The sequence below is a fragment of the Protopterus annectens genome, chromosome 3.part1 (genome assembly GCF_019279795.1).
Source record: "Protopterus annectens isolate FY-2018-M chromosome 3.part1, PAN1.0, whole genome shotgun sequence".
NCBI classification, from domain to species: Eukaryota; Metazoa; Chordata; order Ceratodontiformes; family Protopteridae; genus Protopterus; species Protopterus annectens.
This window is the reverse complement of record NC_056732.1, coordinates 96,712,668-96,784,756: the sequence shown is the minus strand read 5'-3', so window position 1 is coordinate 96,784,756 and position 72,089 is coordinate 96,712,668. Positions and strand designations below refer to the sequence as shown.

Genomic DNA, 72,089 nt, shown 5'->3' with positions numbered 1-72,089 from the left:
TATCTTTGGACTACTTGGAAATTTTTTTTCGAAGCTAACCTTGGATGATTTTATGAGGGATCATAGTTTCTTGCTGTTACTGATCAGGGATGTCTTCCCTTCTTGGGGTTTTACTCTTTTATGTACTAGTTTCCTCCTTCTGTTGTATAGCTTGCTTATGGCAGGGCTCCACCAGACTGGTTTCCTTTTCTTGGAGGAGTGAGTCTTGGTTATGCTTGGGATAACATGATCCATACATTCTTGTAGGTGCCCGTAGAATGCATTAGTAAAGGATTTTGCAGCTTGGGCAGCATTATCCTTTAGCATGGGGGCTTTGAAACTTTCCACCTTGGTCTTAAGTAATGTGAAGTTTGCTTTTGAAAAGTTTTTCATGGTGGTTTCCTTGACTGGGGGTGGGAGCGGAATGTGGATATCCAGAGTGATTTGTTTATAGTCAGATCTAACCAGAGGGGTGTTGACCTCCAGTGTACAACATCGGTCACCCATGTTGGTGATGACCAGGTCCAATATGTTGTCACCTGTGGTGGGAGTGTTAACCAGATGATCCAGAGCGTTTGAGTTTATAAATTCTAGGAAATGTTGAGCAAGGGAGTTAGTACTTGAGTAGTTCTCCCAGTTAATGTTTGGGTAATTGAAATCACCCAATATTAGGGTGTTTGGTAGGACCTTTATGTTTCCCAATATTTCCAGAAATGTGGAATGCATGTCCTGAGACATGATGGGTGATCTGTAGCAAGCTACAATTTGAATTGCAGTTTTGCCTGTTGTTAGTTGCACGTGGATGATCTCTGAAGCATCGTGCTGTGTCACTAACCTGGAGGTGTGGGTATCCTTGAAGAATATGGATACACCCCCGCCTTTTGTATTTCAGTCCAGGTTCTGTGGCTGAAATGTATGGTTTGAGTTGTAGCCTGGTAGTGCTGGGGTGCTCTCTGGAGCCTTAAACCAGGTTTCTGTTACTGCACATATATCGATTTTCTACATACCGAGGAGTGCCTCGAGTGTGTGCATTTTGAGGTTTAGACTTCTGGCATTGAGTAGCATTACCCTCAGTTTTTTTGTTACTTGTGCTATTTATGGCGGTGGGTTTGTCTTTTGAGCCTTGCCTAAAAAAGGCACTATGGGGGTAGCAAGAGCCTCAGCCAGTATTTGAAAGCCCTAAGGGTTACAGCTGCAAGCCATCTCTAGCAAAGCAGTGTGGCTTGTCGAGCATGTCATCCCAAGCAGACAGACACTGGATCCCCTTTGAATGACACCAGAAACTTAGCCAATTGCTGAAATGGTTAATTTTTTCTTTATACCATGGTATCATTCTTGGTGAAGGCAGGATGCTACTCAGGGTCAGGGCATACCAGCCTGGGCTACGTGATCAGAGAGCTCTTCCATGTCTCTTTTCCTGTAGTCCAGGGAGGTATGGATCAGGTTATTCACACCAACATGGACAATGACAGAGTCATATTTGTACTTGTTCTGGAGTGAGCTGAGTGCTTGTGTTATGTGGTGGATCCTGGCACCCAACAGGCAGCTAACAGTAACCTTCTCCTTGTTCAGCCTAGTGAGTAGGATGTTAGTGTGCCTGACAATAGAGTCACCTATTACTAGTGTGTTGCATATGTTATTTTGCCTTAAGGGCTGTGATTGCATAGCACACTGGTTTTGTAAAGTATGTGTTTCATGGTTTGTGTCGGGGGGTGGAGGTTGCTTGGATGTCTGCTTTGGAGATCTCTGTTGCTTTTGCAGATTTTTATTTAGAGCCTCCGAGTATGTTTAAGTGTATTTCTGTGTGTTTTTTGCCAGTGCTGGTTTAATGGGTCTATGTGAGACTGGTGGTGTGATGCCAGTATTTCCCTTCTCCTCTTGACTGTCTTATCCAGTCTTGGGTTGAGAGAGCTTAGCCTCCAGTTTAGCTGTATAATTGCATCTCTTGTATGTATTAGTGTTTGGCGGTAGGAGGAGAGGGTTGTCTGTGTACATGAGGCAGTTGTAACATTGCCTCAAAATGCCCAGATTCACCAGTTGGACTGGAGCGTACACCTGAAACTGCCTTTGGACATGCCTGGATAGGTACAGTGAACTGTTTTATTGAATAGCTGATAAGGTCGAATAGAGAGCCTTATCCTTCTGTCACTGTGTATTTTCTACACAAAATGTGGATTGGTCTTAAGGGATTCATAATCTTTACAAAATACCAGATAAGGTTCTCAGACATGAGGGTCTGAAACTCTGAGATCCTATGTACACAAACATCAGAACATCAATTTCCAAGAAATAAACTGCAAACCACGAAGTCAGCTGTTTGAAATGGATATCATGCAAGCCTGTTGATCATGGATTGATATCCTTTGGAAGGCCATGGTTCTTCAAAGGCAGGCAAAGATGTAATACCCTTTTAAGGAAGTACCTAGGCAGCCAGTTCTACATAAATACATACATACAAATATTAATGCCCTTCTAGCTTGCCAATATACCAAAACACTTGTTCCCATAATAAAAGTGTCCAGGCTGTTCTTAAACATATCTAAACTAGTACTTGCTTTAATGCAATTTGGTAGTCTGTTCCATGCATCAGCTACTCTGTCAGAGAGCCAATTAGTGCACTTCTGATTCCTATAGTATCTTCTACATAGGTTGTCTGATGATTCTTTAGTAATTTTTGATAACTCCAATCATTCCCAGAGGTAGTTATCTCTAAATGCCCTATATACCTGAATAAGATCTCCTCTTAGATATCTGTAAGAGACACTGTACAAGTTCAGATATTTTAGCCTTTCGTAATAACGTAAATTTTCACATCCATCTCTACTAAAGCATAAATTAGAGGTATTCTTATCAATAAAGCTACATATCATAAAAAATATTTAGTGGTAAAGAATCCTCAATTAAAAAATCAATCAATAAGCTAAAATTGGAGTTGCAAATGAACTATAATCAGGAAGTGTAAAAACATTTAAACCATCTCTGAAAAGAATTATATTTACTAAACGCAAACTGACTATCATTTCAAGAAATAAAAGCCATTGCCAATTATGTGTAATGGTCTCAAATGCCTTTTAAGTTCCTAGTGAGATTGATAAATCAAAAGAAATCATACACAGATATAACAGAAATTTAATTTCAAGGGAAAACATATTATTCTACTCAAGAGATAACCCAGTTATTTGCTGATTTATATTCTCAATCCTATGATGATCTAGCACCTACATCAATGGAACAATAGACTGAGAATTTTCTAAATCATGAATTACATGAGAATAATAGATGAGGTAAATGCAAATACCAGCAAAACAATTATTTATTAAAAAATGTGAGTGATTTTGCAGTAACCACTACTGATTCATCAGACAACTAAACATTCAATAAGACTCTTCTTTTATAAATACAAAGCATGTCATGTGACAACTAATTAACCACATAATTTCCCTTCTTTAAAGCCATAATAAAGCATAGTGCACTCATTAATAACACATTACTCACCACTCAATATGTAACTTTTAAACTACATTTTTAAAACATATGTCATAGAAATGCATCCTGACCTTAAAATGTATATAATACACTCACTAATTACATAAAGTAAGTTTCTCAATTTCCTCAGTTTAAGTATCGGCTTCATAGGAACCACATCATTCATACCCCTTCCATAGTTAGCTCTGAGCTTAATAATCCACCTTGTTTCTAATGCTTCTGTCTTATTTTTTATATCCCCCATTCTAACATTTAAGATGTTTTTCTCAATAATATGGAAAGCAAAATTATGCAACAAACCCATATTCAAAATATGTTTTGCTAAAGCATTAGTGTGTACTTGGTTCTGTATGTCATACAAATGTTCTCTGATCCTAGCTGTTTTTCCAACATAGAATATGTTACATTCCTGCCAAATTGCTAAATATACTAAATGTTCTGTATTACAAGTGCCATTAACTTTAAAACCAAACCTCCTACCCATTTCAGGGTGATCAACAAAACCTGCTGAATTAATGTAAGCACATCGGTTACACTTACCACATGGGCTAGTGCAAAATCTATCATTCCTGCTTACAACATTAGTTCTAGGATAACAACAATTTCTTCATATTCCTCATATTTTTACACAAAAAATTAGGTTTAACATTATTGGTATACCTCGAGTTGAGTTGCACTTACTCTAGTGCTCATATTCCTACTATTGTTCATTCCTTTCTCAGAAAAATATGGTTTAGCAGTTGTGTCCCTCAAATATTTAACTGTTGTCATAATGTTAGATACTTTATTACATTCATATCCTCGTTTTACCAAATTACATTCCAACTCCTGTAATTCTGTGTCAAGATCTGACATACTTGTATTAAGCCTGGATGCCCTCATACTTTGCCCTTTTATAATGTTGGTAAAAACATACTGAGGGTGCATACTTGTTTTATGTAAAAAAGTGTTCTTATAACATCCCTTCCTGTATATACTGCTATTTACTATGTTGTCATCACTAATAAAAACATTAACATCAAGGAAATATATGCATTCTCTAGAAAAAGTAAACTTCAAAAAGTCAATAGACATATTTAAATAATGATAAAACTCTTATAACTGTTCCTCCGTGCCTTCCCATAATATTAAGAGGTCATTCACAAATCTCTGATATAGCTTAACCTGTGCATGATATGGACCCTCAATAATATATTCTCTTTCTCAAGTGGTCATAACCAGGTTGGCATAGCTATTGGCACACGAAGTGCCCATAGCCATGTCATCCCTCTGCCAATAAATCTGTTCATCAGAAACAAAGATATTGTGCTCTAACACAGTTTCCATTAAGAATGCATATTCTGCAAGAAATCCTTCAACATCAATATCCCTTTTACATTGGGAATTGATGTAAACAATGACTGAATGTCCATTATAACCATAATAGTGGTTCTTATGCATAATTTCCTTTTACAATTTTCATATAGATTTTGAACAAAGTCCTTAGTGTCCCTAATAACCTTTGAAACAGTCTGTACAAAAGAAATGTATAGACTGTATTATCATGATGAAACTTTTCAGAAAATGCGATAAAATGGAAATTGTGTTAGAGCACAAAATCTTTATTTTTGATGAAAGGATTTATTGGCAGAGGGATGGCGTGGGTATGGGCACTTTGTGTGCCAATAGCTATGTCAACCTGGATATGGCCACTTGAGAAAGAGAATATATTATTGAGGGGCCATATCATGCACAAGTAAAGCTATGTCAGAGATTTGTGGATGACCTTTTCCTATTATGGGAAGGCATGGCAGAACAGTTATACGCGTTTTATCATTATTTAAATATGTCTACTGACTTTTTGAAGTTTACTTTGAATTTTTCTAGAGAATGCATAAATTTCCTTGATGTTAATGTTTTTATTAGTGATGACAATATAGTAAATACCAGTATATATAGGAAGGGGTGTTATAAGAAACCTTTTTACATAAAACAAGTATGCACCCTCAGCATGTTTTACTGACATTATAAAAGGGCAAAGTATGAGAGCATCCAGGCTTAATACAAGTATGTCAGATCCTGACACAGAATTACAGGAGTTGGAATGTAAGTTGGTAAAACGAGGATATGAACGTAATAAAGTATCTAACATTATGACAGTTAAAGATATGAGGGACATAACAGCTAAACCATATTTTTCTGAGCAAGGAATGAACAATATTAAGAATATGAGCACTAGAGTAACTGCAACTCAACTCAGGGTACTGGTTAAGTATACCAATAATGTTAAACCTATTTCAGTGGTTTATAAGAAGTATTGGTCAATTTTGATGACAGACCCTGCAGTCAAAGACATTGTAGGATCCAGACCCAATTTTCTGTTTAAAAATATGAGGAATATGAAGAAATTGTTATGTTACCCTAGAACTAATGTAAGCAGGAATGAAAGATTTTGCACTAGCCCATGTGGTAAGTGTAACCAATGTGCTTACATTAATTCAGCAAGGTTTTTTGACCACCCTGATATGGGTATGGGTAGGAGGTTTGATTTTAAAGTTAATGGCACTTGTAATACAGAACATTTAGTATATTTAGCAATTTGTCAAGAATGTAACACATTCTATGTTGGAGAAACAGATAGAATGCTTAAACATAGGATCAGAGAATATTTGTATAAAAAAGTGCACATTAATGCTTTAGCAAAATATGTTTTGAATATGGGTTCATTGCATAATTTTGCTTTCCTTATTATTGAGAAAAACATCTTAAATGTTAGAATGGGTGATATAAAAAATAAGACAGAAGCATTAGAAACAAGGTGGATTATTAAGCTCAGAGCTAATTATGGAAGGGGTCTGAATGATGTGGTTTCTATGAAGCCGATACTTAAACTAAGGAAATTGAGAAAATTATTTTATGTAATTAGTGAGTGTATTATATATATTTTAAGGTCAGAATGCATTTTTATGACATATATTTTAAAAATTTAGTTTAAAAGTTACATATTGAGTGGTGAGTAATATGTTAGTAATGAGTGCACTATACTTTATTATGGTTTTGAAGAAGGGCAATTATTTGGTTAATTATTAGGCACACGACATGCTTTGTATGTATAAAAGAAGAGTCTAATTGAATGTTTAGTTGCCTGATGAAGCAGTAGTGGTTACTGCGAAAGTGCTCACATTTTTTACTAAATAATTGTTTTGCTGCTATTTGCGTTTACCTCATCTGTTATTCTCGTGTAATTCATACTTTTATCATACTGGAGGAGGTATTTATCTGGTTTTATTGGGTTGTTTTTTGCATTCTAATTTTCTAAATCAACTTAAATTCCTGAAAATTAATCAAACCCAGCAAGATTCCCTCTCATCTCTTATTACCCAACAAGAAATAATATAGGCCATAAACCAGGTCAAACCAAATAAGGCTCTGGGCCCAGATGGATTCACTGCAGAATTTTACCAAACTTTCACTGAGAATATTTCACAAATCTTACTTGTTTTCTTTAAATGTATTAAAGATAATTATATTACAGACAGGCACCTTAACGCTTCTAAAACAATTTTAATTCATAACAAACCTACTGACCCTAAAAATCCCTGGAACTATAGGCCTATATCACTGATTAACACGGATATAAAAGTTTTTGTGATGATAATGGCTAGCAGACTAAAATCTATTATCTCTAGTATAATATCACCATCAATCAGTTTTATTCAATACAGACACACCTATGATAACATGCTCACATTTGATGCAATGATTAATCTTTCTAACCAAAGTCAGATGTCATTATTGCCCTTGTAATTGATGCCTCCAAAGCCTTTGACAGACTACACTTAAGATTTCTCCTTTCGGTTCTACCTCACTTTGGTATACCTTCTACCATCATCCAATATATTAATACATTATATTCCAACACATTTATGACATTATAGATTACCTCATCCCAGATCCCCATCAAGAACAGAACAAGATAAAGTTGTCCTGTATCCCCTTACTTATTTAACCTATATATTGAACCTTTATTTTTACTTATTACGCAGAAAGCCTTTCACCAGATTCCAGTCTTATATAATTCTAAGATAGCTTTTTCAGCATTTGCTGATGACTTAAATTTATATTTTACACTCCCTAATTTGGACTTATGAAAAATACTGAATTCCATAGATATATTCTCTAAACACTCCAACTATAAATTAAACTTAGAGAAATCCTAATCTTCTCAATTAATCCTTTCTATCAAGTCTTTGCATACCCTCTTCATATGGATATCAAGCTAAGTCCATTCTGAAATATTTAGGAATATCTTTCCATGAAGAATCAAATCTCTCTTACCAAAGTAATATTACCAAACTTTGACTAGCAATTTAACAGGACTTCTTTAGATGGAATAAAACTCATTTGCCATTTCTCCCAGAAGTAGCTATAGTTAAGATGAACATTCTACCAGTACTCTTATACATATTTAATGCTTCAAATATAATAATACACAACAATTTTTTCAGGACACTTCATTCCTCTTCTTTATCTAAATTCTTATGGTCTCCTAAATCAGTCAGAATTGCCTATAAAAAAATGTGTATTTCCTAAGAATCAAGGAGGTCTGAACCTCCCAGACATTAAATTATATTATGACAGTCCTAGTTCTAGCAAACGTATAGCCATTTCTGATCATAACCCAAATATGAAGATTTGGATGCCAGGTTGGGTAGAGCTTTATTATAATTATATTAAAAGTTTGGTTTTAATACCAAGGCTCTTCCTTTCCTTACAAATAGAATCTTAGAAACTTGAAGGTGCATGTTTCTTTAAAGATCAAGATAACCATTCTTCAAAAACCCATCAATACCCTAAATTTATTTAGTGTGTTTAGTATCTTACAACCACTATACACTATACTTTAATCCAAATCTCAAGCTCAATAATAAATTACTCAACCATTTTCCTCTTCTAAAACAAAAATGTATTTTAGACCTTTACTCTTCAAAAACTTTTCATTAACAAACATGATACTAGCACTTAATCTCCCTAAAAGTTATTCCATCATTTTAAGACAAATTAGGGAGTTGACCACCAAGATTCTAAACAATTCTCTTATTAATGATAAGGACATAAATGCATGTAAAATTCTTTGTAACCTTTCATTGAAAAAGAAAATAATTTCAAGTATGTATAAAATCATTATGTTAATTAGATATCAGTCTGAAGTTCTCATGTCCAATTATTGAGCAGATTTAGATTCCTTGATCACATTTAGCAATAAGTTTAAATCTATTCAGATATCTATAAGTTCAATCCCCTTTAAAAACTCAATTATACACAACTAAAGACTTTAAACAACTCTTACATCACCTCAACTGTCTTAAACAAGTTTCACCCCAAAACCTCCCCATTTTGTCCTTTTGTGATTCTCAAAAGGCAGATCTTTTACATATTTTTGAAGCTATAAATACTCCTACATACTTTGTTCAATTAAAATTAAATTACAAAAAATAGGTTATGAAAAAAACACCCTTTCTTGGAGATTTGCAATGCTGCATATTCCCCTTCCAGAACTGACAAAGTTACAAATATTTATACTGGTTACTCTTTCTTCTTTGATGAAATTTTATGTTACGTTGAACTGGAGGAACAGATCTCAACTTTCCTGGAAAGGATACATTCAATTGGAAATTAAATATATAGCAGCCCATAAATATTTAATACTTAGTCAAAAATTAAATCTGCATTTCCTAAAATATTGGTGCTTATTATTCGACCAACTTTCTTATTAAGGTCCTCTCTTTATTTTATGCCCACATAAAGTTGGGGTTTAACTTTTACCATAACTATAGGATAACTTGTGTAATCTTTCCTTCATCACTTTCATTTATAAGGGACTCTGTTGTCTATAAAATACTTCTGATTGCTCAGTACTTACATGTTCAAATGTTCATTTTTGGTTTCAGGCAAATAGCACTTGTGTATATAGTTTAATTGTTAATGTTTATACAGGTATGTACTATGTTTTACTACTCCCTGTTGCTATGTTACAGTTGACATATGTCTTTTATATGTTGCTGTTATATTTGTTTTAATTAAAAAATTTTAATAAAGAGTTTTTTTAAAAAAAAAATTCACATTCATGGATGCCCTTGGTATCTTTCTGCTGTACAATTTCCAGTTTATTCATGCTTGTTTTCTTATAGGGTTTCCATATTGTTATTCCATACTCATTTGATTCTAATGTAACTAAAAAACAATGACTTCATCAGTTTTGATTTCCTAAACTTTATAAATCTTTTTTATACAAACCTTTAGTTCTGTAACTATCATTAACCAATTGGCTGATATGATTGAGTCTACCCATATACCCAGGTCCTTAAATGAGTCTACAGCTTCAATTACTGTGTGCTGCATTAAATATTCACCTTTCAGTTTATGTCTACCAAATCTCATATGCTTAGTTTTTGATGTATTTATCAGCATATTGTTCTCCTGTGCCCAAATGGTCAATTTAGTCAAGTTATTTTGCAGACATGCCTTATCTGTAACACATGTAATCAGTTTACCCAATTTCAGGTCATCTGCAATATAGACTGTAGAACACCACATATGAAAAAGTTAGGTCTGAAAGATACAATCTAGGCAAGTATGTGCCTAGGACAGAGCCCTGTGGGCCACCCTGACTGTAAACAAGGATTTCACCAGTCCAGTTGCCGTATGATATGTGCCATGTCCTATTTGTAAGCCACGCAGCTATCCATCTTATCAAGAGTGCATCAATACCTAGTTGTACTAAATTATTGATCAGTGTTTTGTATATGGCCCTGTCAAATGCTGAAGTTAAATCTATATAAATTACATCATAGCACATTTTTTCATTCATAGCTGTTATTATATTATTATAGAACATCATGTTACAGGTGGTAATAGAGCTATTTTCAACATATGCATGCTGATATATGGTTTCAAATCCTAAACTATCCAGTTCTGACAATAACTTAAACAACATTACCTTCTCCATTATTTTTTCGCAACATGAAAGTAGACTTAAGGGTCTATATGACTCTGGGTTTGTCCTACTCACCTTTCTCTTAAAGACAGGTTTAATAAGTGCATATCTCCAATCTTGAAGAATCCCCCCATATTTATATGACCTAGTGAATAATAGATATAACGTCCCGTAAGTTCTTGCTGAAGTGTTCTCAGGTCATTGCTACTAATTCCATCTCCTCCCTGTGCTTTGTTTGGATCCAGTTTGTGTAGTTCTTTTCCAATATCATCTAATTTGATTCCAGTATCTGGGGTTACCTGGATGTTACTAGGACAACTTATCACCCCTTTTGTGGAGCCAAACTATTTTGCATAACATTTTGTAAATATATCTATAATCTGTTGTGTCTGAGAATAAATTTTAGAATCTGCACAGTTTATCAATTTGTGTGTCTTTACTCCTTCTGCATCTTATGTAGCTATAAAAATGTTTCCTATTATTCTCAATATCTTTATATAACTTTTCTACACATTTTTCTTGATCTTGTCTCACACTATGCTTAATCTGTTTGTCCAGCTTGTTTATTTCAGTTGTAGTTCAACCTCTCTTCCATTTCTTATATTTTTGTCTGTCACCTTAATGAGGTATCTTGTTCTTATGGAAATATATCCTCCTGATGCTGTATGCCTAGATACTGATATTAAACATTTGATTTTTTGCATTCAAACAATTTCTGTTTCAAAACTTTCCACATTCCATCTGTAGTTTTTCCACTGAACAACCTCACTCCAGTTAGTTTTACATAGTGACTGTTTTGCTTTTGCCACAAAACTGACTACAAAATAATGATTTGCAGAAGCAGCTGACACATTTACCTTGACTATGGAGTAACTGATTCCCAAATCATATATGTGTTTGAAGTAAGTGGGACAGTATGGGATACCATTCATCCATCCACTTTTTGGTACTTACAGGGTTGCAGGGAAGTCAGAGTCTATCCCTGCAGCCAACTCAAAGCTTTGTCACTCATTCTGAACATGATACTGGGTTACCAAAGAATGCAGGCATCCATATTGCATAACCACCTATGGTAAATTTGGAAGATCACCACTTAACCTCCTGCATGTTTTGGGGAGATGAGGGTTGGATGAATCATCCACAGGAGATCCATGTGGGCAGAAAGTGGCCATGCGGATTCTGCACAGCAGGCAATAATGCCAAAAATAAAATTGGAGAACATTTTGCGTTAAGGTAGCAATGCTACTTGTTGCATCACTATGCCACATGAGATACTACTCTATACCAACAGAGAATTTCTTATACTTTGTTGTGTATGTTTGTCAGGAAAACGACTTTCTGACAAAGTCAACCACTTTGGGCACCCCATCCAAAAAATTCCATGGGATAAGCAGGTCTACAGCAAAATCCAGTCTGTGATGGAACAGGACATTACCTTCAACTATGCAGAAAACATGAGGCCTAAGACCTTGAAACCACACTTCATTCTTCACAGAATTTTGAGATAAGGAACACAATTCGAAGGAAAAGAGGGAATGTACGAAGGGATCACAGTTGTTAAAGCATAGAGAATGCATACGTTCACATGGTTACCTTGCCTTTCATCACACAGCAGAAGTTTGGGAACAGCATTTTCCTACCTGGTAAATGGGTGGATCATCAGTGCAATCCTCTTGTGGAAGATCATCAGCTGCCGTATCCCCTGAATTTGCAAATCCAGGAGAGACCAGAGAAGCAACTCAGGATATCTGCCAGAAAGTTCACTTTACTTGGAATCTGAGCTTTGACAAACTGATAGGTAGGTATGGAACAGCTATTATGAGCTCCCTATCCTACCAGTAAAACATCCATCATCCATGCATGATTTCAGCCACTGTGGCTAACACCCTGGCAAACACTGTGAGAACAGGAGAAGGACTAAACAGCAGCATTTTGTATTGAAATAGTGGCCACCCAGATCAAGCCAAAAGAACATTTGTGTAGAATACCAGAAATGAAATGACAGAAGACATCCATCAAATCTAGTAACACCATCTTGGAATACTGTGGCAGCAGAAGCAATATACCATGGACAGTCACCATCTGGAACATGCTGGACCAGATATGCTTGTTGAAGTCACTAAGGTTCATGACAGAACAGAAGTGTATGACAACCCCTAAGATCACTTTAAAAAGCAGAATCAGGCCTGTCCTAAGAATTCTGTGGAGAAGGTTTAGTCCCACAATGGATTCCTGTCTAGGGGAAGACTTAAAATGTGTATGATGTGGCTTAACATGACCATATCAAAAGGACTAGCCTCTGTAATGGCTTTTAGAACTAATGTAAACTCAAAGTACAACACGCATGAAAAATCAAAGAAAACAACAGTAATACTGCTGGATAGACAGAGTCATACTCTTGGGCAACTTATTTATCTCTGCTCAAATGGGGCTTTAAGACTCTCCAATGCCTAAGGGACTTCCTTGGTCTGCATGAAGGCTTCTTCTACGACTTGGCCTGGAAATGATGTAGAGAAGGCAGATGTAGGACTAAGAAGGTGCTAGGTAGTACTTAAAGCCTTCATCCCCTTCATGAGATCACCCAAAAGATCTTCAGAAGCTTGATCAAATAGTAGTTTCCTCTTAAAAAGACACCCGTAATGGACAATATGAACTTCTCCTTAAAGGAAGACAGCTTCAGCCAGAACATTCTGCAAAGGCATATGCCTGAGTCTGTTGTTCCAGCCATGAAGGCAGCACAATCACAGCTCCAACCGATACACTGATAACACACTGTAGACAAAGGCTTGACTACTTTTTTCTTACTTGTAGATTCAAAAAGTGAAGAAAGGCCCTCCAACTTCTAATCTACTACAGAAGGCTATATTATGGGCAAGTGAAACAATTGGTGCTCCAACATGACAGGGGAGACTACTATCTTATACACCCTGCTAAAAGATTTAGACTCTCTGGCAGCAAACAGACAAAATGGTGTGGCATCTGAGTCTTGTGCTGGACCAATGTAATCAAGTACATATCTGCTCAATCAGAACCAGCTTGCTTGGGAGCTACAGAAGGAGGATCCTGCAGCACTTCAGAAATTACACTTGTGATAATTATGTCCATAAAGCAGATGACTAAAGGCTTCCCTTAAACCTTTTTCTCCAGATACTCACTGAGGCTTTTCAAGGGGGAAGGAATAGGGGACAAACGTCAGACCATAAAGGACATCCGCAATTTTTTTCAAATGAAGAACCCTCCTTTAGAAACAGAAAATGATACGGCTCATTATCTTTTTCTGCTTTAGAAATAATGGTAGCTCACTTTCCCTGATTCTTTATACGAAACCAAGAGGAAGGTAACCTCTCCATGCCTAATGACTCAAGAAGGAGCATGTGCAGATTCTCCTTCAGTTTTTCATGTGCAGCAGAAGCCTATGAGTTAAAGACTAGAAAGGTGTCATTATGCAGAGTCATACCTGCCAACAGCAAAGGGGGGTCTTCAAAGACCCCACTGAGCATTATGGTGGCATCTGACTAAGTTTTCTAAAGATGCATTCTAATACCTGCTTTGACAAGTCCCAGGTCTCTATAGTACAATTTGAAGGGTAGGATATGACAATGGAAGACTGTGTGAGCTCTCCTAAACTTGGACTGCAAGGTCTTCTAGGAGAGAGTAAGGATGGATTGAGGAGAAACACCAACAGTTCTGTATGCAGCCAACAACCTACGGCGAGTCAATTCCAGTGACGTCTCCATGTGATCAAGTTGGTGGTGGGTATGTTTCACCTTCTTATGCTGTTGGTGGATGGTGTCAACATCCTGAGGTGTACCCCCAAGGTAGAAATCATGTGTACACTTCTTGCAATCCCCTTAATGTTCACCAAAGTGGAAGACAGTAAGCCATTTTTAGAACAGATTTGCCTGCACTAGAGTGCAGCTGAGGCCTGCCTTAAGTTTCCTTGGTCTTTCTATGGCACTTAGATAATGACTGAGAGCAATATGTGGAACTTCCCAGCTGGTTTCCATGCTGAACACTTTCATGCATACCTCATCTCTCAGTAAATAAAATAAGTCAGTAGTTTTTCCCTGCTATATCTTTGGATCACCAGGCTGAGTCATTGGCACTTAAAGTCTTGCTTCACATCAAACTTCTCTCCAAGGCAGTATCAAACAATATTAAAATCAGTGGACACTTATATGTTCCTCACTCTGAAGGAAGTATGGCCCTCCTTGAAATTAATTATATTTACAGATCTGTAATCATGGGACTGCATACATGTCTGCTGACCTCATGAGATCCAAATATACTGAAAGTTTTAAAACATAAGGAGAAGTCGTCTAAGATGACACTTTTGCTTAGTTTAACAAAAGCATTTTCTTGTCAAGTGGGAATGGAAATAAAACCAGAAGGAGACAAGAATGAGACATCAATGAATGTGCCAAAAAAACAAAAGAAAAAATATAAGGAGAAGCATCAGATTTGGGAGAGAAAAGATGAAAGTTATAAATACAGCAGCAAGCATTGAGATATCCTGGAACAACCTCATTTTGACAAAGATTTGGCACAGGAATGATTAAGGAAGGGTGAACTAAAACCAAAAAATGAAAGGCTAATAAAGGTGGCACAGGAAAGTGGAGTACATACACATTGGTTTAAAAAATCTGTTTAAAAGGTGAGAGAAACAGACAAATTCAGATTCTGTAAAAGAGAACTGGAAGCATTTGCACATCTTGTTGCAGGGTGTGACACACTCATGGCGGAGGGCCTGTATACCAAAAGGCACAATAATGTGTCAGGATGGTTGCACAGGGGATTGTGCAAACACTACAATACTGAAGTAACTTAAAAGCACTGGAAACATGAACCACAAAGCATTACAGAAAATGATGACGTATACTACATGGGATCACCCATTATCAACAGTGTAAAAAATAGATGTGAGAAAACCAGATATAGTAGTCCATGAAAAAAGACAAAAATAGCATTGATCATTGAAATTGCTACACGCAGTGATTATAGTGTCTTACATGCAGAGAAACACAAAGTCATAAAATATCAGGATTTGCATTCAGAAATTACAAGAATGTGGAAAAAAAGATACCACAACAATTCCAATAAAAGTAGGAGTAATGGATGTAAAAGGAAAGATTTTGGAATCATACATAGTTAGATATGCTACCAATATTTGCAATCCCATATGAATTACAGAAGGAGGAAACTCTGGTCACATTGTGGTTGATGAGAAGAGCACACTTGGTAAACATCAAAGACTGAAACGATACTAATTTCATGAACTCTAATCATACCTTTAAGAATGAGGTCCATTCCTGTCTTCATATTAGAAAGCCAAAACATTTGGAGAAATTAAAAAAAAAGCAGCGGAGAAAATGTGACTACATTCAAACACTCTAAAACTAGTGGAAACTTTGCCATTAAATGCCTCAACTTTTCCTTGTTGAATGAACGAAGATTTTAAACTGAGAATTACAAAAAAAAAAAAAATAATAAAAACTGACAGGCTTAGCATGTACGCACATACTGCTAGCATTTCACAGTATTCACTAGTATAGAGCATGTATGCACATACTGCTAGCATTTCACAGTGTTCACTAGTATAGAGCATGTACGCACATACTGCTAGCATTTCACAGTGTTCACTAGTATAGAGCATGTACGCACATACTGCTAGCATTTCACAGTGTTCACTAGTGCAGAGCATGTACGCACATACTGCTAGCATTTCACAGTGTTCACTAGTATAGAGCATGTACGCACATACTGCTAGCATTTCACAGTGTTCACTAGTATAGAGCATGTATGCACATACTGCTAGCATTTCACAGTGTTCACTAGAATAGAGCATGTACGCACATACTGCTAGCATTTCACAGTATTCACTAGTATAGAGCATGTACGCACATACTGCTAGCATTTCACAGTGTTCACTAGTATAGAGCATGTACGCACATACTGCTAGCATTTCACAGTGTTCACTAGTATAGAGCATGTATGCACATACTGCTAGCATTTCACAGTGTTCACTAGTATAGAGCATGTACGCACATACTGCTAGCATTTCACAGTGTTCACTAGTACAGAGCATGTACGCACATACTGCTAGCATTTCACAGTGTTCACTAGTATACAGCATGTACGCACATACTGCTAGCATTTCACAGTGTTCACTAGTACAGAGCATGTACGCACATACTGCTAGCATTTCACAGTATTCACTAGTATAGAGCATGTATGCACATACTGCTAGCATTTCACAGTATTCACTAGTATAGAGCATGTATGCACATACTGCTAGCATTTCACAGTGTTCACTAGTATAGAGCATGTACGCACATACTGCTAGCATTTCACAGTGTTCACTAGTACAGAGCATGTACGCACATACTGCTAGCATTTCACAGTGTTCACTAGTATAGAGCATGTACGCACATACTGCTAGCATTTCACAGTGTTCACTAGTATAGAGCATGTACGCACATACTGCTAGCATTTCATAGTGTTCACTAGTATAGAGCATGTACGCACATACTGCTAGCATTTCACAGTGTTCACTAGTACAGAGCATGTACGCACATACTGCTAGCATTTCACAGTATTCACTAGTATAGAGCATGTACGCACATACTGCTAGCATTTCACAGTATTCACTAGTATAGAGCATGTATGCACATACTGCTAGCATTTCACAGTGTTCACTAGTACAGAGCATGTACGCACATACTGCTAGTATTTCACAGTGTTCACTAGTTCAGAGCATGTACGCACATACTGCTAGCATTTCACAGTGTTCACTAGTACAGAGCATGTAAGCACATACTGCTAGCATTTCACAGTGTTCACTAGTATAGAGCATGTACGCACATACTGCTAGCATTTCACAGTGTTCACTATATATATAGTAGTATAGACGACATGCAGAGCCAAGTAAAGGAGCTCGAAAAGAAACAAAAATCCAAACTGTAACAAAAAGAAAATAATCCCAGTTACAGACCCACTGAGAAGGGTCCTTGGTGTTAGAAATATCTTTTTCTACAGTTCAGGCAGCATACAGTACATTCATGCTTTGTACAGTTGTCGGCTACTTCAATTCAGGCACCTGTATGCTGTACTTCTATGATAGCACTTCCTATGTCCCATTAGTCATTGCAAATATATAAGTCCATTCTACAGCTGTATATTCTTCATGAAAAGACAATAATAAACATATAATTAAGACCATGTTTTATTATTATTATTATTATTATTATTAATAATAAAAAAAGAATGTCAGCAACAGTTCATTTTATACATACATATCTATATATCTATATCTATCTATATATATGTATATATATATATATATATATATATATATATATATATATATATACATACACATACACACACATTTCAGTATAGTGTTTAACATTCTTGGCAATATTTTTCTGTCCACATACTGTATTTACATCTTTCTTATGTTAACAGAATTGTCTACATAGTATCACAGATACAATATTTATTAACCATGAGACTATTAGTGCAACAAAAACTTCACCTTTTCTCATGATTTATGCTCTCAGGTAGTGTGTGTGTGTGTGTGTGTGTGTGTGTGTGTGTGTGTGTGTGTGTGTGTGTGTGTGTGTGTGTGTGTATGTGTGTTCCTGTGCATGTGAGTGAGTGTGTGTGTGCATGTAAAATTATAATTCACATTTAAATGCTCTCTGATAAAAACTTTTGGATGCATAAGGATCGCAACAGCAAAGTTTGTATTAAAACAGTATACAGAGTTTATGAGGTATTGATACCACTTACACAGGCCTTGCCAATGGACAGTCAGGGACAAGTTACATCGGCCCTCAAGTATCACTGTGCCATAATTATTTACCCGTTTTGCACATGCACATTTTGGGATCATTCTCTGCCACATATATGATAGCAGTATTGCAAGGGCCTGCCTTGAAAATGCTTATGTCTACAGAAAGTATAATTAGTATGAGAAAAGGAGTACGGACTAATGTGCAAAGACAGCACACCTGCTTGCAACTGCTCAGAGTTATGGTATTACAGTATTTTTGTAATGCTTGTTTTATTAAATGTCACAAGTTTGTATCCTACGCCCCTTCAATTCCAGCAAACAAAACATTTGATCGCATTTGCATGTAAAACACTGCAATACAAACAGCCCTGTGTATAATGAGCATGATTTACAACCTTTACATGGGGTACTACCTTTAAAAGAGGAAAAATAGTTCTACAAAGAAACAGTTTTCTCAGGCTAGTACATATGGAGCAACATCCTTATTCATTTTGGTTTTCTTCTTAGGAAAAACTACTACCATCTAAACTAAGAAAAAAAGCTATGCTGTAAATGTTCTTTTTCAATAGGCCAAGTTAAATGTCACTGCCAAAAAAATGACATCCTTTAGTGCTTTAAAGAGGGAGTAACCCCCTTGTTAACAGCATCACTGCATTTAATTCATACAGGAGTGAACATTTACCAAACCATGATAAGCTGATTTCACTGCATTGCTTTGGGCAGACATGCTTTTTGTATGGCCGTCAAACAGAAGCTAATTATGCTCTGCACCCTTCCTAGCTGAACATAGATTCATGTGACAAACATCAAAATTGGAAAAAGTAATTCACAATTCTGTTTAACCTGAAACCACTCATTTATATTAATGTTTATCCGCCTTCCTAATAATAAATCCTAATTTTACTGAGAAACATGACAATTTTTTTGAAACATATCCAGTCCCCAATTTCACGTGTCCATGGGTTCTCAATTCAGGATTCATACAACCTGTTCTTTAACAATGGTGCAAATTAATGCGAGAACATTAATAAAGTAAATATCGCATTAATTAGTAAGGAAATACAATGGCAATTAGGCCAAGGTGCTCACAATAACAACTTCTATCCACAGAATTCCTAATTTCTTAAAAAAAAAGGTGTTCATATCTCCTTTGCATTACAGCACTTTGGCTTCACAAATGGGTAAAGGAAGACTCATGGTGTAATACATATTAACAACAGTTGTATTCCTTAATGAATGGACCACAAAAGCAACACACATATGGATGACTTCTGCAGTACAATAATGTTTTGTGCTATTTTGTGACTTTAAGAGATGGCCCAACCAATAAACTGCATACCAGGAAAAGAGACCAGAATCATGTGCCAACAGTTAAGGATGTAACTTTCTTGTGTTTACTATTTAGAATTTGTTAATGAATGTTTTGTAAGTGGACTGCTACAACTGAAATAAAGAAAGCTATAAACATCCATTTATTACCCGTTTCATCCTTCCAAGGTAAGAAACTATTCCCTGACACAGACATGCATCCAACGTTTTGAGCTTATGCAGAACTCAGTCACATAAAAATTGCAAAGTTCAGAAGCTGGCCACAGCCCACATTCTTGCTGTATACTTTCAGCCTCTAAACATGGTCTAGACCCCTAGCTATGTGACTCATTTATGTTTAAATAAGTTAGATTGTTTCACACATGTACCACTGTCAAAAAGCAAAGATAATTCAGTTTTTGCTTCATTACTTAGTGACTGTCCTGAACGGCAAAGATCAGCAGAAGAAGCAGCTCATATCAAAATCATCTATTTGGATATCAGGAACAGTTTGGTCACAGTTTTTTATTTCCTTATCCAGGTATCCAGGTTCTAGAACAGCATGGAACCACTGGTGAAGAAGAATCTCAGAAGCAGTGAGTCTCTCAGAAGGGTCTTTCCTTAAAAGACTTCGGATCAAACATTTAGCTTTGGGAGAGATTTCATCTGGAATACAATACTGGCCCCGGCGGATCTTGGTGAAAAGAGTACTTGGGTCTGAGTCATGGAATGGATACCGCCCAACTAAAAGTGTATACAACATCACTCCCAAACTCCATACATCAGCTGATTTTCCAGAGTAAGATCCTGTAGTGTTTAAAATTTCTGGGCTGACATATGCTGGGCAGCCATGCTTGTCTGACAAAGAATCATCCTCCCCTTTCATGATGTGAGTGTCTTCTAAGTTTTCTAATCTTACATGTGTCCTGAAAGGGAAAGTGCAAACTGGTTAAAAATTATTTAAAAACAATTATTTGCTGCAGTTTATACAATGTTAATATGAAACAAACAGAATTAAACTATATGGGGTAAGTAAACCAGAATTCTAGATGACAAAATACAATATCTTGCTGTGTTTCAGTAAGTACACAACTGCCTTCAAAAACCTTAGTTCCAAAGTAACAGCCCACCAATGTGTAAATATATTAATTTCATTCCGTCCTTTGTGCGACCTCTTTAGGTTGCTGCAAAATAAAAATATCATTGGTTCTGTGGATGGAAAAGATGACTCAACGCAGGCTCTCAGTCCTTTCCAATTGGTTTGTGCAGCACTAAATAACCCTGCACCTGTGCTGAAAGCATCTGTCTTAAATTGCTTAACTCCACTGTTGCCAAATTTGTAGCACATGACATTAGCCTCTGCAATACACATTTCAAAATTAGCAAGACTGTCTGCAATATACAATTTCAGCATGTGTTTACGCCTATTACAGAACCACACAGATGAAATACTGTTGTAGCAGTTCCCCAATTTGTTTTGCACTTTTGCTGAAAAGCAGTTTCTGTTGCTAGCTTAAATCATCACTGCACTGACATATACTTTCAATAGACATAACAGCAAAAACAGCTTGCACATATCTGGAGCCTATCTCTCTATTTCATCTGTTGTATATTAACACATTAGTAGGAGGAATGGTTTACCCATTTCGAAGTGTTGCTTCACAACTGCTCTCTCTGGGCTTGGAGGAAGGAAGGCTGTAATAATCAGGTCCCTAAGGACACATACATACACAGACATGTATACAATCCACTAAAACTGCTGCAGTGCCACTGATTTAAGAGTTTGTAAATGCCCCCCAATAGCTTACAGATATTTTTCTGCACTTTTTAAAAATATTTCTAGAATTGTGTGTTTGAGACTTAGAAGCTGCAGAAAGCTGACAGCAGCTCATGCCAGTGCATTCATTAAAGACAGTGTATTTGCTCTGTATGCATTTACCACTGAACAAACTTTAAGGCTTGCTTGATTAAACTGACTGCCTTATACTGTGTGCTCAGACACCATAATTGATTTAAACATTAAACGTCTATCCCAATCTAAGGACTGACACATTTTGTGCTCTTACAATAAAGGTAAACACCAGATGTGTCTAAAATACTTAGTTTTAGTGGGACTCTGAATACTGATTCAGTGGGACACAACATCTCAGCAGTAAATGGACAGACAGGGAAAATCCACTTTGAGTGCTAAGTACTGAATGTTGTCAGAGCTATTTTGCATGTTCTAAAAATGACTAAAAAAAAGCTTGGCAAAGGAACAATGTCTGCATAAATACAACCAAACTTCTAAAAGACTTAACAGGAAACATAAATTCAGATTTAGTTTTGAAATCTTGGATCTGATTTTGAATCTGAAATATTTAGTCTTTTCTGGGGACTGCCATGAGGTAATAAGCATGTTAAATAAACCAAATAAATAAGAAAACAATACATACAATGATTTAAAGAAACAAAGTCTTCAGGCAGCAAATATAAAAAAAAAAGATTCAACTTGAAATAATAGTTTTAGCAATCTCATTTTTCATATGGATACCTGAAATAGACTTTGCATGAATCTGCTGGACAAACATAATGCAAATTAATGCTTAGCATCATATTTATAGGTAGTAGCTCTGCTCTTTGCATTTAAGAACTACAACATGCCATCCAGTGATTACTCTTGAGATTTTGAACCTCCATGAATATGTTTAAAAACAAGATGCATAGTTCAGTACGTCTGCACTAATGCTCTTGTTTCAGAACACATTGTAACCGCTATATGTAGTAGTGTGCACGTTTTACATTTATGTACTTAATACATTTTATGTGGTCATTCACAGATTGGTTACTTGAGAATAACTCAGCAGGGATGCGGTGTTTATTTATTACAGCGGAATAACCTAAGGGTTGAATAAAATCACTGTGTAATGAAATACAGTTTCTTTAGACTACTGTGGCATTGAGTGGGTACCACAGTAGCTCAGGCACACACAAAAGCCACACATGTGTAATGTTACATAACAAGCTATATGGTATTTTAATAAGGGAAGTCAGACTCGGCAAAGAATGACGTGCAGCAATTAGTTATAACCTAGAATAAGGTCTTATGACCTTGTATTATGTTATACATAGGTGGAAGGAGGGGAGTAGGGGGATCTCTCCAGCAACCACTCACAAAGTTTGTCACTATTCTCGGTGACTAAATGATTGAAGCATTCCTCGAAACAGGCTCTTTGTTCTATTTTTTTTTTTTTTATTTTATTTTATTTTTTGCGTGATCTACTTTAAGTAAAGTGTAGCATATCCTTTCAACTGACATGGATATTATAGTTTTAAAACATAAATAAGCTATCATCCTGCTGTTCCTGAGACAGCAGAATTAAAGGGGGCTTGTCTCCCTTCTTTTAATAAGAGGAAACAAGGCCATATAACATTGCAAGAGCCTTCTCATTTCAAATGAAATTAAACAGGGCCATCAATCTAAATATATCAAATATGAAAAAAGCCACCATTCATACATACTACATAGGAAAACATAATACCTTGACAAATTAGGAAGAGCAAAGCTGTTCCTGTGACACAAGAGAAACATAGCTTCCTTTAAAATGAAAAGTGCCAAAAACACCAATCCCTTTACCTTACTTTTACTTCCCTAACTGGTATTATTAGGTGGAATGTCCCTTTCTCATGGCACAATCAGAGGACAGCTATACAATCCCCTCCCAACTCTCTCCTCTATACACAGTACTGAATGTTTTTTAATACTCCAGGTATGTTTCTTATTAAAAATGTGAAAGTGGGGGGTTCTCATCACAAAGGTACAAACAGTGTGAAGGCAGGTCAGTATGTGTAATCACTTAATAAATAAATTTCAGTTAAATTCCTCATAAACAGTTGTCAGCTAGAAAACTGGACACTAGTTGAAAATGGCAATTTGTAGGGCTGCATTACTGGATTTAAAAATTGAGTTATTTTTTCTGAATCACAGCTTAGAAGCAGCATCAGCGAGATAAAGAAGTTTTGATTCACAGACATGGGTAATTGTCTTTCCCTTTGGTTATACAAACAATAAAGACTCACTAGAAACATAAAAGTACAAACTATATGAAGATTTAAGAGAGGCTTCACACATGGACTTGTGCTATGATGTGCTTAACAGGCATCTGCTATGAGGCATCACGAAAGCTAAGAAAGAGCTACAAAAACCTACAGGATGGATGCAAGAACCTGGGCCAAAATATTTGCTATCTGCTGGTACTAGCACTGTAAGGGACAGTTGAAGCAATGCCATCTGGTAATGCAGAAGGCTGGCACTGGTTCTCTAGTCCTAGAACCACACTGCAGAAGGCTGACAGGGGGTGACATCTTCACCACAACAAAGAATGATGACTAAAAGGATGAGTAAGCAGGCTACAGAGTTCAAAGCCATAGCTACACTGGGGGGGGGGGGGGTTGGCTGCCCCAGGTTCAAGCTGTCAGGTGGCATGAATGTCACTGTAGAAGAGGTGTCATCAGTCCCTGCATGTCAGAGTAATTTGGCTCCTGCATTTCAGTACAATTACTGGTAATCATTTAAGTAGTCACAATGTTAATCATTGTTGCTTAACTGATTTTTTAAAATTGTTGTATGCTTGTGTGTGTGTGTGTGTGTGTGTGTGTGTGTGTGTGTGTGTGTGTGTGTGTGTGTGTGTGTGTGTGTGTGTGTGTGTGTTTGTGTTAGCAACTGTAGCAAGGAGCAATTATAACTCCTTGGTACAGTTTCTGTAAGAAAGAGGAGAAATATCTATTATAGGCCATAGCATCTATATTTTCCATGGCTTTTCTGAGGAGGGATTCCCAACTGCGTAAAACTTCTTTCTGGTCCTCCTGTCAGGGAGCACCAATTATGGGAATGTCCAGAGTGCTAACTGTCCCAGCTATAACTCTGACAGAACTGATGTGTTAAAAAGCCAAGTAACAGGTGTCAGGGACTGGTATATGACTGGTTGCATGAAGTGGGATGCTCAGATATTAGGAAGATGGGATATAAATGATTAAATGAAAAAGACCAACAAGCATCTAACAAGATAGCTTAAACTGAAGCCTACAACACTGAAGCAGAAGGCAGGCTTTCAAGACTCAAACCAGACCCACAGCATCTATTCTGGCCAGGGCATGTCCTGGTATTCCCCAGAGAAGCAGCACCTACAATTTATTTAGTTTATTTATTTATCATTTGTTGACCAGGTTAACATAATTTGTTGACCAGGTTAGTCCCGGTAGGCTTGTGTCCTCTATGAAGGGGAGACCCGAGGTGGTATTTATTTATACTACTAGGGGAAATCTGGCCAGGGCATCAGGGAACTTGCCCTATTCTTTCCTGTGGCTGCTGTAGGCTCTTTAACATCAACCTGAGCTGCCAGCAACTCAAGCAGATGGGGCCTCGGTTTAACAGCTCATCCACACCTGCACTTCTAATCAACTTGGAAGCTGAAAAGTGACTTGAAGAGTTATCATTTTAAAGTCAGTGATGCTGAAATGATGACAAACATACAAAGTGTAATAGGTGCTGTAGACACGACACCTCCCCTGTGATGATAAGTTTTGGTGACTTTCCCTATGTTCATTTCAATCATCCAAAAACAAGCTATATTTCACTGGTTTCTCTACACCAGGAAGTATAATTCAAAAATATGAAAGTATGCTCCCTGAGCCCCCATGTGAGGGACAGTCAAGCCTTCATACCCCATAACTTTATATATATATATATATATATATATATATATATATATATATAGATATATATATATATATATATATATATATAGATATATATGTACACCAGTTCCAAAGTTGCACATCAGTAAGGAAACATGGAAACTCCACTGCAGGGCACCCATGCCTCTCAATATATATGCATACATGTTCAACAAACTGCATTTAAAAGGAATTGAACAAATGTCACTCAGCAAGCCTACTCTCATTGGAATACAGGTATCATATTTTTATTTTCTTCATTTTTCAGCAAACTACGCCCACTAGGCACAACTGTGCCAAGAGTACTGTGTGGTTAAGTGGCTTGCTCAGAGTCGCCTAGAATTATACAGGCTGACAGGAGCTTAGATACAGCAGAGGCATGGTAGACATCAGGGGCACAGTCATACAGACACACACACACACACACACACACACACACACACACACACACACACACACACACACACACACACACATCAATATAGATGTAGGGATACATACAGATATTGATTACAATAGGTAGATTCAATCAGCTTGTTTTTGCGAGGTTTGGGGAAGCTAGATTAAACGTACAAAAATAAGACAGAAATTCCTCTTAGTGGCTCATTCATGCTGGAAAGCAATACTTTAAAGTTGCAAAATAAGTTAAAAACCAGAAGGTTTTTAAGCAGAACTAAATTCTCTCAGTTCTTTAATTCATATTTACTTAGTTTGAAAGCTGTGTAATTGCAACTTTCATGTCTTCTATTACTCTTCTTTGACTTAGTACAGCCATTTTCAATGATGAATTAAAATTCACTCAGTTATGTTGAAAGGTACTTAAAAAGTACGATGGCTTTCCAGTCTTGCTTTGTCCTCAGCAGTAGTCCCAGAACATTGCGCCACTTGCATGAATAATTTTTCCTGCCACTGTCTTGAAATATAACACATGAAAACCAAGACTACAGCAAACTTAGAGAAGTAAAAGAAACAGCTGAACTAGTTAAAACTTCCTGAGATTGCTGACTATAATCCCATGTATGTGATTTGTGCTGCGGAAAAATCAAATACAGGAATAGTTGTTATATATTTTTGTTACTTTCCTTTAAGAAAACATTTCCTTTCATAACTAAGTGCTGGCTGCCTGAATATCAAGTATTTCTTTTAATATTATTTCAGCAAACAACACTGTCTTCACGCCCACTCTTCACACTAAACTTCTAGGGGTTGAAATAGATAATAATATGAGATGTGACCTACACATATCTCAAACCATAAGAAAGTACACAAAAAACTAGGTACACGATATTGGAACAAACAATCTACCTCACAAAAAACACAAAAGCCACTATAGCTCAAACCCACTTGATCTCAACCCTGCTCTATGCATCACCCATATTAATCAACCTAAGAAAATCTGACCTAGCAAAACTAGACATGCTATAATAAAACTGCAAGATTTGCCACCAACTCAAACTTTAGCTCTCATCACTGTATAGCTGTCAAGCAGCTTAACTGGTTAGAGCTTCCACAACTCATACAATATAACCAACTTACCTTGGCCCAGAAACTACACCATCATAAAGAAAAAACACCTGCCCTGCAAAACCTACTACAGCCATACTCCAGTACCAGAACTCTACAAACTGGTAATAAAAGCCTGATAAAAGTTACCATTACTAACAATCAGGCTGATGAATCCTTCATCTCCAGCTATATAGCTAACATTTGGAATGCACTACCTTCCAACATAACATCCACAACAAACTCAGCACAGTTCAAATAAACGCTGTAAAAAAATCACTAAGCCAAAAAATGGATATGCTCAGGTACTGCTTCAGATTAAACTGCTTGTTCCCATTGATTATAATCCACTCCTTCTTCTTTTCCCAGTTAGGGGTCACCACAGCAGATCATCTGCCCACTCATGATTGGCAGTGAAGTTTTAAGGTATCGAGTTGCCAGCCCAGTGCCCAACCTTCCACAGAAGGCACACACATGCACGCCCTCACTCCTAGGGCCAATTTAGAGTGTCCAATCCACCTACAGCATGTCTTTGAGAGGAAACCCACGTGACCACAGGAAGGACATGCAGACTCCTCACAGAAGGCACCCCAGCCGCAAATTGAACTGGAGAACCTCTTGCTGTGAGGCGGCAACACTAACCGCTGCACCACCATGGCTACTCCTTCTATGCTGACTAAATTTCAGTATAATCTACTTTTTCAAACTAAAGTGTAATAACTCTGATGACTAAGAAATAACAACTGTAAGATAATTTTCTGCTGACAGATTCTTTCATACCTGTAAATTTCTATTTATGCTTCTTAAAATACAAAAAATATCAAAACTGTGAAAATTACGCTTGTATGTGAAATGTCTGATAATTGTTACTGTCTACAATCTGTGTTATGTTATAAATACTGTACTTGAATCTTTGTTAAATTTGTATGTTTTATGTGGAGCTTTCCTCCCCGGGCCTCCGCTGAAAAAGGACTTGTGTCCAGTTGGACTTTCCCGGTAAACAAATGTAAAATAAATAAAAGTAATAAATAATGTCCTTTTTTATTACATCCTGAACTCCAGTGATATGCATCACATTTTAAAAATAAACTGAGAACAATGTGACTGCTTCAACTGCCATAGAGTTCAGGAATGCATAGACAGACAGGTAGACAGTGCTACAGATAGACAGATTAACAGGTAGCAACTAGACAGATGTACTTATACACATACATATACATACACATACACATAAGATAAGCAGATAGGCATCGAGAGAGGGATTGAATGGTTATAAGGAGGAGGAGTTCTAAAACTGTGATCTTTATTTACAAGTTTTGAATTTCTGTGGCTTCCTATTGGCTATGACAACCACCAACAAACTTATAATAATCCCACAAGAAAGGAAAAAGCCTCTGTTTTTATAATAAAGGTATTTTGCAATGCTGGGGAAACATATTCTTCATGGTTGTTGGTACACTGCTATCCTGCCCTGACTACTGGACTGACTACTTAAATTCTAGATGATGCATACAAAAGGTTTACAACTAAAATTGTGTTTTGGACTCAGGTATGAAATAATACAAAAATGAGGTTCAATAATGTGACCAGAGTGTCTGTTAGAGACATGTCACCAACTCCATTTTTAAAACATCAGCTAGTTTGGTAGTCATAATATCTAGCAGAATAAAAATTTTTTTAAATTGAGATTGATACCTTTGCTCATCACAAAAGACAAATTTCCGTAGCTTCAGGTCTCCAACCACGATACCCCTCTGATGGCAATGAGCTACTGCTGACACGATCTGATGGAACAACCTTGCTGATTCTTCCTCGGTGAGCTTTTTGCAACTCTTAACATAGGAATGCATGTCGCCCCAGACTTTTTCAAAGAAGACATAGGCTTTCTGATCTCCCAAAATCACTTCTACAATTCTGCTTATGTTTCTGTGTGGAGGCAGCTGCAGGTAAGGCTTTATCTTGTCTTGGTAATGCTTGATATTAAAAACCTGCAAAAACAAAAAGTAAATTACCATTCTGAAGTTAATGTAGCCAACACAACAATCCACTTAGGTTAAACAATGACAGACTTAATGTCTTCAGATTAGCGACCAACTAGTGATGGAACACAGGAAATTCTCAAAGTTACAGTAAGGTTAGCAGCTGGTGATAGTGTTTCCAAACAAACATACTCTTCCCGACATTTTAGTAATTTAATAAACAAGAATGTATAAGTGAAAAATATTAATAATGTGCTTTTCATCTGCCTTTGAAACACTTCCAAACAAAAAAAAACATCCTAAACATAATACTATATATTGTAACTATGCTTCCTTGCTTCCTATGAGCTATGCTTCTGTACTTCCTATCAACAAAGCTGGTTTAAGGCATCTTGTTATTAAATGCATATGAGAACTGTTTCACACACACATCGTACTTCTCAACTGTACCGATTTTTGTAGAATATCCCAATTTTGGCCTCCTATTTTTGGTCTGTTTTTCATATACTTGTTATTTTCTAACAAATTAGTGGTAAATCATTACATATCGCAGTCAGAAAATAATGACAGGCATTTGAGTTCCAGACTTCATATCCTTCAAAAAATTCATGATAATGCAAAGCTTGTTATTCTATCAACTTTCTAAGTTTGTAAGAGCAATATTTATTACAATTTTCCCTATTTTGGGACATTTGTCCTACTTTTATTAATGGCTTTGTCCACATTTCTTGCTCTAAGAGGTTTAGAGGTATGACACACACTCACACACACACACACACACACACACACACACACACACACACACACACACACACACACACACATACATACACACTCTTAACCCTATATTACCTATTCCATAATTAACCCCCTCCCCTTATGTAACCACCCACCTCTTAACTGCTGCCAGAGGATCACTCACTCGCTCTCACTCGTCACTCTCTCTGTCATACACAAAGTCACTTCTTCATTCATACCTGCATTCACTCACACATCTCTCTAACTCTCTCCCGATCTCTCACACACACAGTCTCTTCCTCATTCATACCTGCATTCACTCACACTCTACCGCTCTCTCTCTCACACACACACACACACACACACACACACACACACACACACACACACACACACACTCATACTTGGGCAACTTTAACTATTTTAATTTTTCTCATGTTATGTCTGACATTGGGGCAGCCCATTCGTATCTATGGGTTGTCTGCCTGTCAGATGTCCATAACCCGGGGACTGCCTGTAACAATAAAATCAAAGTATAGATGCATGCATTTCTGCCCAACTAATTTGTGATTTGCTGTTTAACTATGAAAACCCATTGGGCACAATTGTCCCTTTTTAGTAATGACATAGAAGCACTATCTGGGTAGATGACTTGCTCAGAGTCACACCGTGGGCAAATGAAGGTGGGAAGGAATCACACTTTGTACCCTGGGCAGAGGAAACAGCTCATTAAGAGCTTAACGATTAAATTCTCTGCATTAACTCCCAGGCAACACTCAAGATACACTGAAACTTATTTCTGGTTCAGTGGCACAACATTATCATACAAAGAAGAAAATGACGGTCTTTTGCTGATGGTGATGTTCCTATTCCATTTAATTTACAATAACCCGATTTTCTCCGCCATGTGGCTTGCTTCTACTACTGCAGAAAAAGTAGCAACTATGATATTAAGCTTTTGAGAGGGAATAATTGGTTCAAAGGCAATTAGCAAAAGCTGAAAATATGAACAAATAAATAACACTTTTATTTTTTTTCATTAAAAAATGCAGACTACTATCCTGGAAACTTAAAAATGTACCACTTGTGTTCTCTTCACAAATTAATCATAATTTGGAAGTAATTTAATTCCCATCTATGAAGGTTGTGGTTTATTTCGCTGAAATGAGATTCGCTGTCATTCATTCTAGTGAAGCAAACCTAGCAAACATTACCTGACTGAAAGGATACTATTTTTTAGTACAGGAAACGTGGCATTTTTCAGAGGGAGGGAGCACAGCCCTCGCATAATGCTGGGATCAGTGCCGCATGTACCACAATACTTTAAATTATCAAGTCTAAGATCACTGCACACAAGCATGTACACAAACACATACACACACACCAAAAAAAAAATGCAGTTATGTCACTCTGCAAAATGCAACACATACTTTCCTTTCTATTGGTGAAAGTAGCAGTCAGTCATAAAGGAGGCTTTTACTAAGTCTTCTTCATTATTCAAGGTATAACATATCTCTTACAAGAAAACCACTGGATTACCTTATGTTTTCTTTCACAGTTAGCAGAAGGGTTAGTAATAGACTTTCGCCTTTTCTCTTTCCTCAGTGTTTAAATTTGGATATTTCATTTACATATTAATGGTATCAGTCATGGTAAAATAAGTGAAAGCAGAGATCAAAAGAATGGCAGAAGAACCCTAAGGGAAAATGGTTATTGTTTAGAAGTGGAGAAAGGCTGACCGAAATAAGCAAATGGCAAGCACCGTGCAAAAGGAATGCGAGGGAACTAACATGCAAGTTAGAATAATTTACTCATACATGAACAACACCTGTAATATCAATGAATTTGTTATGCTGTTTTTATGGAGGAGAAATCATGAGGGAATGGAAAAATAAGTTACATAACATAAAACAGAAATTGTCAATGAAGAAGTGAGGGGAAAAAGAATATTTGCTGTGCTTACTATTATATCAGGAAAATGGTAAGGTTATTAGGGAAGGATGCAGGTCACTATGATGGAAGTTTAGACTTCTGTAGCAGAAGATGATCTACTAACAAAACAAGAATTACAATTGTTTTAATAGAAACAGGGGGTCACTATTGAATAATCTAGACATCCACATTATACCTGTAATCAAACATTCTGAAATAAACACAGTAATCAAAAAACATGAGATGGGAGTGTGAGCCTTCTAGTTTCCTAAGCATTTCCATGAATAAAATGGAACAGGTATAGTGTGTCTCTGAACATCATGGAAGTGATATTGTTTATAAAGCCTTACATGGTTTGTTTGTTTTGTTCAAATGTCAACACGTCTCTAATACACACACTGGTAGGCTCTGCCAGCCATGCACATTAGAATGACAGCTGCGGTTTTATGTACCTCCTTTGGAAATGCCTATGAGTAGGACCAGTTAAAGTTATTTTTATTATTTAGCATCCTGCAAATGGCTGCTGAAACAAAGAAAGCATATGATGGGGGAATAGCAGAAAAAAAACATTTCTTGGGCCATGAACAAGAAATCTTTCTAGCAAATGAACAATATAATTTTACTTAGTCGTCTACTTTATTAAACTGTCCAATAGCAAAACTGTGATTCAGACTCCATCCTCCATAAAGATATCAGAAAAATGACTGATATGATTTCAGATATAGACTAAAGTAAGCTGTCCCATAAAAACCAAAACACTTCTTTGTATCCTACCATAGGACACACAAAATGTCATTACAGAGTATCCCATGCCTTGAAGGAAAAATATCCATATAAGATTTACTTGTTTGCCAAACCATGCCTACGTTGGAGTCTCCCATGAATACAGAAGTCATATAAATAAAGGGATGCAAATAATATGCAAGGAAAAAAGGGAGAAGAAGCAGATAATTCAACAGACTGACTAAAAACAGATATTTCTTACTGGGGGACTGTACTCTTATGAGTATACCTCTCAGCTGTCCAGTTTTTGTAGAATGTCCAGATTTTTGCTTCATAGTTCTGGTCTGTTCCTCATAACATTTGTGATTTTCTGGATTTTTAGGGAAAAACAGTGAGGACTGCATTCACTAAATAATAACAGGCACTTGAGTTTCAGACTTCATATCCTTCAGAAATCATATGGCACCACAAAGACTATTACTCTAGTTTATACGTTTATAAGAGCAATGTTTAAAATGTGTCCCTATTTTGGGAGTTTTGCCCCCCCTCCTTAATTTTGGCTTTGTCCATATTTTTTGTTTTAAGAGGTTGAGAGCTAATTCTATAAGTAAGAAAACCATGAATGAGTTCAAAAACAATAAATGACAAAATGTCCTGTTCAAGCCTAACTACTACATATAACACACAAATGTTATTTCAAAATGAAATCTTTCCAATCTAGTTTTTAGTTGGCAGCATTCAACCTGGACAAGACAAAATGTCAGCAGTGTGAGTGCTGCTTTGTTATTAAATGATTACACAGTGATATTATGTTATATTAAAATGATCTTAGGAACATCCATTGTGAACATGTGTATGAGTGTGTTAGTGTGTGTGTGTGTGTGTGTGTGTGTGTGTGTGTGTGTGTGTGTGTGTGTGTGTGTGTGTGTGTGGCATGTGTGTGCGCATCTGTGTCTGCATGTGTACATGGCAGAAAGGGATTCTTAAGTTCCATCAAGTCTCAATGAATATAGAGATGTGTAAAGCCACACTTGGTTTCTCAGAGAGAAACGTGGAGGATAAATATTTTCCCCCAGTTAGAAAACAGTTTGTACCATAGCTTCTGTCTATTCCTAAATCAGTAAAGATAACAGTATCTGAATAGGAAACAGGGATAGAATGTAATTATGTGGTATTTGTGCACCTTAATATATACACTAGACCTGCTTGTCATCATGGGGACTACCCAGAAGAAGGTTTACCACAAAAGATATTTGCTGGGTTTAATGTTACTAAAGTATAATAAAAAAATAACATGTTATAAATTCTATTACAAACTTTATACGTACAATAAAGTTAAAAAAAATGTTTTAAAAATATTTACAGACTGGCATAATGCATGATTTATTTATTTTACGGATTTGTTTTTCTTAGGAAGTTTTTATAAATTAAGCATCCTAAGTTTTTCCTTTGTGTTTTAGTTACTGTCCATCACCTTATATTTTTATTGTTGTGGTGATAACTGTATATAACATTGTTAATTTTATTTCTCTAAAATATTTTGATAAACATGTATCTTTTTAAAAAGTGGCCTGATAACTAATGGAGAGTAACAAAAATGAGTATATCATATAATACAGCTGTACTGACAAAAGTTAAAACCAAGATAGTAATATACGTCAGTAACAATTCATTAAAGACAAATATTTAAATGGCAGTATATATACATGTGATTTAGTGTCTCTATACTAAGTTACAAGAATACTGTACTCTGTGTCACTCATAGACCTAATGCTGATGTGGCTGTTAAGAAACACTTGCTTCTACATGAATCTTGATGAAATCCTGATCAGTACCCCCAAAATGAAGAAAAGACCAGTCTTCTTGAAGATCACTGCTCTGGTTTGGTGTGGTTGTGATCCAGACACAGCACCATCAGAAACAGGGTAGAAAAAAGGTGTGACTTTGTCAATATAAAAATAGGTTTAAGTTATTCACTGTATATGTATAAATATAAATATCAAATATGTATATTTATGGTACAAATATCAGTAAGGTACATATTTTATAGGTTTGTACAGAGCAACTGGAAGAACTCTCAAACCACGCACTGGGCAACTTAAGACTATCTCCTTCCATATTAACAACTCCAGAATTTCCAAGTTATTTAAATCTGGAGTTGTTGTTAACATGTTTTTTTGATAAAGTTCTGGTAACATTACAAGAACGAAAGCACTTAAAATTTATTTTGGTCATTGGCAGCCATATTCTAAGAGTTATTGATGTTTTGTTGTTTCTTTTCCCTTTTGGATTCTTCTAAGTTTATTTTGATTTGTAATAGTCTACAAACTGACTGCTTAGTATTACTTATAAAGAGGGATGTGCAAGGGCAGACCATTGCCTTCTCAGATCTGTCAGGAATATCTTATTCAGGAACAGAAAAAAAGGAGCAATCTCAGAACAATAAAGTTTTGCAGCAAATCTCAAAAAATCTGTTTCATTAAAAAGCTTGCTACAGTATCGTCACGGAAGACACAATAATGTGTCAGCAGATAAATTCATTGACACATGGTGGAATAAGTTCACGAACACTATCTGCTGTCCTTTCAGCATATGTTAAATCCATTTGGCATTTTACCCAGCACCACAGGTTAGATAAAAATGACATCAAGATTCAACACCTTCTCATGCAGAAATGAAACGCTTACTGCACATAGCAATGTGTTTTTTTCATGCCAGCAAAAGAAAAGAGCCACATCAGCAGCACAGTGTTACATAAACTCAAAAAGAGACAATATGCGTCAAAAATAAATGCTGGCATGACAAAACTGAATATATTCGTGCAGATCTTCATTCTACAAGATGCAACTTCTCGGGGTTCTGCCCTTTTATGACACCAAGATGACCTGACATTCCTAAAGGGAAATTAAGACATTTATGGCATAGAAGAAACTATAGACTTCTGCAGTGGTGCAGTGGTGCAGCGGTAGCATTGTTGCCTCACAGCAAGAGGTTCTCCCGTTCAATTCTCGGCTCGAATGCGGGGAGTGCCTTCTTTGTGGAGTTTGCATGTCCTCCCCATGGCTGGGTGGGTGTTCGAAAGACATGCGTAAATGGGTGTGCCTTCATTGAAGGTTGAACGTTGAGCTGGCACCTCGGCGTTCGTGAAAATCTACTGCCAATCATTAGCGGACCGGAGTTCCGCTGTGGTGACCCCTAACCGGGCAAAGTCAACAACAACATGGCATAGAAGAAACTGTCTCAGGCATTTAAGAATTGTGAGTACTCTGTGTCAGATGTTACTATTAAACTAGTCACTCAATGTCTTTTAACATAATATCCTGTTTTCCAACCATTACAATAAGATGTGTCATGAAAGAAGCTCAAAACAGTAAAATAAAATGACAGAAGTGATACTGGCTGAAGTATTTGAGGGTAGAAGTGAGGAACTAGTACTGAAACTCCGGAGGACAAACCTACTGACTGCTGCAGCCCAGAATAGTGAGTCTTGGAATGCCAAAACAGGAAAGTCACAACCTTCATCTAGTCAACATTAAGACTACCAAGGTCATGCATTGACTGAATTGTGGAGTCAGAGAAGAGGTAGAAGGCAACTTTCACTTTTGTTTTAAATTTTCTTCCTCTTCTCCACATCTGTGTAACTGCAACCTCAGAGTTGGTATATTCAGGGATTAGAGGTGTCCCCACATTAAGGGGTGTCCCTTGCAAAAAAAAAAAAAATGTTTTGTGTATTTTGTGACCTTGGGAGTATTGTTGCTTTGAGACTGCAATCTCCAAATGCCTTAGATGTTTTAGTTTAGATTAACTGTGTGTCAACCAAATGGCATATAATTAATCATAATAAATCCAGAAACTCAATTTCCACATTTGAAACAACAAAACAATCCATACTAGCTGAGGAATGCCAACATAGTTATAATTTTCAAGGTAACTTTCCAAGGCATTTCCTTACTCTCCATTGCAGGGGAAACTCTTTGACCTGTATGCTTCTAAACTCTGTCCTTCCCATATGGTGGGACAACAGACATAATCTTCTTAGGGAGGCAAATGCAAGAAAAGCAGCATCATGACTTGTGCCTTGATTTAATAATTTGTTCATACTTCTGACTTTATTAACGCTTAAGACTTATGGAAGGTAACAGACGAATTAGCCAACCAGCCAAATTCACCAATACCATGAGGTTTCTGCATGACCAGATGATTGACAACACTCTCTAGCACCAAAGACTAGGTGATTCAGTACTGGAACTGCTGTCAAGCGAGAGTGTGTCATAACTTCGTCTTCGTAGCAGTCTAAGTCTATCAAATTGAGATTTTCACCAGAATGGATGCACAATACAAAATGATTCAGGAAAACGTCTTAGTCTATGGCATCTGCTTTGAAACAAAATTTCTAAGGATCTATCTCTGACCTCTGGAATGCTAATGAACACTTCATTCTTGTACATGCTGAAGGTGGATATCAAGTGCCATTAGTTGAATCTATCTCTGCTAAACAATGACAAAAGATGGCACTTGACCTCAGGAAGATGAGAACATTTAAGCATCCTACTCAAAGACATGTAAATAGCCCACGGAGAAAACCGATCACTTTCTCTACTTTGGTAGCAGCCCAAACAACATAAGATTCAGTACAAGATTCCTTTCTTTTAGGATCTCCTTTAAAAAATGCTTTGGCATACCTTCATCAATCATGACATCTGAAAGGACACCACTCTCTGCCATGGAATCGGGTAGGTGTCATGTATTTTTAGGTAAATTTGGCATTATCAGTGCTTCAGTGTATTGATACAGCCTTGGGAAAAGGTGAGTTTTCTTCCCTTTGTCTCTGACCCTTTCATTTTCTTTGCATTTGTGTAAGAGATTAGTGATGTGGGGGCCAAACCTCTCTGATAGTGTTGCAAGCCATACCTTTCAATCCCTTAGCACAAGACATTTGGACAAAGCCTAAAACAATGGGGGATCAAATGCTCAAAAAGGGGGTCAAATTTTAAACAATGCTCTTATAAATGGGCAGTTGCTGGGATAACAAGATTTGTGCTACCATACATTTTCTGCAGAATATAAAGTCTGAAACTTAAATGTATGCCATTATTTAGTGGATTGTACTTTCAATGACTTGCCAGAAAACCACACATTGAATGAGGAACAGAGCAAAAATCTGGGCAGTTGACAGATATGTTACAAGTACATGTAGCCCTCCCCAAAATTGTGATTTTTTTTAAGCTGTTGTTCAGCATTATAAATGCACATTAATAAAATTGCAACTTAAAAAAACAGTAACCTGTAATCAGTAATCTAAATAAGGTTATGTTTGGAGACTATAAAACCATCCAGTACTCCAAACCTTGAAAGTGGCATTCAAGAAACTCCATTAGATTGTAATTGGGCCCAATACAACTTCCTTTTCCTGCTGCAATACATGAAACGCAAGGACAAGGCAAGACAACAACATACCACAGAAATGAAGTGGTGCTTTTGGGTGGACAGACAAAATCACAGGGCTCCTCTGATTTTGAATCTTATGTTTGCTTTGTCCCTCATAACATTTTTGATTTTTTGGAAATCTAGTAAAGATTACAGTCAACTTCTATGAAAAAGAATCACTGGACAAAACAGAAAATAACAGGAGAGCAACTGTACAAAATCAGAATTACTTTTAATGTACTTGCAAAGTTAAACAACGGGTTTTGTATCAATATGAACAATAAGTACGAAACTCTAACGAAGTGGCTACAATCATCTTTATTTTACAAAAAAAAATAGAAGGGACAAGATACAAATATGAAGCAAACTGTGGGAGAGTTGGGAAGTATGCGCCAAAAGGCTTGTAGCAATTGGTATATTCCAAGTGTACAAAAATACATACTTTGCATTCAGTACAATAGACTTAATAAATCGTATCAAGCGACTGTGATTATCCAAATAAATTCTGAGAGCAACAAGTCTGACAGATGTATGCTGCAGACTCTGGCTCCTTCCACTGAATCTACCTAACCACCTCACAACCAACTTTTTGTCTGTTCAAACGTCTTAGCACTGAAAATAATTACCTTACATCGCCGAATAAAGCGACAGCAGGTGGCAGTATCATTTCAAGCCAGCTAAAAGAGATTTTCTTCGCTGTGACCTCATTTGGTTCTTAATTAAATCCTGCCTCCCTTGCACTCACTTCAGACTCTGCCCACCCCACTCTCTCTTTTTCTCGCTCTCCCTCTCACGAGCACACACATACACATGCGTTTACGCGCGCATAGGCACAGACGCGCGCATTAAAAAAGACGACTGCTAAAGCGCGCAGCTACTGCGATTAAGCTGCACGACTTCACGTTGCTTAGTTTACAGTTTAATGAAGTCATGCTTTTGTTTATACCCATTTGGAACTCTGCAGTATGTGGTAATTTTGAAATGCAAGCACTCTGTGCTGAGGTGGACTTCAATATTATTTATGTACAGCTGATCGTTGCATGGTGAACCATGCGTGCATGCCTTATCTACAAGTTACTAGTGTAAGCAACTGTGGATAAGTCTGTTCTGCAGCTCTTGTTCGAATTATGCAACAGGAGAATTTGTAGTTCGTTCGAGCCCGGTTATAAGGAACACTTAACAGGGTGTGTAAGTACTTCTCTGCCTTTTAAGAGCAGACATAATTCTAGCTGGAAGTTTTGTAAAATTTAGCGTTAACGCTTCGAAAAGCATGACTGACCAGTAGGCTATATAGCACAATTCCCAGGTCAGTCTCAAACTCCCATGATTCGCAGCTAGTTCGATGCATTTCAGTAGAAGAAAGCAATTAAATCATATCCGACAGTAACCCATTAAAAAGCTTTCTTTTGTCCTTTTTGCTCCTCAGCATAGTTAGTGACCATTACAGTTTTTACTTTGGCATACTTCTTAACATAGCTCTCAACCTTCCATCTCCAAAATGAGGAACACTAGTCCTCATAATGTGGAACAAATGGGCAAAATGTGGAACACGTACTAATGGCTTACTAACAACTTCAACTAGGAAGGTCATAGGCTGGTTAAAATATGCTGGTTTTACTTATAAGGAAGATCTTTTAATGAATTAATATGCTTAATTTCTATTTACCATGGATTTCACTTAAAAAAATCCTAACACTGAATGTGTGACAGACTCTTTCAATGTGGAACATTGAGAAACTTTGAGGAACGTGAACTTTTTAAGACCCCAAATGAGGTACGTTCCTTGTAATGAGGTACACTTGAGAGGTATGCTTCTTAAGTGTCCAGAGTGGACTTCCGCAGAACATCTAGATTTTTTCATTGTTTTGTCTGCTTCTCATGAAATCCGGGGTTTTCTGGCAAATCGCTGAGGGTTAGATACTGTAAATATCGACAAACGTTCGAGTTTCAGACTTCATATCCTTCCGAAAATGAAGGGTGACGCTAAACGTTTTAGTTTACCAGCTTCCTAAGTGTATAATCGCAATATTCAGAGTTCTTATGCTGAAAGGTTGGGAGAGTCGGTGTACGTTGTTTATGAGTACCATTTACTTCAATGACAACTAAGCTATGTGATTGCGCATGCTCAATACTTACGCGTCTTAAACCTAAAATCACCCAAAACTAACCCAATTATATAGGTATACTATGACTATAAATACTGGATGAAGTTAAGATTAATTCCCTCAAGAACTACAGCAGACTTTGATGTCTGAATCAAGTCTAGCCATATTAATTCTCCCATCGTTCTCCCCCAATCTTAGTCAGGTAGAGTAAACAAGCAACAGTGATGTTGATATCCAAGGCTACTTTTCTCCCTTTATGTATGAAAATTTAGGCTGTCGTTTAAAATGTCAACAAGAAAGGTTGTCCCTATATAGATGATGTTAATAAAAACGTTTAAAGGAAATTGTGTTGTAAAGTTCCAGAAAATGCGACGGTATATAGCTGCCCATACACACACACACACACACACACACACACACACATCCACACCATGGTTATCCAACAATGAAAAACACATAACTGCAGAAGAAATGATTAATGTACTGCACACCTTTTAAGTGTGGGCAAATCTGACATGTTATTATTGTAGTTTAAGTGAGAGCATATATATGTAAGCATGTTACAACCAAATAAACCATTGTTTCAGAGACACAATACTTATGACATCTTACATAGTTTGAAAATATAAAACAATTTGATAGATGAAGTCAGTGCCCCCCCCCCCATTCAAACCGTGTATGAAAAAAAATCCTGATGTACCCAGTTAAGAATTTACTAAAGCAAGAAGTAATCTGTGACGTACTGTATTGCAAGATCAAGTGCAAGCAAGTAGACGTTAGGGGCAGACTGCCTGTATATGACAGGTGGTTGTCATAAGTGAAATATTCACCGAATTGCAATAAAATTAGAAATGCTCTACTGCACAAGGGTTCCATTCATATTGAGTGCACACTGTCGCTGATCTGAGCCCACTTTAACGCCTTGAAACAGAGGAGCTCAGTTATTCTTTCTACTGACATCTAACGCTGAATATCAAGCTTATATGAAATGAAGGTGAACTTAACTGAAGTCAGGCTAGAATCAAATGAAGAAACTTCCTGCATTCACTATGCAACTTCAGAAATATCTTTATATTGATAATCAACGTTTGGTAGACTAATACATAGCTTTATAAATGTACATTGTAAGATGTATCATGGAAACAGCGATATGTGCGCCTGTGTGGTGAAACAAAATTCCTATAATTACAACCATACCTCTCACCCTCTTAGAACAAGAAATCTGGGCAAAGTCATAAATAAAAGTGGGACAAAGGCCCAAAATAGGGACAATTTTTTTAAATATTGTTCCTACAAACCTACAAAGTTGATAGAATAATACTTTTTGCATCAGCATGAATTTTCTGAACGATATGAAGTCTGAAACTCGTTTGTCATTTTCTAACTTCAGTCTTTAACGATTCGCCACTAATTGGCCAGAAAACCACGATTTTATGAAAAATGGACCAACAATCTGAGGCAAATATATGGACATTCTGCGAAAATCTGCACAGTTGAGTGGTATGCAAGCCAAAATATATCAAAACACACAAAAGTATGCTACACTGTTTTTTCATCTGTATACAAGGAGATGGACTCATCTCATCTGATGGAGACAATCAAACAGTAAGGGAGGGGTGCAAAGCTGCTCCACTTCACTGTATGTTCCCCAAGTGGCTCTTAGAAATGAACTGCATGTTTAGACCACTTATTTTTTTCTTCAGTGAATCACACGAATAATTGAGACACTTCCTAAATTAAAAAGACTGAGTAACTTTCTAAGACAAAAATGTGTCCCCAAGCACAAGATGCAAGTAGAAACATATACAGTAGAAGTGGGGGCTTCCGGAATGTTATTCAACAGTACCCCTATCCCTTGTACTTTAAAACATGCTTTATAGCACTCCATTGCATGGACAGGTATACAAGCTTTGCACTCCTCACCTTACACAACATTTCGGTCCCTGTATGCAGGTGGAGCGCCTGGAACACGTTCTCCCTCCCGGCAAGCGGCAGTAGCAAGTAGGTGCCCAACGCTGTCGGCCCTTGCAGGTTGGAAGTGCAGTCACCACCAGGGGCCAGTGGGCTAGGAAGTCCCGTGGAACTAAGATTACTCCTACTGTCTGGGGCAGGCTCGGACAGTCGAGGTCGTTTTGGGGTAACTGTCATTTCGCAGGGGTCGAGTCTTTTAGGCCGGTATCTGCCATTAAGCAAACTGGGGCACCTTTGCTGCACGTTTAAGCTCATGGAAACTAGATAAGGTGGCGACTGACAGGCTACTGATGCACGGCTTTGCAATACAATATCAACAGATGGTGTACACGTTTGTTCTGATGTCATGGAGAGACAGCATCCATTCTTAAAAAAAGGCAATGCAAAGCTAAGCCACTGTTACAAACTTTAGCCACAGTCATTGATCAGGATGTTAAATAGCCTGCAATTCCCTGAGCACAGTTGCTTATATATCCATTATGCGTAGCTTGGGCATGAGTCTCGTTTTGTAGCTTAAAATATTTAGATAAGAGCAATGCAGACGCTGTTAGAGAAATCTCAGTCAGCAGGACAGTCTCTTAGTATTCTTTCACCGTTCTGAATGAAATGCTTAGTAGTCAGTGCAAATTGTGCATTCTAATCCTGATGCAAAAGGCGCTTTTCAAGGACTTCTGTGCTATTTAAAGGGACACAGGAGGATAACGGCACTCCGACGTGAGTTAAAGATGTTCACCACAGTTTGCTGCAGTTGCATGGAAGGGTGAGAGAGAAAAGACTGAATGCTGTGGGTTAAGCTGTTGCCTTTTTTGTCTGACGTCGATTCTGAAGCCTTGACTGCACTCATCGAATTGAATTGCAGCCAGGAGCAACCCTTCGATGACTCATTGTGTGTGTGTATATATATATATATATATAAACCTGCCCAACCAAGAGTTGTGCAATATATATCACATAATTGCTATCGAGCAGTAAAACAAGAAGTAGCTTCAGGTGACTTCGAGTTGGTTTCCTAGCGTTGTTGCCGGGAGGAGAGAGCTGCAATATTTTTATTAATTAAATAGGGGGGATTTCGGGATACGGATCCGCACTAAAAGCTGAACGCGGTGGCTCACTGCAAAAGTGCATATTTTAGACAAATTAGCCGCATGTTACTGTCCAAATTCACCTTAAGGTGTCTATCTCTCTGTCTCTCCTCATCTCCAGGCAACCACACACACTTACATTCCTAATTATGCAAGTCATAAAATCTGTATTGTCGAGTTTGCCCCCCCCCCCCCCCCCCCGCGTGATGCCACATCTGAGCAATGTTTTGCTTTGAGGTGCTTTATGTCAGCAGTACTCAAGCATACCCTTGAAGAGCCACTTGAACATCAGGGACCCACTCCCCACCTCAAACAAAAGCACACGTACATGCACACAGTGTTCCCTCTGCCAGGTTAGCTAGGTCAGTGTGCAGTTTTAAGAAGGTGGCTGACCTTTCACTGTAATTAATGCCTGTCTGTATGTATGCATTGTATTTATTTACTTCCTGCAAAGGAAACATGAAACAGCTTATTGCTTCTCGCATGGGCTGATGAAATAGTTGAAACCTGCAGCGGGTTCGAAACAATGTTGAACTATATTACATAGCTCTCAACCTTCGATCTCTAAAATGAGGAACACTAGCCCTCATAATGTGGAAGAAATGGGCAAAATGTGGAACACATACTAATGGCTTGCTAACAACTTCAACTAGGAAGGTCATAGGATGGTTAAAATATGCCGGTTTTACTTATAAAGAAGATATGTTAATGAATTAATATGTGTTAGAAAAATATGTATTAATGTGTGTATGCTTAATGCTAATTAGAAGTTAAGAGTTAACACGTTTTTCATTCTATTTTATATGCACTGTTTTATATATAAATTGAGTTTCATATGAGAACTGAAAAGATGCTTTTTGAAACTGCAGTGTGCTTTCTGAAACTTGCAAGATGCCCTCTGACCTAGTAATTGCTAGCACAGCAATATTCATGTTTATGCCTTTTGGAAATGTACTTGAGAAGCAGGTGCTTATCTGCTAGGTCAGGAATAAATGAATGAACAATGCTATATTCTGTAAATGTAATGATTCTAAACAATCAGCTCTGTTCGAAGTATGAAGACATGTACAGCTGCAGCAGCTTAGAGATAATGTAGACAAAGGATTATTAGACAAATGAACTGCTAGCTTTGTGCTTGAATTAGCCATAGTACCTTGAATGGTAACATAACATGTATCTAACCAGTGGTAACCAAGGCCACGTTGTTTTCCTTAGGAAGTTTCTCACAAAAATTGATAAATCAGCAGAAAATCATGAGACTAATGGTCAATAAGTGATGATGAAAAGACTTGTAATTTGCTACATCAGCTTGGTAGGCAATGTCTTATTAGAAAGTGTATAAAAATGAAAGTATTTCCTGTTTCTAGTTAGACAAACTCTGTAACAGCATGTTTTTGTCTCCTTGCTGCAAGATTAAAGTGCCTTAACCTGAACTTACCGTGTTTTGATCATTTTTAAAGTATATTTGTCTTTTGACAGTTTGGTCCTTCGGACCGGAAAGTACCTCTCGCTCTAGGCCTAGGTCAGAATTGGGCCCGGTGGCATGTACCTGTACGGAGAAGAGGCCAAATCGGCTCTTCTGTTTTGAAAGACCTCCGACTGAATTGTCATTCGAAAAAGGCCAGCCACTGTTTCTGATATGGCATTGGAGGACGAGTCAGCGATCCGGTGGATCAACTCACGGAGGGTCAGGTAAGGAGGAATTTACCTTTTTTCTGTTTTAGATCAGGGACTATGTGCAGAACTGTTTTTTGTCAGGAAGATTTGCATGCCCAGATCAGGGATAAAAAAGGTTACTGTCTTGTCATAGATCAGGGAAACAGAATAGGTAGACAGTTATTCTAGATAAACTGTGAAAAGGTGTAAAACCGTGGTACCACGTGATAAGAAGGGTTACATAACAATTTACAGCTTAGCTAAGGCAACATGGCAAATCAGTGCACGAAAAGTTCCCGAGACCTGCCCCTAACCGAAGACACGAAATACATGCAATTACAGCGTGCCGATAATGTTAAGTACAATACAAAATGGGTTGATAAATACAAATTTGATGGTAATTTAGATAAATCTTCACTTATTAAACTCATCAGACAACTTAAAACAGACGCGAAAGGTCAGCTAAAAAAGCAACGGCAATTAGGAGTCCCTCAGGCACATAGGTGGCTTGAGGAAGCAAATCGCAGAGAACAAAGGATTAAAAATTCAAAAGCAATGTTCTTAGACAAAGAAGATAATAACTTGGTAATAGCAACAGCCCCTCCTCTGCCCCCTCCGCTTCCCTTACCAGAATATGAAGCGAGTGGACAAGCTGATCCACCTCCGCTATACCCAGCTGTTCCTGCAAATCAAAACCATTTGTCAGGGATCCTATTGAGACTAGGTCTCGAACACGTAACTTGAGAGGGAAGATTGAATTATATGAAATGAATAGAAATTCACAATCTATGAGTGAGGAAGAGATATGTCCACTTATAGAAGTACCAAATCCACAGGCAGGACATGCAGGACAGGATCCGACTCTCTTAGTTTATAGACTGTGGACACCGGAAGATATCCGGAAAGCCACAGAGGGAATTCCCCATCCGAAAGTTAATTTTAGAAAATTCTTAGAGGACTTACAGGGCATGAGGTTAAGTTACCATTTAAATGAAGAAGAAGTAGAAAAAGTAGTTAGGCAAATTGTAGGTCCAGATTGGCACATGATCAGTGGCAACTGGAATCCCCGTGACACAGAGCTCAGACCACTCCCACATAGTAATGCAGAACTGGATAACAGAGTAAAAGGTCTGACAGACCGAATCTCTGAAAAATGGAAGCCTAGGGCTGATTGGACTTGCATTAATCAGTGCATACAACAAGAAGGTGAAACTGTTGATAGATATAATGCTAGATTGTTAGAATGTTTTAATAACCATTGCGGCATGCAGGTACCTGAAGATCAAACACATGATTCCCCATATGAGCAGCAGCTAAAGAATGCATTCTTAAAAGGCAGTATTACTCCCATTAGCAGCTTTATTACAAAGCACATGGTAGATCATCATACAAGTAGATTACAGTCATTACTTGAATATGCAAGACATGCCGAAAGGCATTTTAATAGCAAAAAGAAAAAAAAAGCTCAAGTATTTGCAGTAGAAGATGGGTCAGAAGTTTTTGTAGTACAAACCAGGAAAAAGGATAAGAAAAATGCCCAGGAAAACAAACAATCTGATAAACGATCAGAAGATTTTGAAGAAAGAAAGAAAAGGGGTGAATGTTTTAAATGCAGAAAAAAAGGACATTTGGCAAGGGATTGCAGCTAAATAAAAAGGTAACTAAGGAAGATAAGGAGGGTGAGGAATGACTATATGATAGTCAGGAATCACTGGATAAGGACAAACAGAAAAAGACAAATGCAAATGTGGTAGCAAGGGTGGAGGATGTGACAGAAGGGGCAGAGGATGTACATGAATTCATAGATGATGAAGAAAATGAAATTTTGGACTTAGCATTATTGAGCCTAGAGCTCTACTTAGCAGACACAAAACCGGAAGTTACGCTTCTGGTAGAGGGGAAGGAAGTCAAATTTCTGTGTGACTCAGGGGCTTCACGGACCCTGATACATCCTTCCAAACTACCAGAAGATTCAGAATCACCAGATTACATACTAGTGAAAGCAGCAAATGGACAGCTGTATCGGGAGCCACTCTCCCATGACATAGCAATAACTGACCCCATTTCAGGAATGACCCAGAAAAGCAAAATTGTTGTTTCTGCAAAATGCCCAGTAAATCTCTTGGGCAGAGACTTAATGCAGATATTTGGCATAGCCGTAGTTCCAACCATGCAGGGTATGGAAGCACAGCGACAAATGGATACTTTTGTAGTGCAACCGGAGGGTGAAACATATTATTGGTACAGCCAGGACTTGGTTACAACTGGTCCAGGGGCAGTAAATGAAGAACTGTTGAACGTAGCCATCAGTAAATCCCCCTCCCTTGACACTGACAAACAGCATTTGTTGCATTGTACTCTATATTACTAACTTATGAAAAAATGTAGAAACAGGCAACCTTATGTCCAGATAGCCAATACTAACCACAGGAAACAAAATCCAAGTTTCTTCTTTAACGTAAAAGTTTTTTATTTTTCAAAAAGACAACGTTTTCGCCGTGACCCCTGTCACAGCTTCCTCAGAAGAAGACAAATAAAACAGCTAAACTAGTCTGTTCAAATACTCACTTAACAGGAAGTGACAAATAGTTGCATATCCTGCACAGATTTATCTTAATTAAAAATGTTTTAATTACTAAAATCTATTATAAATAATAATAAAAACACCATTAAGTTACCGGTAAGTATTGTATAAAAAAAAAAAAAAAAGGGAAGACACATAAAAATACCCTTAACTAATGCGTTTGTACTATTACATTATGAATATTATAGAGTATACTCACAAAGTATGTGTATATAAGAACTACCTAAAATAGCTCTTTAACTTAAGAATACAGGAAATATTACAATTCTCGTTGAGACCTTCTGGCTTAAATGCATCTAAATTCAGCTGCCATGTTAGTTCGACACATTCAAGGATTGTCTGAAAAGGGCCTCCCCTGTTAGTTAAAGGTACTTGATCTATACCCATAAAGCTAAAGGAGTGGTCAGGATTACTGTTAACATGTTTTGCCAAAGCGTTCTCTAAAAGAGGTTTTTTTATAGCATATAGATGCTGGTATACTCTCTCTTTTAGTTTGCGATTGGTTTTTCCTATATAAAAGGAAGGACAGGAATTGCACAAGGCGATGTATACTACTGATTTTGATTCACAAGAAATCCTCTGTTTAATATTGTACTTTTGGTTCCTAACTATAAAGGAATTACCTGTCCTCATCACTTTACACATGTTGCAGCATCCACATTTAAATGAACCACTAGATCTCATGTAACTATGAGCATTAGAAGTGTGTTGTAGTAGTTCTTTCAAATTACTACTTCTTCTATAAATAACATAAGAGCGCTGGCCTATCTTGTCACTCAAATTAGCAGAATTAATAACTAGTGGCCAGTTTTTTAATATAATGGCCCAAATTCCTGTTGAATTCAAATTAAATTGAGTTATAAAGCTCAAAGAATAATTTCTCTGCTGATTTAATAAGGAATTTTGATGCACTAATTCATTATCAGTGATAGACCTACCAACATTAGATTGGTCAAGTAGTGGTTTATACAAGCCTTTTGTCCTTTTAGTATCAACTTCATTAATAAGGCCATCTAAGAGAGAAACAGGGTATCCACGGTTTAAAAACATCCCTTTCAAAACTGGCACTCAGCTTTAAAATCACTATAAGTACTGCACATCCTACCTGCACGTACCAGCTGGCCTTTAACTATGGATTTTTTCTGCCTAGGTGGATGTAAGCTTGTATAGTGCAGGAAGGAGTTGCAATACGTTTGTTTTCTAAAAATGCCAGAAAGGTAAATCCCTTCATCTAATTCCTTAGTTAGTCTCACATCGAGGTAATCTGTTTCTACTGTTGAAAACCTATAAGTAAATTTTAACCATTGTGTAGTACTATTTAAAAAGTCTACAAAAAGTTTTGCTTCAACCGTTCCTTAAAAGGATGAATATATCATCCAAAACCTGGTGTAGTATTTTATCTTTTGCATTATAGTTTCATTAGATAATATAAAAGTTTTTCCCAAAGGCTACAAACAAGTTAGCACGCTGGCTCCATAAGGAGAGCCATGGCTATTCCACATTTTGTAGATAGAATTTGTGTTCAAATACAAAAAAGTTTGATGATAACACTATACTCAACAGTTCTGTTACAACATCCATCTCCACTTGTGGTGCACCTGAATCTTTAAGAAGCAGTTGAATCCATTCAACTGCCTCATTGTGAGGAATGGATGTGTATAAGTCGATGACATCAACAGTCAAAAAGTTACACTCAGAATTAAACTTGATACTGTTGATGTCACGTAAAAAAGACCAAGAGTCTTTACAAATAGTAGGTATTTTCTTCACGTATTTTAATAAAATGCTATCTATCACTTTTGAACAAGGGTAGGTCATGGAAGACCTACCATCTATTAATGCCCTCATAGGGGGGTTTTTTTGGTCTTTGTGTATCTTGGGTATTCCGAACATTACAGGCAACTTTGGCTGAATGATGTCAATATAGTTATATGTCTCCAAGTCGATTTTGCCTGCTAAAAAAAGGTCACGGAAATACCCACGAATACGACCTTGAACTACATTAATCTCATTAAGGGAAGAAGCAACATAGGCGTCAGAGACTAGTACTTGCATCATTTTTTCTTTATATTGGACGTCGTCAAAGACTACCAAACCGCCTCCTTTGTCAGGTTTCAAAAACCTGACACTTAAGGAACCCAGGTTTTTTAACCATTCACGTTGTGCAAGTGAAATGTTCATCTCATTCAAACTACTGCTTATTTTTTGTGTAGAAAAAAGGTGTCTAATATCTATTTCACACATTTGTTCAAAAAGAAGTAGGTTTTGCTGAGTAGGAGGGTTAAAGACACTAGTCAATTTCAATTTGTTATTAACACTTGTTATTTCGTTGTTAAAGTACAGTTTTAAATTTAACTTGCGTATGTAACATTTCAAGTCAATCAGAACTTTAGCTAAACTCCCATAGGTACTTGGTATAAAAGTGTATCCCAGAGCTAACAGTTCTACTAGTTCAGAATCTAGTTCTAATGATGAAAAATTATAAATAGTAAAATCTTTCCTTCTATTAGTGTATGTAACAGGTCCTTGTAAAAGGTCTCTGAATCCTGTGGAAGAACCATTGTCTATTGACGTTTCCTCCAATACACATTCCCCCCTTGTTTCTTCTGCTGGTTCCCTAAAAAAACTTTATCATTAGGGACCCCTGAAGAAACCTGCTTGTTTTGATCAGTTCTCCCTGGACCTCTTTGGTTCTTGTAATTGTAATTAACAGTAGTGGACCCTTTTAGCCTGTTACTTCTTCTAACATCCTGTCTAGGTGTAGTAGTAAGGTGTTCACCATTTTCACCTTCCACAGGCATTAATTCAGCATTAACAGAAATAGAAGTACCATTTAAGTCAAAGGTGTTAGAACCTGGGCTTCGAATGTTTAAATGAGGATAAACTTGGTTAGAAAAGTAAGCTGTTCTATCCCTTACTAACTTCTTGTTTTTATTAATTTTTAACTTAAGTAACAGTGCATCAATGCTAGAAAAAATACGATCATAGTCGTATTTAAATTGCAGGAAAGACATGTTAGTTTTAATTTCCTCATCCAAAACATTCACTTCAGAAATAAGTGACAAAATATGAATATCATAATGCTTAACTATGACATTTAACAATTGTAAACCTTGTTCCTGAAATAAGCACTTCAATTCTGAAAAATACGCTTGGTCTATTAATAATCCTGAAGGAGTGAAGTTGTTCCTAAGGCCTTTTGGAATCAACTTTTCATTTAAACATTGCCTAAAATAAGCAGCTTCCAGCTGCAGTTTTTTTAGTTTAAGCAACTTGGTGTCAAGTACCTTTAAACGGTCGCTAATCGTGTTGTTGTCATTTACTTGAGCAGAAGAAGAACAGTCAATTGTCCCAATGTTAGCGACTGACAGGAACGAAAACGGATTTTCTTTATTTATCCAGTCGTTCAAAGTTAGGCGTTCCTCCTCTGGCTCCACACTACGCCCCTCATTTATGTTAGATGCGGGTGGTGTGCTTGGGTTTGAGTTGGTAACTGCAGCATAACTGGCAGAAGGAACCTTAAAAATACGTGGAGTTGAAGGAAACAAGTCCGTTTCTCTGCTCGTGGAAGGACCAGTGTTTTGGATAACCAAACACCCTGTCTGTTGTTTGTTCACACGAGGAGGCAGTCCTCTAGGCTGTTGAGCTACAGGAAGTGACGTTTCGGACCCTTCCGAGTCGGAAACTGGAACAGCATTCCGGTTTACAGTTGTTTCTGATTTTTCTTTTCTGTTAACCATTGGAAACTGCTCTAAAGCATCCATACGAACGTGTAATGCTTCTAGTTTTTGTGAAATAGAAGCCAATAAGGACAATAAATCCACTTCTCTTAAGTTTTCGTGAGTAGCTGTTGAACGAAGGTTAGGACTAACAGGACTAGCAGGAGTGCCTGAATCCATGGCAACCAGCAAACAGTCAAAACGAGCAAACAAACTTATGAAAAAATGTAGAAACAGGCAACCTTATGTCCAAATAGTCAATACTAACCACAGGAAACAAAATCCAAGTTTCTTCTTTAACGTAAAAGTTTTTTATTTTTCAAAAAGACAACGTTTTCGCCGTGACCCCTGTCACAGCTTCCTTGTTTTATTTGTCTTCTTCTGAGGAAGCTGTGACAGGGGTCACGGCGAAAACGTTGTCTTTTTGAAAAATAAAAACTTTACTAAGAAGAAACTTGGATTTTGTTTCCTGTGGTTAGTATTGACTATCTGGACATAAGGTTGCCTGTTTCTACATTTTTTCATAAGATTGTACTCTATATTACTGTAATAGACCAGGATCTGATAAAGAATATGAACAAGAGTTGTTTAAAAACCATGCAAATAGAATAGTATTACAAAATTTGTACTGGGACACAGAAGGAAACAGTGTAATAAACTGTTCATTACCCCAGGAGTTTTTAGCACTTTACAAATCTAATCGATTGCCACATGTGAGCTTAACTAAAAATAGAAATTTGAAGTGGGCAGACTTAGGAGAAAAAGTCATGAGGTGGGAAAAACAGACACAGTTAGAACTCTCTGAACAAGGAGTACAGAAGCAGAAATTGAATTGGATAACACAGACACACCCAGCTGTGCACTCACAAGCAAGTGAGGATAGCTGAGTATTACTCTTACTGGAGGAAGAGGGAAAAGCCTTACGAGACATACCAGAGACTCTCTGGTCAACAGGGAAATCAGATGTAGGACTTATTTGTACAGCAGGACCAGTTACTATTATGCCAAAATCAGCATTTAGACCTCAGAAAAGACAGTATCCCTTGAGAAAGGATGCGGAGATAGGTATCAAACCTATAATAGCAACCTTACTTAAGGAAGGAGTCTTAGTAGAATCTCCCGATTTACCATGTAATACACCCTTATTTCCTGTTAGGAAAGCAAACGGGGAATGGCATATCGTCCAAGATCTACAGGCTGTAAATGACGCAGTTATACCCAGGGCACCAACGGTGCCAGATCCACACACCTTATTGAATGATTTGAAACCTCAGCAGAAGTATTTTTCTGTGGTAGATATTAGCAATGCATTTTTCTCAATGCCGATACACCCAAACAGCCAACATTGGTTTGCATTTACATTTCAGGGGAAACGGTATACATATGCGAGACTACCACAGGGATATTGTGAAAGTCCAACGATATTTGCACAAGAGATGGCAAGTAACCTGGCGGGATTTATCCCACTGAAAGGTAGTCAGATTTTACTTTATGTAGACGACATTCTGCTGGCAGCCCCCACCCAGCAAGAATGTAGAGAAGATACCATAGCATTATTACAATTCTTAGCTACTCAAGGACAAAAGGTAAACAAGAACAAATTGCAACTTTGGAAAAAAACAGGTAAAATACCTGGGATATGTAATATCCAAAGAAGGCAGAATATTAGATGAAGACAGAAAAATAGCAATATTACAAGCACCTAGACCAACTACCAAGAAGGAAATGATGTCCTTCCTGGGAACTACTAAATTTTGTCGGAGTTGGATACCAAATTATGCCTTGGAATCTGCTCCGCTGACTAATTTGATATTCAAGAAGCTGATGGCAGCACAGGATTTATTACAGCGGACACCAGAAGCAGAAGCAGCTTTCTGCAAACTAAAACAACTGATAGCATCTTCCTTAGTTTTAGGATTACCAAACTATCATAAGCGATTTTTCCAAACTGTAGACTGTAAGCAAGGTTATATGACATCAGTGTTGACACAGCAGCATGGGGACGTTTGCCCCATAGCTTACTATTCATCACAGTTAGACCCAGTGGCACGATCCTTGCCCCACTGTGTACAAGCAGTAGTTGCAGCTGCAATGGCAGTGCAGTCATCAGCCTCAGTAGTATTGTTCCACCCTCTCACATTGAGAGTGCCTCATGCAGTCGCAATAATTTTACTGCAAGAAAAAGTAGCATATCTTTCTCCTGCTAGACATCTTTCCTGTATGACTGTACTGTTGAGCCAACCTCATATGACAATTGAACGATGCACAACTTTGAATCCGTCAACCTTGCTTCCAACCAATGCAGATGGCAAACCACACTGCTGCCTGCAGGAGATTGAGCAAAATACACTACCTAGACAAGACCTTACAGATGTTCCCTTGGATGATGCCGAGGTGACATACTATGTAGATGGCTCATGCAGGAGGGGTCCTACAGGACAGAATCTAGTGGAGTATGCAGTAGTTTCTGATACCGAGATTTTAGAAGCAAAGTCTTTACCGCACAACTTATCTGCACAAGCAGCAGAGTTAATTGCCTTGACGAGGGCATGTACCTTAGCAGAAGATAAGAAAGTAAATATTTTTACTGACAGCCAGTATGCTTTTTCTACTGTACATGTTTTTGCACAGCAGTGGAAAAATAGAGGAATGATAACATCTACTGGTAAACCAATTAACCATGCACAATTTATTTTAGATTTGTTAGACTCTATTCAGTTACCTCAAAAAGTAGCTATTTGCAAATGTGTAGCTCATACCAAGCAACAGGATAAAATTTCAAAAGGTAATGCGAGGGCTGATACAGCTGCAAAACAGGCAGCTTCAGCTTCAGAAGTTTTTCTTTTGAGCGAGGAATTACAACCTTCTGAGATTTTAGATTTAGAAATGTTAAAAACAATGCAGACACTTACTACAAATGTAGAAAAACAAAAGTGGATAAAATGAGGAGCAATCCTTGAAAAGGGACTGTACATCTCCAAAGAAAAGAAACCAATCTTACCATCTAACTTGTTTAGATATTCAGCTTTGTTGAGCCATGGGCAGAGCCATGTCTCAACAGGGGGGATGGTACAGTTAGTGAATCGAGTGTTTACAATGTATGGATTTACTAATTACACAAAAAATTTTTGTGCAGCATGCCATGTTTGTAACAAGCATCATGCACAAGGGGCATTGAAACCTAAGCAAGGGAGTTTCCCTACACCATCGTATCCGTTTCATACTATCTGTATGGATTTTATAGAACTAAACAAATGCGAAAATAAGAAGTACTGCCTTGTCATTATAGATATGTTTTCCAAATGGGTGGAAGCTTTTCCAACTAAAAATCCAGATGCAGCTACTGTTGCAAAGGTCCTTGTTAAAGAAATTATACCTAGATTTGGCATACCGGAAAAGATTTATAGTGACAACCGTACACATTTTGTAAACCAAACAATACAACAACTTAGTCGCTATTTCGGGATATCGTTGAAAAAAAATCACTGTGTGTACCACCCCCAATCTGCAGGATTAGTAGAGAGGCACAATGGGGTGTTGAAGAATAAGCTTAGGAAATTGATTAGTGAGACACAAAAGAACTGGGTGCACTGTTTACCTCTGGCACTGTTGAGCATGAGAACTGTTCCAAATGCAAAGGGGTTAACTCCTTTTGAAGTTTTGTTTGGGAGGGCATATTATACACCTCAATGGAAACCTCACATGTCTGCAGAGCAGGAGGCTGACAGTTCACTTGCAGGGTATATGAGGCGATTTTTGAATAACAAACTTTTGCAGTTAAATTCTGTTTCAGATAAAGAGCAACCAAAATTGGAAGCAGCAATAGCCCCAGGCACCTGGGTCTGGGTGAAGATTGTGAAGAAAAAGAACTGGAGTTCTCCGAAGTGGGAAGGGCTATACCAGGTACTACTGTTGACACCCACTGCAGTCAAGATCGTGGTGCGAGCATCTTGGATTAATTTGACACACTGTAAACTGGTTAAGAACTTTGAACTGAACAAAATCCTTGTTACTGGTGTGCAACGAGAACAAAATGGCCAGGTACAGAGTGAATAGAGACATTGAACAACCACAGAAAACTTGCATGATCATTTTGTTAGCTATGTTAATTACATTGTTCTTTTTGTTGTGGCCTTTCATTTTTCCTCCCACAAAAGTTGAACTGATTAAACGTGATGGGCCAAACATAGACTGGCACCCGAACTTTAACACTTATCAGGCAATTACATGTGTGTATGCTGAGACTTTTAATATTTTGAACTGCTGGATCTGCACAGCCATACCAACAGTATACGGGGGGTTATTAATGACTGCTATCCCCCTAGGGGTCAATGAGACCTGGGAAAATCTGTTTTTTGACACAGTAGCTATTAAAGCATATGATAAGGTAGCACTGTATTTGCCTGTGACACAAAAGGGAATTGTATGTTTTTATAAGAATGATACCATACAAGTGGGTTGGAGCAAGTGTAATGTGACCGTACAATATAAATGTTATACAAAAGCAAACGATTTAGGTGGATCTTCTAGTACAGATTATAACTCATTTCTTAAATCTGTGCATAAGACTCTTGAGCAGGTACAACATAATCCTGTACTTTTTAAACAGTTATCTGTAATAGATAGGAAAATGTTTCATGCAGGGCAGTCATTTCGTAGCAAAGTAACCACTAAAGTAGAGGACTGTTATTTTGTGTGTGGTAAAAAAGCATATAAATGGTTACCTGAGAATTGGTCCGGCAGTTGTTTTTTGGGATACATGGTCCCGGCCATACGACACACTGCAGTCTTGCCTCAGGGAAATATTCGAAATACCCGAGATGTGACCAAAAAGACTGTTAAAAAACCTGAAAATCCAGTGGGACAAATCGAGGCGGGCTGGAAAGACCATCATAGTGTGGGTACCAAACTTACGCACATGGACTTGAGTGATGCTGTCATATTGTGGGCAGGCATATTACCTGCATATGGTGCAGTTAAATCGATTTGGGAGCTGCGAAAACTGTCTCGAAGTGATGAGTAATGCAACATTTTCTGCTCTTGAACTGATAACTGATGAAATGAATGCAATGAGAACTGTAGTGCTCCAGAACCGAATGGCTCTTGACTTCACCCTAGCGGCGAGGGGTGGGGCATGCGCTTTAATCAAAGAAGAATGCTGTGCGTTTATTCCAGATCATCAGCATGAAATTAATGACCACCTTGAGGTAATTCAGCAAGTGTCGGCCATGACCAAACCAGGCCCAAACCCTCTGATGGACTTTTTCCAGAATTTGTTTGGGGGTGGGGTTCCATCCTAATGAACATCTTGATTGCCATTGGTGAAGGATTACTCCTAATCGGAGTTTGTGTTTGTTGTGGAATCCCCTGCATGAAGAAAATAATCAAAGAATTTATAGACATATCAGTTTCTGAGACCATGTATCAGAGTACTGAATTTGAGGAGCTGCTAGAATGTGAAACACTTTCATAAAGTTTAAACTGAATGACTTTCTTAACTGCAAATCCTGATTGGAAGAGGTTAGGAAAAGAAGCAAACTGTTTATTCTTTTTGAAAATAGAATTAAAAAGTATTAACAGGGGGGAAATGTTAGAAAAATATGTATTAATGTGTGTATGCTTAATGCTAATTATAAGTTAAAAGAGTTAACATGTTTTTCATTCTATTTTATATGTACTGTTTTATATATAAATTGAGTTTCATATGAGAACTGAAAAGATGCTTTTTGAAACTGCAGTGTGCTTTCTGAAACTTGCAAGATGCCCTCTGACCTAGTAATTCCTAGCACAGCAATATTCATGTTTATGCCTTTTGGAAATGTACTTGAGAATCAAGTGCTTATCTGCTAGGTCAGGAATAAATGAATGAACAATGCTATATTCTGTAAATGTAATGATTCTAAACAATCAGCTCTGTTCGAAGTATGAAAACATGTACAGCTGCAGCAGCTTAGAGATAATGTAGACAAAGGATTATTAGAGAAATGAACTGCTAGCTTTGTGCTTGAATTAGCCATAGTACTTTGAATGGTAACATAACATGTATCTAACCGGTGGTAACCAAGACCACGTTGTTTTCCTTAGGAAGTTTCTCACAAAAATTGATAAATCAGCAGAAAATCATGAGACTAATGGTCAATAAGTGATGATGAAAAGACTTGTAATTTGCTACGTCAGCTTGGTAGGCAATGTCTTATTAGAAAGTGTATAAAATGAAAGTATTTCCTGTTTCTAGTTAGACAGACTCTGTAATAGCACATTTTTTGCCTCCTTGCTGCAAGATTAAAGTGCCTTAACCTGAACCTACCGTGTTTTGATCATTTTTAAAGTATATTTTTCCTTTGACAATATGATTCATTTCTATTTACAGTGGATTTCACAAAAAAAAAATCCTAACACTGAATGTGTGACAGAGTCTTTCAAAGTGGAACATTTGAGGAACTTGGAGGATCATGAACTTTTTAAGACCCCCAAATGAGGTACGTTCCTCGTAATGAGGTACACTTGAGAGGTATATCATCTGTGCCACACCTGCATGCAGTGTGTGTGTGTGTGTGTGTGTGTGTGTGTGTGTGTGTGTGTGTGTGTGTGTGTGTGTGAGCATGCTCAACATCAGGAAATTCACAGGTACAATAAAAGTACATTACAAAAGGTAATAATCCGATATAGATACAGACCATTTATTGTGCTCTCAAGCACCAGAGTCGGTAAATTTGCTTGCATGGGCTTTTTAAAGTATAGTGTATTGTTTTTATACAAAATTAACCATAACTCTCAAGTGTACCTAATTAAGAGGAATGTTGCTCATTTGAGTTCTTAAAAACATCATGTTCCTCAAAGTTCCACATTGAAAGGGTCTGTCACACATTCAGTGTTAGCAATTTTTTAAACTGATTTGTTTGTGTCTTTCGGCTTTTCCCGGTTAGGGGTTGCCACAGCAGAACTCCGGTCCACTAATGATTGGCAGTAGAGTTTTATGCGCTGGCTTGCCGGGCCTAAAGCACAACCTTCAATGAAGGAACACCCATTCACGCATGTAGCCACACAGAAGACGCTCTGAGAATCGAACGGGCAGCGTCTAACTGTGAGGTGACAATTGGTAAATAGAACTGAATCATATTATTTCATTAAAAACTTTATTCTATAAGTAAAATATCACCTTTTAACCACCCTGTGAGCTTCTTTGCTGAAGCTGTTAGTGAGTGTTCCACATTTTGCCCATTTGTTTCACATTATGAGAGGTATTGTTCCTCATTTTGAAGATGGAAGGTTGAGAGCTCATAAGTAAAGGGATTGCATCCAGACAATAAGAGGTTATTACCTGTCTATGCTCCTCCCTCATTAGGCCAATAATCCAATTCAGTGCCCCTGTTTGGTATATACCTCTCCATACACCTGCGCCAATTAGAAAGGCCACAGAAATACCTCACAAAGATAATCCATGGCCTCCAACACCTGTCCTATGTGGACAGGCTCAAATCACTATCACTTTACTCTGTATCATACATATTGCTCAGAGGTGATCTGTGTCTTGACTACAAGGCAATTTCAGACCCTGCTGTACTAGAGATGCTCCATATCCGTAAGTCTAACTCCTTGCATAGTACCCGATCAGGTTTGTCTCCCAAAGGCTACCCGATCTCTGGAGTAGACTCCCCATACACGTCAAACAAAGTATGTCACTGACCTTCTTTAAGTGCAACCTTGATGAGTGGATGGGCAGCCACAAATTTGTCCCAGGGGTTCCACCTGTGTCCCTTATTGACAGGAGCGACAGGTGCTGATTGAGGTTTCTCTTTTGGGGATAAACTCTTGGCTAGGCTTGGAACAGCCCCAGAGTCATTAGCCTAGTAATCTCCTATGATCCTATGAAATTAACTAATTCACATACAAAGACTATGTAAGTTGAATTAAGTAATAAGAAAGCAGTAGTGATGACGCAGTCTGATATAGTTAATTTTTCTACATAAATTGGAACTCAGTAAAATAAAACAGAAGTAGTATTTCCTAACCAGGTAACTCTGTAACACATCTCAGTTATCAGCATTCATCTCCTTAGTATTAACATACCAAATGTATTATTTTATTGCAAGTAAGAATATACAAATGCTATTTTGCCGAGCCAGTCTAGTGGTGTTACCATTCCTGGTGGGACAACAGTTCTGTGGATGTCTCTTGTGACAATCCCTTTTGGAGGCTGCCCCCCATTAGGAGGTGTGGTCTAAAGGGGGTATAGTGTGGGGATATGGCTGAGCTGCTGTGGAGGCTGGTCAAATGCCGCATGTCTCCGTTGCATGCTTGCTCCCTTGGACGTTGCCATGGGAATCATGGAAGGTAATGGGATAGGTCAAAAATGAACCTCCCTGCAGATGTTGATGGCCAGACCCTCCCCCCAGGATGCCCTTAGGTTTTGCGCTTGCCCCAGCCCTATTGGTGTATTGGAAAATTTTTCAAGTTAAGAGGGGACATGGGGACTCAGCGATAGATGTGGGGAACCGATAGGTTTCAAAAGGATGATGCAAAGCAGAGAAAAAGCTCCCCTCCAATTTTTTTTCTTTGTCCATAGAGCTGAGATCTTTTGCATTTTACTAAAAGAGTAATATGAAGAGATCTCCATAAGGGAGTTATAAAACAACAGTGTTTTTTAGGTGATTATTGTGTGTGTGTGTGTGTGTGTGTGTGTGTGTGTGTGTGTGTGTGTGTGTGTGTGTGTGTGTGTGTGTGTGTGTGTGTGTGTGTGTGTGTGTGTGTGTGTGTGTGTGTGTGTGTGTGTGTGTGTGTGTGTGTGTGTGTGTGTGTGTGTTTCCCAAAACATGATGCTGCACTTTCTGGTTAAAGTTAACAAAGGCTAATATAAGAACAACTTAAAGTGGATGCCCTCAGGTACTAGTGTCCCTAGGACATTATCTGATTTTATGACAAGAACAGCAGATCACAACAGCAGACACTATGCCTGTTAGACCTCTCACCAAAAATGCTAATTTCCAGATTTTCTGAAATATACAAAAGACCAGAAATAAACCTGGTTCTACCTCTGTAAATTATCAACACATATTCGGGCATGTACACACCATGTCATTTATCCATTTTTAGGTCAAAAATAAAAAATAATCATTAGGTTGTTTTTCACTTGTTAGAACTTACCCTCTAATATTGCATTTTATGAGCCACAAATAACCAGCCTGACTCCTTTTGCATATCAAAGTCTGATGCAGTCTCAGGTAAAGAAGAGGCTATATAACTGTCAATGGAGCTAATATCAAATCCTTTAAAATTGCCTGTAATGGTCCTATTTGTTTCATTAATTTTATATGTATATAAATATATCTATCTATCTATATTTGTGTATATATATATATATATATATATATATATATATATATATATGGGTCTACTTCACTTACCCGAAGTCCCATATGGCCGACATTCTAAAGACCGAGCCCTTAACATTGACATTTCACATATTCGAACATTCACAACACCAAATTTCATTTAAACGTCAATGTTATGCTGTAGAACATCGCTATTTTCCCCAGTGAACTAAATACGCCAAATTTAAACAATTACATTCCTCTCACTAATAAATGACAGAGTGCACCTTTTAAGATGCTGTACTATGTACCTACAGCAAGATGGCTGAAGTTTGTGAAGAAGCTCCGAGGGTTATTGGCAATATTTAACTGCATCATCTCAGAAAAGCAAAGAGCTGTTGGTTATTGACGGATATTTGTATCATTTGGAAAGATGTAGGAATTCCAGGCATTACTGGGGATACAAGTAGAAATCCATGTAGAAATTTAAAAGAAGAGCAGTCGCCACTGTAATACCTGACGGAGACAGATCGGAGACGTGAGTTGCACACCACCATGCTGGAGATCCTGGAGAGTGGAAAGATATATGGTTTGTCATGATTTGAAACTGAGGGCTACATATAGTAGAAAACACCACGCTTACTTGTAGAGGATGCGTTAACATCTACCTCTATAGATACCATATACAGCATTCTGCATAGGAAGGCACTTTTGCAACAGATAGGACGTGTAAGGAGGAAAAAAGATATAAGGGATGGTGATGAGGAACTAAGTCTACATAATATTGATTTTGATAACTATCCATTTTAAAGTGGGACTTTTATAAGCAAACGTATGTGCGATAGCACCACCGATAACACAGTACTGGTATTCACTACTGTTAATAATTTATATGACTTAAGCCGAGCTACCATATGGCTAATGGACGGCACTTTTTTTAGTAAAGGGGTGACCATTAGGCAGTTATATAGTGTGCACGGTTTAGTGAAGTATGGTAGTCACAGTAAAGCTGTACCTTTGCTGTTCTCACTAATGTCAAAGAAGTCCCTCAAGTCGTATAATTACTTATGGTACTGTACATTTCACCTGTTGACTGAACATGGATTTGAGGTAATCGTTCATTATGTATTGTCTGATTTTGATGTGGCTGTGATTAAGTGTTAGACTAAATGTTCCTGGTGTGCAATCTAAAGGTTGTTTGTTCCATTTTGGCCAAAATTTATGGAGAAAGGTTCAAGCTTTAGGTCTGTCTTCTGTTTACAACAATAATTCCTCATTTCAGCTGCTCTAGCATTTTTGAAGGAGTATGGTGTGCATGCGACATTCCAATCACTTGAAGAGATATTCCCTGCGACATTCCAATCACTTAGAGACATTCCCTGTGGAAGGGGGGATCTGTTAAAATACTTTGCAGACTGGTACGTGTATGGAAAGCAATATCAATTTAATACACGTACTTCATCCAGTGTCCATTACCCATCACATTTCCCAGTCTACTTCTGGAATGTTTGTGAACCTAATGAGTTATTCCTGCCATGCACACAAGATTCAGTTGAAGCATGGCATAGGAGACTGAAATATCTGTCAGGTAGCAGAGGTACAGACTTATCTGTGTTAATGACAGCTCTAGTGAGAGAACAGGACCGTGTGGATGAACTGAGGACCTAAATGGCTACAGGATTTCCCCCGTCACCAAAGAAAAAAAGCTTATTTTGCAGCTTCAGCAGTTTGAGCCAGTGTTGGCTAATAAGGAGTCATATTCTTCACTACAATTCATGACAGCTATTGCTAAACTGTTGAAAATGTAGTGATATAATTTATGTGACTTTTACATTTGATGTTTAATTCTTTAACACAAGAATCACTTGGATGCTGCTTGATACATGGGATGTTTCACCAAGTTGGGAATTGGCTGACAGAGTAATTGGAAACTATCTGGATGTGGTGTAAATGTGAGTGATTTGAAGTTGGTACATTTGCAGGACACTATGCTATGGAACAGCTACATGTTTGTAATGTTCATGGATCTTTTCATATGTTACAGTCATATTGCGATGTATAGTAAGTTTCTGACATTATTATGGAGATTACTACATTACGGCAGATGATGTGTGTATATCAGCTACTTCTGTGTTATGGTTTTAAATTCTTAGTGCACTATGCAGGAGAGTTGGGTTGTGATACTATAATGAGAATACGTAGCGTTAACTCATTACAGATTGCGTGCTGCATTTATTGATTTAACTACGGCATTAGGAAGTTTGCTGATTGCAATATGGCCATTCACTTGTTGGTATTCTGATTGTTGGTGTTCTGGAAGTCGGTCTTGTGAGTGACGCTGTTCTGTGAATCAGTGTTAACAGTGTTGGTGTTGTGGAATTCAGTTTTATAAATGTTGTGCGAATGTTCGAATATGTGGAATGTCGACGTTCTGGGCTCGGCCTTTTGAATGTCGGCCACAGGGGACACTTGCAGTACCCAGAAAACCCTTATAATAATAGTATCCATAATGTGTCAGTTACACATATATAATTTATAGCCAACATGCAAGATAGATAATGGTCTGTAGCTGTCTAGGTAGGCTGGAGCCGATTAAAGAATCACAGACACGTTGGCCATTTGCCATGATGATAATCAGGGGGTCACTGTTGTAAGACTGGTATTTACTGAGAAGTTCTAATAATGACTGAAGAAGTTTTCTGTCAGGGTTATTAATCTTGATTATTCCTGTCTTCCTCATTTTGATGTTAATCTTGTTATATTTATACAGTTGTGGCATTGCTTGTTCACCTATACTGCCTCAGAAGGAAAACAATAAGGTGTCTGGGAGTTGTTACTTTGTAAGCAATTTCTCTTGCAGTACTCCTTTGTTGTTATTTTTAGTTGATTTTACTTATGTGCTAAAATGCTGACTTGTTTTCCCATACTTCTTAATCCCTGTCAGCTCCCCACCAAGATCTTCAGTTATAGTGAGGACTAGAAATTCATTAGCAGGATAATCCCTCCCTTTTGTCTATATTGGAAATGAAGGGAGGTTCAGGTATAGTCAGGACTAGAAATCCATTAGCAGGATAAGCCCTCCCTTTTGTCTATATTGGGAATGAAGGGAGGTTCAGGTATAGTCAGGACTAGAAATTCATTAGCAGGATAATCCCTCCCTTTTGTCTATATTGGGAATGAGGGGAGGAAACTAGTCATTCATATCCCATTCTGAATGGCTAAAAGAGGTTCTTGAAGAAATATATTGTTAATTCATTTGAAGTGTTGTAAATAAACCTTGCCGTTTGTATCAGGTAATTGAGACCATTTACACTCCAGGAGACTATTTCCCATGAAAACTGTTATTTAAATTAAATGATGTAATCAGCCTATTGGTCAGTCCTTTGTTTATTCAGCTAGACTTGGAAACACTGTCTATTTAAAATGCTCCAACGTTTAACCAGGGAAAACTGCATTATGTTATGAAACTACCACATATCTAACAACAGACAAAAAGAAGAGAAGGAAGATGAAATGAATGCATAAAATACAGTGGCACTCTTCAGCATGATTAAACATAAAATGGAGGCATCCAGAAAGTAATAGACTGAAATAATAAACATGCATTTGTAACATGTCGCCCACTCCTTTCTCCATTCTCATTTTGTCATGATAGCTAACCATCCATTCAGGTATGTATTAAGCAGTTAGTTAAGAAACAAGACATTTATGCAGCAATACTACCACACTTTATATGATTTTAGAAATGAAACTAATAAGCACTATTCTAGTCAAAATGAAGTTGTTGCAGCAAGGCTTGTAACATTATAATTCTTAAAATGTAATTTTGTTTTATTGGCACGTGAGTGCAAAACCATGCTGAGTAATTTCAGTTATCTGTTCACAAGAAAAAGAAAGGAGATCCTGCGTGCAAATCAAACATTGTCTTGCAGATTAATGTTATCATTTGAGATTTAACTCCGGAACTGATATCAAAACCTTGGATTTTCTCAGGTCAGATTTTAGAGGAAGGAAGCATGACTCTTGACTGGTATTTCTAATACTCCTTCAGGGTTAGTGTTGATTTTTATAATGCATGACAAGCATTTGATGAAAAAAATTATCAAATTACAGGTCTGATATACTGTTTTACTTACATCAGAAAAATATGTTTATACTTCTTTGGAAACAAAGTCAAAGTGTCATAACAATATCTGAATCAGAGCCAAGGCAAAAGCACATAAAAATAAATTAAATAAGCAGAAGTGAAACACTAGTTACAATCAAACAAAAGAACCTAGACCAGCAAACCTGCAACTAAAATCAACATGTTCCACCTTCTGAGCTGTTATGGCACACAACTGGAACTAAAAGAAAAGTAATAATGAAGATGTATAAAAGAAGAAAGTCTGTTACACTGCATTTTACTACTTAATTGTGATTCTTCAGGTCATAATTATTCATATACACTGCTGAAAGTATAATTTTCGGATAAAATTGTTATGTTAGCCGTTTTCTTCTGTGTCATGGAAACAGGTATGCTACAACACAATGAGTCAGTTTACTATAAAAACTCAAATGACAAAACATATTTTATACACAAACATCAAAAGAAATTCTGAATTCCTGAATACTAATAAGCTACACATGTCAAAAACACATAAACACATCAGTTTGAAATGATCGAACCGACGGCTTCAACATTACCGAAAATTAAACGGATGCCACTTACCCACCTGCTTCCCTGCAGTATGAATGAACACAGTTCAGTACCTCACATCACTTTAATTCACATTTTTGCAGGGGGGGAACCCCCCCCACACCCCCCATGTGGGGGGCAGTGCCCCCACACTCCCTAAAATTATATATTCCAACTCTGAGATCGTACTACAGTGTGGAAAAGGGCAAATATTCTGATCCACACTGTACAGCGATCTCTATTCGTAACGTTGACCTCATGAGTGAATGCACAGTGACATTCACTAAAGCACATCCGTAGAAGTGCAGTTCGACAATATAGAAATCAGCCAAGACACACACATTTGGTATTTCCGTGTTCGACTAACTGCACTTCTACATTTTGATGGTAAACCCAATAAGTCACTTATCTAGTTTTCTAGGAATTATATTTATGCTGCTGTATTACTTCGTATGACTGAAGATGATTTTCCCTAAAATTATACACTGAAACTACACTATCATTTCAGAATACATAAACTACTGATTTGCTTGCAAACTTACTAGTTATCAAGTTAACTAATAACAAGTTGCAACATGTCCCTAACAGGATTAACAGCAATGATTAGACAGACCTATGCTCTGATGTTACTGTAATGATAAAATCATCAACAAATTCATGCTAAATGCACAATAAATATAATCAATAGCAATAAAAGAGCCCTAGAACCAATGGTTAAGGTTGCCACCTCTTGAAATGTTCAAAGTTGGATATGTCGTTTGTGGAAACTTGAGAGTTTTGCAGGACAAATGATACCAACAATCATTGCAAAGGACTGGACTTCATTTTACTGCCAAAATAAAACCACACTCTTGTAAATTTGAGTGGTTTCTGTTGTTTCATATAATATTAAAGTGATTCAGATGCAGCATTCTTGTTTCATTCAACAATTAAAGGAAACTTTTTTTGTCCTGAAATCTCGGGATTTTTGCCATTTTTTATGTTTTGTTTTTGCTGGAAGTAACAGCACGTATAGAGACTGCACCACATAAACAGTGATATTGCATTGATTATCAGAGGTATGTAATTCATTGTGACCAAAAGATTCTTCTGACGTGGGTCCAGCAGTTGCCTAGAACCACACGAGTCTATACTTTGGGAGATTATACTTTAGATTAATTTAGACACTGGCCCTAATTGTTTTTTTTTATCCATTCAAAGCTATAGAGTTAATGTAGTAAGTTTACAAAAAGGTGTGGAAGGGCAATATCCATTTAAAGTATTACTGTATGAGATTATACAAAGTATGTCTTAAAGTACGTGTTCCCTGCATCATGCCTTTGTATTTAATGAAAATGGTGTTTGCAAAAAAAAAAAAAAATATATATATACATATATATATATATATATATATATATATATATATATATATATATATATATAATTTGCTGGTATGGCAATATATTTAGTATTGGCTTGCTTCTATGTACCAAATATCCTGATGGTGAATCGTCTGAATTTGTAATAGAATTATCAGAATGAAACTCATTAAAATAACAATGAAAAATGATATAGGGATTGGGTGATGCTTGCTTTTCCTGGAAATCCAAGCCCTCTCAGCACACTTTAACTTTATAAAATGACTCCAAGATCATACCATCTCAGAACGGCTTACCCTAACAGAATATATATAATTTTCCAAATGATGTCACCCTGTTCTTTATCACAACTACAGCTAAAATTCATTACTTATACTTTCCCTCTGATTAAATCAGTGAAATTCCCAGTTTGTTCAGTCTGCATATGTAAGCTGTTCAGTTAATTTTCCTACATCCAATTCAGCATTTCGGGTGCTCCTGCAAGACTGTTAAAATAAGCATAGGAATGTATGAATTAGGTCTACAGTAGCTGCTATATGTAGTTTGCCTGCATATCTAACTACCTCTCTTCTCAATTTAATATTTATTTTATTACCTCTACCTTCAGTTTCATATCTGTTTGTATTCCTTCTGTCCCATAGAAAGTTAAAGTTTTCAGCTGTTACAGGTGACTTGCATACTTCTCAATCTCTTAACAGAAGAAATCTGGACAAAGCCTGACATAATGGGAGATGAGAGCCCAAAAATAGGGACATATTTTAAATACTGCTCTTATAAACTTAGAACGTTGTTAGAATAAGGGGATTTGTGTTAGCATGCATTTTTCTTTAGGATATGATGTCTGAAACTCAAATGTGGTTGAAAATCTAGACAGTGTGCGAAAATCCGAACAGTTGAGAGCTATGGTGCCTTGACTTCCTCGAGTGACCTTTTCCAGTTTCTCATACCCATTTTGTGAATAAGTTCTTCCTTACATGCACTGCATATTTATTTCCTCAAATTCTTCCCTTTCCTTTCTTCTAAGCTTTAGTTCTGTCATCCTTCCCATCACTATCCTCCATATCTATGCCCATATCATGTCTCCCATCTTTATTTTCTTTCAGCAGAAGAGCAATCTTAGCACCGATAATATCTGTTTATATGGCACTTGATTTTCTGAAGCAGCTCAATTATTTTACTGTATAATTTACTGTATAATTGTTCCCCAAAACTGAAGACTATGTTTCAGCCTCAGGTGTAGTCCCATTAGATCTCTGAAGACTGGATTTATGATTTCAGCATACATAGATTCTACATTTCTGGATCTGGATCCCAGCTAACTGCTGGGGCTTGCTGCTGCATTCTCATTTTGCTCCCAGTGATTAATGTTAGATGTGATGGTGATGTTCAGCACTTTTTCCTGCTCTGTGGCTGCAAACATCTCATCTTCTGTACTGCAAAAACAGTTAATCTAACCAGTACTAGGGCACGTCATGCAAAATTTCCCAGAAGTGACCCACAGTAAATTTAAGTAATGATTTGTTTTAAAGTCTTCAATGAGGAACTTCTTTATTTTTGTATTGTACTTATTAAGGCCATTGTAAAGAGCTGGATTTAATTTATCATTTAAATACTCTGCTACAAGGAAACATCTTTTACTGCTACAAAGTGTAAATAAAATTATACCTTCTGAGGAAGCTGTTTCAGAGACTGTTTTGTTTCCTTCAATGCTATCGAACACACACATGCATGCATGCATGCCCACACACACACACACACACACACACACACACACACACATGCACTCACACAAAGTTGCAGTTTTGTGAAACAACCTGGAAAGTGCTCTTCCTGAGTTCATTTTTCTTAGCAGAAAACCATTTTTATATTATGATGCTATCTGCTGTCATTTTCCCCACTCTGGAAATTCAAATTCTGTTTAAAGACTGCAACTACTACATGCCGAACAGTTAAATCAGTAAATGGAAAAGGAACCTGTGTTGTGTTGACTAAGGGCTGTGCTGTGGTAACTGAAAAACTTTCTGTAGCTGTTAAACCCTTGTGCCTAAATGAGGAATTACTTTAGTCAAAAGAGCTTTGTGGCAGAAAAAAATGAAAGAAAAGAAAAGAACTATTTACTTTTAGCAACTGAAAATCCTATTCTCATAAATAGAATTATTTTGGAAGGATCTTCACAGCAGTGTGAATGATGTTCTGGTTGGATATTTTTCTGTGAGGCCAAGCCATGTGTGTACTGAACTTCAACTTCTGAATTATTTGCAAGAAGGAAGAATCATAGAAACCATAGTAAATGCTAATAAGGCTGCCGTGAGCTTTACCATGTCTCTCTAGGAGAGATGTGTGCTATTGACCAGAATCTGCATAGCTAGCAACAACACATTTCAACCTCTATGGACTACCATCCCACCTTGCTAGGTATTCCAGAAGCCAGTGGCCCTCTTTAGCAACTCTGGATGGAAGTTTATGTGGAGGCCTACCTCATGGTTTGACTGAGAAAATGCTGAAGGCCTGTATGGACTTAAATGATATGAATGTCTAAGACTACCAATAACTGAAAGGGGAAATATTGTCAAATACTGAATCACCACCTGAAGCACAATCCCTTATGATCTACAACTTAACATTTAGAGTGGCGCGACTGGTAAGTCACAAATGTCTGACATAATACATGTAATAAAACTGTGGCTAAAACCTCAAGTTAACAATGCTCCACAAAAGGACATTTAGTATGGACTGACATAATTGACAAATAGCTGACAATACATATGTTAACAATATGGCTAGAACCTCATGAACAATGTAAGTAACATTTAGAAATGCTGGCAGTAGAAAATTTTCAAAGGGTACTTTTAGCAATTTCAGAAAGTTAGTATTACACAGTTACTCTTAAGTCTTCTGAACTTTTATTGTTATTTGATCAGGCAGACCTTAAGTTAGACTTCAACACATCACAAGGTCATGACAAGTATTCATTTAAGGCTGATGCTTTAAGTATAAACAAGAAAAAAGCTGTCACTTTCTGAGATTATTTGTTTTATATCTTTTACAAAATGGCATATAGCCAAGTAATACACTGTTAACAAAACTAGTATTATGCCAGCAAACCTGTTAATGTTAGCCAAAAAATCATGTGTTGTTAAAGCATGACCATGGAGTGTGAACTAATTAAATGCAATAATTATTGATTTACTAAAAGTATATTATCTACTTGCTGCCAATTTGCTGTTATCAAACTTCTCAAATGTAATTTTGTGGTAAAGGGAAAATAAATGCAAGAACTGCATGAATTCAGGAATCATTATTGCATTAGTTAATTCTCAACTTATTTGCAAGCATAAAACAACTAGTAAGCAGAAAACTGATGTGATATGAGTACATGTAGATAAAAGATAATACTATATGTAAAACAAGAAGAAATGCAGACTCTCAAGCATCCTGTAACTGTAACACATGATGTGATGTTTGTCTTTTGGCTTTTCCCAGTTAGGGGGTCGCCACAGCGGAACTCAGGTCCGCTAATGATTGGCAGTTGTTTTTTTTTTTTTATGGTGTAGAGTTGCCAGCCTGACGCCCAACCTTCAACAAAGGCACTCCCATTCAACGCATGTCTTTCAAATGCCCACTCGACTGCGGGGAGGACATACAGACTCCACAGAGAAGGCACTCCTAACCCAAGCTGAGAATCGAACGGGAGAACCTCTTGCTGTGAGGTAACAATGCTACCGCTGAACCACCGCGGAAGTGACACATAATGTGATGATTAGCCAAAACCTTCCCCAGTTAAATAGTTACAGAAAGATTAGGGGAAGGGTCAATGAGATATACTGACACAATTAAATGTAGTGATTTTGTCAGGGAAGCAAAGAAATCCATCTTTCTCTTTCTCTCTCTCTCCCTTGGCTTGAGGCTGTCATGGATTCCTAACATCTAAATGGACAAACGTCTGTCCAGCAGCAAGTTAAGCATGGAGGAGGCTTTCTGTTTAGCCTTTATAATCAACCAAGGAGTATTGAAAATTCAGATGGAAACAAAGAATTGGTCATCACCAATCACTAAAAAGCAACTCAAGACATTCCCGGTTGAGGAAAGTTATTACTGGAAAGTTATTCTAAATTTGCTGACATTGCACACTCCAAGACTTCACCAAGGGCAAGGAACCTTTGAGAATTAAGTGGATGGAGAAAGAGGAAAAGCTTTTACACAACTAAAAACTATATTTGCTAATGAATTAGTAAATTAATATTATTATAGTTAGTTATGTATTTCTCCTTTGTTGACCTGTTTATTCCCACTAGGCTTAATGGCCTCTTTTCAGGGGAATCTGGAAGTGGTGTTCATATTGCCTAGGGGAAATGTGGCCAGGGAAATTTCCCTACTCTTTTTTAATAAGTGATGTGGAATTTTTTACATACCCTTGAGCTATCACTAACTAACTCAGGCATATAAAACCTGTACTGACAGCAATCAAATGCAATAAATAGTTCTTAGTGCATACAAACACCACCAAAGTAGACATCAGTGCAGTGCTGTCCCATATGGTAGCTGATTATGAACATCCCATTGATTACATTATCCAAACACTATTTGACAGTCGAAGGTGGATGTCTGGCAATCAAGTGGGCCCTTATCAAAATTAAATATGTCAGCTAGGAATAGAATTTATAGTTATTATGGGCCATACTCTTCTTTATCTCCATTCATGCTGCTGTGTTTTATGTGTCATCTCCGTTTTACATGAGGGTAAACAGAACTCTCCATATAGATACCCAACCCAGACATTGTTTCTTTAGTGGACAACCTCTACATTGCCTCTCTGTTGTTCAGAAAGTGAAAATGCTTGCAAGAAAACTTTCAGCTGCCATGCCTTTATTTTGATGTCTTACATAACTGGTAATGTTGTGGCAAGAGATAGCTTTTGATGAAATATTTGGATAAATGTGGTCAGCACTAGTTGAAGTACATGAGGAACAAGTAAGAAGGATCATTATCATAAACAGGAAAATAATAAATTGAAGTTGTCTTGTTGGGCATTATCCCTCCAGCCATACTAGTTTAGGATTTATATCATCCACACTATAGCCACCTTAATGCAGATGAGCTGTCTTGGGTGTGCAAGCCATGCACTGGAAATTGAACTAATGATTCTCTACTGCGGAGGGGGTCATGCGACATAGTGGTAGCTGCTGAGCCTAGAAGACCTGTGCCTTTAAGGCCATGACAGAGAAGGCAAGCAAATATAAACAAGGAACATGTATGTGTCTTATGGGAAGTATAATGGACAGAAAAGCAGGTAGATGTGAGATTCCTGTTTTCTTGAGTTTTGAATTGAGGCAGGTTGTGCCAAGGAGTCTCTAGGATCAGCACATCTGAAAGAAGGAACTTTATGGGAAGCTGTCACTACAGTATGAAGCAGGAGGCTATCCCTGAAGCCTGAACAGGGAGAAGAACTGCGTGGAATTTATTCAAACCTGTGTGCATTACAACATGTTAAGTGACAGTAGAAAATGATTAGCTTTAGACATCCTCTGTGAAAACACCTTCAGCAATGAACTCTATAACTGTCTATCCTGTTTGGTAAAAGAGATTATTCTTTTCTCTTGTTTTCTTACACTTTCTGAGGAAGCTGTTTAAGAGACTGGTCTCTTACCTTCCATTCTAATAAATGTTGCAACAGGGTCATATTTTAATTTTATGTACTTTTGTGCCACATTTTACTTTTAAATCATTTCTTCTTCTTCAGTGCATCCCATTACAAGTTACACACATGCACGCACGCACACACGCACGCACACACACACACACACACTAAATTTATAAACTAGTCGACTACCATCATGCATACCGTTTCACACACTGTCAGCTTGTTAAACCATTCTACAACCTATCTGGGGTAAACAAGGAAGTTAGTTTACAACAAGAATGCTTATTTTAGTTATTTATTTCATTTTGTTGGGAAGGTCAGCCTCACTAGCCATGGCCTATTTTCAGGGGAAACCCAAGATGGTGTTCATACTAACTAACAGAAATTTGGTCATGACTTCGGGCAACAGATGTAAGTTATTTA

General features: G+C 37.4%; 1 protein-coding gene across 1 annotated transcript; it reads right to left on the bottom strand.

The window, feature by feature from the left end:
• Positions 1–18,157: 18,157 nt before the first annotated feature.
• On the bottom strand, positions 18,158–42,468 carry TRIB1 (tribbles pseudokinase 1). The gene is made up of 3 exons (XM_044066604.1): positions 41,590–42,468; positions 28,458–28,750; positions 18,158–20,470 (listed from the first exon to the last, which is right to left on the bottom strand). Exons 1-3 carry the CDS (start codon positions 41,983–41,985, stop codon positions 20,002–20,004), a joined length of 1,158 nt encoding a protein of 385 aa, XP_043922539.1. The 5' UTR covers positions 41,986–42,468; the 3' UTR covers positions 18,158–20,001.
• Positions 42,469–72,089: the final 29,621 nt, after the last annotated feature.

Excerpts from the sequence above, each read along its gene's own strand:
- TRIB1 (XM_044066604.1), bottom strand. The coding sequence starts at position 41,985 with ATGACATCAGAACAAACGTGTACACCATCTGTTGATATTGTATTGCAA. Across the intron at positions 28,751-41,589 it reads GGACCGAAATGTTGTGTAAG|GTTTTTAATATCAAGCATTA; the intron begins GTGAGGAGTGCA and ends TTGTTTTTGCAG. Across the intron at positions 20,471-28,457 it reads GTCTTTTGTGATGAGCAAAG|GACACATGTAAGATTAGAAA; the intron begins GTATCAATCTCA and ends TTTCCCTTTCAG.